The sequence below is a fragment of the Mytilus edulis genome, chromosome 12 (assembly GCF_963676685.1).
Source record: "Mytilus edulis chromosome 12, xbMytEdul2.2, whole genome shotgun sequence".
Taxonomy (NCBI): Eukaryota; Metazoa; Mollusca; class Bivalvia; order Mytilida; family Mytilidae; genus Mytilus; species Mytilus edulis.
In genome coordinates, this window is record NC_092355.1 from 19994889 (window position 1) to 20061414 (window position 66526).

Genomic DNA, 66526 nt, shown 5'->3' on the forward strand with positions numbered 1-66526 from the left:
TTTCTGTTCTTTGGTCTGGTTGTTGTCTCTTGGACATTTTCCCAATTCACTTTAATTTTATCCATCAGCGTGAGAATAAATATGTATAGGAGAGGTGGTTATAACTTCTGAAAGGTTTAAAAGAATATATTGTTATTTAAGAGGAGATATGAGTTTGCTGAACAACTACTTGCAAACACTTTATGCATACATATAACGGACATCAATAGGGAGTATGTATTCCAAACAAGAAGCTGCACTTTTTGCGGAAAAAAGAGAAACATGAACATAATCCATATTTTTTTAAGCTATAGTAAGCAGCCATCTTTGTTGGTTATTTGTTGCACAATCTCATCCAATGGTAAAAGATACCACATAAAAGGGACCAAATAAGCATCTGATACTTGTAAACAATCGGCTATTTGCATGTTCCTGTAATTCAGTGGTTTTCGTTGGTTGCTATATATATATATATCCATGATATCACTGTTTACTGTCAAATTATGTCCCGAATAAGTCGTTATTTTAATTTTAAAAAAAAATCATTGAAAAGATACCCTGACTAAATTGTAACTTTGACGGACTGAGCATTATGCCGTTAAACTTACACAATTGAATATTTATAATTGTCCCTCTGTATATCTAATGCCGTAGGAACTACAAGTGATGTAAGTTCTGTTATATATTGCGATCTACATCATCCGTTAAAATTATCTTTTACATGTTAACCTTATAAAAAAGAAGATGTGGTATGATTGCCTATGAGACAACTGTCCACAAGAGACCAACATGACACAGACATTAACAACTATAGGTCACTGTACGGTCTTCAACAATGAGCAAAGCCCATACCGCATAGGCAGCTATAAAAGGCCCCGATAAAACAATGTAAAACAATTCAAACGATAAAAACTAACGGCCTTATTTATATAAAAGAATGAACGATCGAAAAAACAAATATGTAGCACATCAACAAACGACAACCACTGAATTACAGGCTCCTGATTTGGGACAGGCACATACATAAATAATGTGGCGGGGCTACGCATGTTAGCGGAATCCTAACCTTCCCTCTAACCTGGGACAGTGGTATAACAGTACAACATAAGAACGAACTATACAAATAAGTTGAAAAAGGCTCAACTCATCAGATGGTCAAAAATAAAAGTAGACGTGGCCGGGTACTTATACATCCCGACACAAAAAGACACAATGAACAGATCTGAGAGTACTCACAGTTATCTGACAGCTAGTTCAAAGCCACCAACAACTATTGAAAAAATCATGCATCTAAGACTTGCATGCCATACTTGATGAAATGCGGACGTGAGAGAAAGCACTCTTCATCTACGCGTCAATGGAGATTTTGTTCCCAATGATTTCGTCATTTAGTATGTAAAGATGGTTGCACTATCAACAACATTAATGATGCATTAATTCTTATTGAGGAAAGGCAATCACTGACATTATTTCTGAGTTAGGACAATCACATGCTGCATGATACAAATAATTTAAGTGAAATACAAATATTTGTTATTACAAAATGTACCCTAAACCATTTCATGGTAAACAGCCTGGACAAAACAAATCGGAATATACTCAGAACACTGAAGAGACATGTATTGTCGAAAAGCGCATCTGGTGCAGGAATATTGGTACCGTTTATCTTATTTTCACTGAAATATTTTTTCCGTTTAAGAACATTTTATGATGAAATTGAAACAAAACTTAACTGTGAAAATGAATTTGAACATGTTATAAGATATTTATTCAATAATTTTTAGCACCCAAAAACTGTTTAACAGAAGAAGATTATAATTTAATGCAAAAAGGGTAGTTATATAGGCCCTGATTTACAATGCATTGTGGAAAACACTTGCTAACTACCCAAACGTAATTGTATGATTAAAAATAAATCGCATGATAAGTAAATACAATGATTAAAATAAGTTAAACAACGCAATTTAATCATTGTATTTACTGATCATGCGATTAACTTTTAACGACTGATTAAAACTAATCATATGATTAGTTTAATCACAAGTTGAACAACAGACCCCAAATGTCTATATGTTCATTCGGGCGAGGTTATGTACGTTTCAGATCAGTAAATATGCATATGCCACGTTACCGAGGACGATGTAAAAAATGTTTAAATGATCAAGTACAGATAGATGTTATCACGAAACGATGTTGTAACACTATATCTAATGGCAAGGATATTAATTTCACATCCACAGTCGTTTACATTTAGTTAATCGGCCCATTGATATAAATATATATAAGTTGAAACCAGTTTTACCGGTTAATATGATACATATATCGTTTAAAATGATCCAGTATCTAATAATAGATGTTTAACAAAGCGATGATGATATCAAATATGAATTGAAAAGAACTTGTAATATACCTGAACGACAGCTGGTTAGGTTAATTTGTATAACGAAAGTGGGGATTTTGGTTTGATTCGATTGAAGCGTCCATTTTATTTTCAAATTACACATGTTACACTCAAAACTGTTTGAAGCAAATAGTACTGCAACTGACATCGAAAAAGACGCTTAGTTAACGAGTTTAATGGTCCGGAATAACACACGGCTGCAAATTGTTTTAAATGATAGAATAATATCTATATTTTAATTTCCGTCGGGTCGTAAAAAGTTTCTATGGTCACATTTTTGTATTTTATCCCTTTAATGGGGGTACCCCTCAATTTACGGTTTTGGGTAGTTACCTTAAAATCCAAAAATATATTTTTTGGTTAAATTTCCCGCTATTTTCGTAAATATTTTCTATGCACATATCATCAAGGATCATCGGAATGATGAAGACATAAATATAATACCATCTCCAAGTAAAACTTTCAAACTTAAAGTTGGCTGATTTTTTAGATAGAAATTTAACGCGTTTTTCTTTGAAAACGAGAAAACATATGATTCAAAAACAGTATTTGACATTTGAGAGGACAAAACATATTATTGCGATACTGCATGCAAATTTTGTTGGGCAAATTCCAAACAATTTTGTCAAAAACTCAAAAATAAAAACATCATTCGTACCTTTTTTAATTACGGAAATTTCCTATCCGTCAATCAGCCCCACCATATATTTTTTCCTTCACAATCAATTTGATAGTTTCGATGTGATTATGTAGATTTTGTAGGAGAAGTTAATTTATTTTTGAGTGATTTGAATATATATAGTAATTCTTTCGTGTATTTTCTGTAAAAAAGTTATATTTTTGTTAATAAAATTTTGACTTTATATAAAAGTTAACCAAATCCTTCGGATAAGAGGTTTTTCCGGATAATGACTATAGTTGACATTGTGTGAAAATACATTGTATGTCAATGTTTAACCTAAGAGCAATTAATATGCATGCAAGTGGTCGGGGGAAAAGTACTATTGAAGTTTCGCAGAGATTTGGTGTGTGACAAGGTGATGCTAAAACCAACTTCTCTTGAAATTCTGCTTTCCGTGGGCGAATCATCAGTGATATTATGAGACTTGCACCAGAAGGCAAACTTGGTGTGCATCTTTAAATTACATTGATTGATTGATTGTTGGTTGCTTAACGTCCAGTGGCAAATATTTCATGCATGTTCAGGACGAGAACAAGTTAACAATAAAAACAATAGGTAGGTTTTGTCATAATAGAGGCCATTCGGGATGATGATCGGGAAAGTTTAGACTGCCAATGGAAAATGATGGTATATTGGATTGGGACAGAAATTGTCCATTGCAACATGCCACCTACGGACCCCTCAAAGAGTTGATGCAAGGGTTTTTAACGTGCAAAGAACGTGACACTCCCTTTACACGAGGCATCGGATTTAACGTCCCCATTCTGACCGGACGTGACTGCGAACTTGATACATCCCGCACAGCCAAACGGACGCCCCACTTCGTTTTACTGCCGGTCGGGGGAAGACCAAGTGACCATATTTCGTTTCCCCAGTCACCCTTGGGGAACTTTAAATTAGAAACAACAGAAATCCATATATGTGATCAAACTAATCGACATGTATCCTCACAACCTGACACTTTTATACGATCTCGCGCTCAGTTTCTTCCTTGTAGTTTGGATATGAAAACAGGGTTTTTGTGTAAAAGAAAAACCTTTTAAAAAAAACCAGAAAACTACGCAAAACTGAGTCCTCTAAACGTGTTGACAGTCTTTTAAGTTGTGCTTATTAATGTGAGTAATCATTTATCCATGCATAACCAAGTACTTATTGAAGTCAACACCTGTGCAATTAAGTAAAACAGTTTCTGAAAAATTAGAATTTGAACTTGCTGTCAGTTCATTAATAACGATTGTTAGTGATGTGATTTGTTCTTCCATAAGAAAAAGCCTTTCTCATGTAGCACATCCTCTATATATACCGATCAATTTTATCCAAGATTGTCTCTGATGCTTACCAAACTGCCAAACTCCAGAACTAACTAGATATTGTGACACCTTACAATTCAGACACAGTGGCGGCCAAGGGATATGAAATATAAAGTTTAGCTCTGAACTCAATTTAGGGGATGCCATATCTGCTGCAGGAAAATTGAAGTCTATGTTAAGACTTTCAGAATTACACCAAGGTGTGTCTGAAAATATCAAGGATACATTAAAAGAAGAACAAATACTTCACCCTGCCACCAGTGCTCTTATGAGCTATGTCCTCGTTTTGGTATTTCTATGGAAATGATGCCCGCATAGCTTGTTAATAGATATAGGAAGATGTGATATGAGTGCCAATGCTACCATTAAAGGTCACGGTCCGATCTTCAACACGGAGCCTAAGCTCAACAATTCATTTGTTAGTCAATTGATGAAAAATAACACAAAGGCGCTTCTGAACCGTATATTGTCCCTAAAGATAACAAAAACGTATGGCTATTACAAAATCAATCGTTTCTGTAGCAACATTCGCCCCATTACATTTGGGATTGGCAGTGCAGATACATCATGCATATGCATATGGGAATATGGGTCACGAACATTGATCGAAACTTTGTACTCACATTTCTTTTGTGTTTCCTATGCAAAGGTAAGACTATATCTGACGAGTTTGACCGAATCATGACGGTATTTACGCTCCAGATAGCATTTGTACTCAAAAACTGTGTTTGCTTTGAACAAACTCTGTCCTGCGCCTAACTTGTTCTTATTAAAAGGGACCTCGCATTCGCCTCGGGTGACTATAGTATATTTTGTGTTATAACTGCTCTGTCCAGACTTTGAAAAAACAAAATCTGTATTTATCTATAACTAGATACTAATTTTCACAAAATACACAACCTTTAAGATGCAAAATTAAAAACACTGTTTCAGCGCTTGAATTTTGTTTTTTTCAACGATAGAAAAAATATTGAAATAATTTGATAAAGTGGTGTTTTAAACTTTAGAAAATAATTCTGTAATATACTATAGTGAAATACTATAAAAATATGAAAGTTTATGGATGTGAAAAGGTCAAGGCCACTTCTTCTTTTGTTATGTCTTAAATGGAAAAAAATCAGAAGGTTCCAAATCAACGCCATTTTGTAATGGCAGCTCTTCATATAAGTAGTCAAATTTGTCGTTTTAACATCGTTTATAGCATATGCTTATGATTGAATCGTTTTTGTAGCATTCTATTGAATAAATATCAGAATATTTCTCCTTTTTGTCCTTGTGGTTGAAATATTGATATTTTTAGGTCTGACCTTTGACCTCAATTTCACAAAATTGTGACCACTCTGGATTTTTACGACCCAACTTTTCTTATTGTACACGTTTTCTTCTTTCAATCGATATATAATTTAGGTGTGTGTTCTTCCGGACCATTAAAGTTTTAAAAAATGAACTCTGGTTGCAGTACTAAAAGGGTAAGTTTGATTTTTCATTAAATATTCTTTCCAATGACATAATATGTAACGTAAATAAATAATATAAACTGTCTGTATGTATGTGCCTGTCCATAGTTAGGAGCCTTATTTCAGTGGTTTTCGTTTGTTGATGTGTTACATATTTGTTTTTCGCTTATTTTTTGTACATACATAAGGCCGTGATTTTTCTCGTTTGAACGGTTTAACAATTTCGGAACCTTTTGTAGCTGACTATTCGATTTCGGAACCTTTTGTAGCTGACTATTCGTTATGGACATTGTTTAAGGCCGTACGGTGGCATATGGTTGTTAATTTTAGTGTCATTTGGTATCATCTTGTGGAGAGTTGTCTCATTAGCAAACGTACAACATCTTTTTGTATATCTCAATACATTATGCTGAACAGATATTTTAAATAAAGAGCTAGAGCCATTTTGCAGTGAATTCTTTTCATTCGATAAGATAGGTAAGGATGTTTTAAATAGCCAGATAGATGCTAGTTATAGAACATGAACATACGTCACATTATTTATTTTTATACGTTGAACAGGTATTCCTACAAAACACAAGGCCAAGACTATTGATTTTTTTATATTGACTTTGTTTAGTTGTCAACAACCTTTATGCACATAAGGTACCTTACCATGTAACTTTTCAACAAGCCAAATAATTTCGAACGAAATCAAATGGGATGCTGTTTTTCTCATTTTGAATATATGTATATCTGTATTTGTCCTAGTCTTTTAATGTTTTATCGTCTATAAGATAAGATAAGATAATGTTAACCGCAGAACATCTTACATCAGTTAGTCATAGAACACCTTGTATTGCTAACGCATGTTATATGGCCTTTTCTGGAATTTTAACAAATCGGCCTTTCATTTTGATACATATGCAATTGCTTATTGATGCTTAACCTACAATCACGATTTAAAGTGTAACTGATTTGTTCTGTGGTGTTGTTTTGTTTTCTGATGATTTAGGTACCGGTGCAGGGACGGTTGTAAAAATGTCAGTACAAGTATCTACACAGTTAGTGAATTTGCGACAAAATAGCTGTTGACTACATTTGTTACATGTAATAATAGTATTCTTTATGTAAACGGTTTATATGCATTGGCAACTTAACTGTTTAGATTAGATATCTGCATATAAAAGTGTACCGTAGCGATAAGAGTATGTCATTTGAATTACAGCGGTCTTTTTAAAACTTTAAATATTAACAATATTTCCTAAAAACCGTTAGTAGAAATTCAAATTTGATTTGATCTAATTGTTATTTGTTTCTAAAAAAAGATTTAAACATAAATTGGATACTGGGTAACTTTGGTTTTTGTATTAGTACCTATTTCGACAGGAATGGACATAACTAACCTTTTTAAACAGGTATATTGAACTTTCAAAACATTTTTCTTATCATATCTGTACTGTTGTGTACTCCATTCTGAAGGTAAATTGTAGACATTCACAGTATCTATTGTAGATTAAATTTATAATTTACAGCCTATCATGAATAGAAACTCGAGAAACGATGAAAAGGATAACGATCAACATGTACGTGGATTGAGAAAAATTACGTACTTGGAAAAATACGGGGTTAAGCATTTTCCTTATCGTGGGAGACGCAGATACACACCATCAGTCTACCGATCTGTAGACGGAGGGATATTTATCTCAAATGATGTTTTCGGGATGACAATCAGACAGTTTGAACGAATGTATAAAGCGTGTTTAGATAGAAGGAAAGCACACGAGCAGTATATACTTAACATAAGATATCCTGACAAAATATCCGACGAATATATGAAATACTTAGAGAACAGCAGATATTGCATAAAAGGTAATGGCATTGTTATAATTTAACTCTAAATTTATGATATACAATTAAAGTTGTTGACACCATTTTTATTTAATACAAATTAAGAAACGTGACAGGAAGGTATTGAGCTTGTAATCGAAAGCCATTAGCGAAAGACAAGTGCACAACACCATAGTTAAAATAAAAGAAGACAAAGAGGCACAAAATATAAAGCAAGATGAACTTCCCGGAAATTGGGACGTTTTAGGTGATTTGGAATGTAAATAAAGGCAACAGTAGTATACCGCTGTTCATAAATCAATGGACAAAAAACAAAATCGGGGTAACAAACTAAAACTGAGGGAAACGCATTAAATATAAGACGAGAACGACGACACAACATTGAAATGTAACACACACACACACACACACACACACACACACACACAGAAAAGGACTAAGCATAAGACAAAATTCTATGAAAATAACAATATAACATCAAAACCAAATACATGAATTTGAAATAGATAAGTACCGTGACACGTCTTATAGTAATGTGAATTCACACTCAAAAATAAGAGAAAACAAACGACACAACGGAAACACAACGTTAAAATGTAACACACACAGAAATGAACTATAATATAACAATGGCCATATTCCTGACATGGTACAGGACATTTTTAAAGGAAAACATGGTGGGTTGAACCTGGTTTTGTGTCATACCAAACCTCCCTCTTTTATGGCCATGTGAAATATAACATTAAAAAAACACAACATTACAGGACTACAATACAAATAAATAGAACACAATTGACAAAGAAACACACGAATAATAGCTAACAAAAGGCAACAAGTTTGAAATTGTTAATACGCCATAAGTGCATTTTGTCTACACATGCCTTACTAGTGACGCCCAGATACAAAAGTTTGAAAGCCGAAACAAGAACAAAAATGAACAGCATCGAGGACCAAAAGTTCAAAAATGTTGTGCCAAAAACGTCTACGGTTTTCTGTAAAATTACTGTTCTTCTATAGTATGTGCTGCCCATAGCAGAATACATTATCACGAATAAGAAATGTCGCATTTAGTTGATTATTTTTTTATAAGTTAAGTCGGGTTCTCTACCTTATACGGGATTTCAAATTATAATTGCTTGTTTACACAAAACTTTAAATATTTAACACAATTGTCTGTACTAAGTCATTAATACGACAGTTTTTGTCACTTTGTTTGATATGTTTGAGCTTTTAAATTTGGCAATATGATTAGTGTCTTTATTTTTATAAATTTTCCTAGTAGTACAGTTCAACTACGGACAACAACGTTTTTAAAATAACCACACGTTTGTAATGATATAAATGTTCACAGATTGCAGAGAATAAATTTCCTCCGACGTTTTACGGAATATGTGCTAATTCTAGATCTACACGAGATTAGCGAAAGACTGTGTCTGTTTAGATTCTATAGAGAGAGACGAAAGATACCAGAGGGAGTCAAACTCATAGAATGAAAATAAACTGACGACGCCATGACAGTACAAATAAAAAGACAAATAGACAAATAATAATATGACAACAAAACATAAAAAAACTAAAGACTAAGCAACACGAACCCCACCAAAAACTGGGGTGGTCTCAGGTGATCCGGAAGGGTAGGCAGATCCTGTTTCACATATGGCACCCGTCGTATTGCTTATGTTATTACAAACCCTGTAATAGTATAATTTGGTAGGTCACATTCGTGAAAAGGGAAGGGTATTGTAGTTACGACAGAAGGAACAAATCCGATATCATCTTTGAAATGGTTATTCCATAACGGTCAACCAACTCGTGATGGCGTCTGTAAAAATTACGAACTCTTGGTTTAATAGCTGCCTTGTAATTAGAAATCCTCTATCAAGGAAACAATGATAGGAAAAACAGGCCCGGGAATATCGTATCAATGGGTAGATCTATACTCCGTATGCAGCGCTGCTAGAATGTTGCTACATAGAACTTGAAAGTTCACAATTGGGAAGATAAATTAATCATCTTCTTTGTCGTAGAGTTTTGTTTTCAACAGGCCCTCATTGTCAATTTCTAGATGTTAGTCAAGATATGAGGTAGACTTTACTATATCTGTAGTATTCTTTGTCTCTAATTCGAAGGAAAAGATTCGTTCAACATGATCACCCAATTGTGTATTATGTAGTGAGAGAACATCATCTTTACGACGGGACGTAACGTTTTTGGTAAGAGTCTGTTGTAGACGAAACGCGCGTCTGGTGTATATATAAAATTTTAATCCTGGTATCTATGATGAGTTTATTTAAAGGATACTACTAATTTCTTATCTTTTTGTCTAAGACGTGCCTGTATATAGTTAACGCTATTTTACGTGTGTCATGTACTATTTAACTAGTAATAATTTAATTTAAGAATCATTATTCAATGAAACCTTTTGTTTTACTTAAAGGTGACATTTGCTTTTGTGCTTCTTTGTTGCATATGTTTTGTGTTCTGTTTTAGTGGTTAAGGTTAAAACATACTGTTGACTGCTTTATGTTTTTTTCATGTGATTATAAAATTTCCGATTAGATTTTCCTCTGAGTTCATTTTTTTGGGGGGATTTTACTTTTTAACCCTATTTTTGTAATTTTTATCTATTATCATGATTATGTTCATTTTATATATATATATATATATATATATATCAATTTTATTTGGCAATCGCCAATGACAGTCAGCTGGGTTTAATAACATCAGTTGTTCGACCTGTTAGTCAAATGCGTTTTGTTTAAATATGCTTTTTCACTTGTTAAGTCTTTTGGAAAGTGTTGTTTGTGCTGTATTTAGGCCCTTCTACAACGAAATTTGTTTTACATGCACACGTATAAAAATTGCGGTTTTTATCCAACGCAATCATAGGTTTGAACGTAGTTTCAATTTAGACTTGTCTATATTTTTTCGTGTGGGCTTGCATCATATTTTCCCTCCGGTTTATATGATCCGTTCATCCTATCGACCCCCAAAATTCAAGAGTCTATCTAAATTAGAGGGTAAATTATATATGGCCTTCCAAATACCGTTTCGATTCCTAACATCACTGAAGAGACAATCATTGTCGAAATCCGGATCTGGTGTACAAAAACATATTGACACTTTATGTTTGTGGCATAACATCTTGGCCTCTGGTTAATTGTTTTCTGTTTAGTATTAAAGTTATATTAGGATTCATTTTGTTACATCTTGTGATCAATTTTATTTGGCAATCGCCAATGGCCGTCAGCAGGGTTAAAAACATCAGTTGTTCGACCTGTTAGTCAAATGCGTTTTGTTTAAATATGCTTTTTCACTTCTTAAGTCTTTTGGAAAATGTTGTTTGTGCTGTATTTAGACCCTTCTAAACGAATTTTTTTTTTACATGCACACGTTTAAAAATTGCGGTTTTTATCCAACGCGGTCATAGGTTTGAACGTAGTTTTCAATTTAGACTTGTTATTATTTTTTCGTTTTGGCTTGTATCATATTTTCCCTCTGGTTTATATGATCCGTTCATCCTATCGACCCTTACAGTTAAAGAGTCTATCTAAAAATGAGGGTAAAATATATATGGCCTTCCAAATACCGTTTCTATTCCTTACATCACTGAAGAGACAATTATTGTCGAAATCCGGATCTGGTGTACAAAAACATATTGACACCTTATGTTTGTGGCATAACATCTTCGCCTCTAGTTAGTTGTTTTCTGTATAGTATTAAAGTTATATTAAGATCCATTTTGTTACATCTTGTGATCAATTTTATTTAGCAATCGTCAATGGCAGCCAGCAGGGTTAAAGAACATCAGTTGTTCGACCTGTTAGTTAAATGCGTTTTGTTTAAATATACTTTTTAATTTTTTTGGTCTTTTTGAAAATGTTGTTTGTGCTGTATTTAGACCCTTCTACAACGAAATTTGGTTTACATGCACACGTATAAAAATTGCGGTTTTTATCCAACGCAATCATAGGTTTGAACGTAGTTTTCAATTTAGACTTGTTTTTATCTTTTTTTTGTTTTGGCTTGTATCATATTTTCCCTCCTGTTTAAATGATCCGTTCATTCTATTGACCCTTGAAATTCAAGATTCTATCTAAAAATGAGGGTAAATTATATATGGCCTTCCAAATACCGTTTTGATCTCTTAAATCACTGAAGAGACATTTATTGTCGAAATCCGGATCTGGTGTACAAAAACATATTGACACCTTATGTTTGTGGCATAACATCTTGGCCTCTAGTTAATTGTTTTCTGTTTAGTATTAAAGTTATATTAAGATCCATTTTGTTACATCTTGTGATCAATTTTATTTAGCAATCGTCAATGGCAGCCAGCAGGGTTAAAGAACATCAGTTGTTCGACCTGTTAGTTAAATGCGTTTTGTTTAAATATACTTTTTAATTTTTTTGGTCTTTTGGAAAATGTTGTTTGCGCTGTATTTAGACCCTTCTACAACGAAATTTGGTTTACATGCACACGTATAAAAATTGCGGTTTTTATCCAACGCAATCATAGGTTTGAACGTTGTTTTCAATTTAGACTTGTTTATATTTTTTCGTTTTGGCTTGTATCATATTTTCCCTCCGGTTTATATGATCCGTTCATCCTTTCGACCCTCAAAATTCAAGAGTCTATCTAAAATGAGGGTAAATTATATATGGCCTTCTAAATACTGTTTCGATTCCTAACATCACTGAACAGACAATTATTGTCGAAATCCGGATCTGGTGTATATAAAAACATATTGATGGCCTCTTGTGAATTGTTTTCTGTTTAGTATTAAAGTTATATTAGGATTCATTTTGTTACATCTTGTGATCAATTTTATTTGGCAATCGCCAATGGCAGTCAGGAGGGTTAAAGAACATCAGTTGTTCGACCTGTTAGTCAAATGCGTTTTGTTTAAATATACTTTTTCACTTTTTTGGTCTTTTGGAAAATGTTGTTTGTGCTGTATTTAGACCCTTCTACAACGAAATTTGTTTTACATGCACACGTATAAAAATTGCGGTTTTTATCCATTGCGATCATAGGTTTGAACGTAGTTTTCAATTGAGACTTGTTTATATTTTTTCGTTTTGGCTTGTATCATATTTTCCCCCCAGTTTATATGATCCGTTCATTCTATTGACCCTTGACATTCAAGATTCTATCTTAAAATGAGGGTAAATTATATATGGCATTCCAAATACCGTTTCGATCCCTTATATTACTGAAGAGACATTTATTGTCGAAATTCGGATCTGGTGTACAAAAACATATTGACACCTTATGTTTGTGGCATAACATCTTGGCCTCTAGTTAATTGTTTTCTGTTTAGTATTAAAGTTATATTAAGATCCATTTTGTTACATCTTGTGATCAATTTAATTTAGCAATCTTCAATGGCAGCCAGCAGGGTTAAAGAACATCAGTTGTTCGACCTATTAGTTAAATGCGTTTTGTTTAAATATACTTTTTCCCTTTTTTGGTCTTTTGGAAAATGTTGTTTGTGCTGTATTTATACCCTTCTAAAACGAAATTTGTTTTACATGCACACGTATAAAAATTGCGGTTTTTATCCACCGCAATCATAGGTTTGAACGTAGTTTTCAATTTAGACTTGTTTATATTTTTTCGTTTTGGCTTGTATCATATTTTCCCTCCGGTTTATATGATCCGTTCATCCTATCGACCCTCAAAATTCAAGAGTCTATCTAAAATGAGGGTAAATTATATATGGCCTTCTAAATACCGTTTCGATTCCTAACATCACTGAACAGACAATTATTGTCGAAATCCGGATCTGGTGTATATAAAAACATATTGATGGCCTCTTGTGAATTGTTTTCTGTTTAGTATTAAAGTTATATTAAGATCCAATTTGTTACATCTTGTGATCAATTTAATTTAGCAATCGTCAATGGCAGCCAGCAGGGTTAAAGAACATCAGTTGTTCGACCTATTAGTTAAATGCGTTTTGTTTAAATATACTTTTTCACTTTTTTGGTCTTTTGGAAAATGTTGTTTGTGCTGTATTTATACCCTTCTAAAACGAAATTTGTTTTACATGCACACGTATAAAAATTGCGGTTTTTATCCAACGCGGTCATAGGTTTGAACGAGTTTTCAATTTAGACTTGTTTTTATTTTTTCGTTTGGGCTTGTATCATATTTTCCCTCTGGTTTATATGATCCGTTCATCCTATCGACCCTTACAATTAAAGAGTCTATCTAAAAATGAGGGTAAATTATATATGGCCTTCCTAATACCGTTTCGATTCCTAACATCACTGAAGAGACAATCATTGTCGAAATCCGGATCTGGTGTATATAAAAACATATTGACACTTTATGTTTGTGGCATAACATCTTGGCCTCTGGTTAATTGTTTTCTGTATAGTATTAAAGTTATATTAAGATCCATTTTGTTACATCTTGTGATCAATTTTATTTAGCAATCGTCAATGGCAGCCAGCAGGGTTAAAGAACATCAGTTGTTCGACCTGTTAGTTAAATGCGTTTTGTTTAAATATACTTTTTCCCTTTTTTGGTCTTTTGGAAAATGTTGTTTGTGCTGTATTAATACCCTTCTACAACGAATTTTTTTTTACATGCACACGTATAAAAATTGCGGTTTTTATCCAACGCGATCATAGGTTTGAACGTAGTTTTCAATTTAGACTTGTTTATATTTTTTCGTTTTGGCTTGTATCATATTTTCCCTCCGGTTTATATGATCCGTTCATTCTATTGACCCTTAAAACTCAAGATTCTATCTAAAAATGAGGGTAAATTATACATGGCCTTCCAAATACCGTTTCGATCCCTAATATCACTGAAGAGACATTTATTGTCGAAATCCGGATCTGGTGTACAAAAACATATTGACACCTTATGTTTGTGGCATAACATCTTGGCCTCTAGTTAATTGTTTTCTGTTTAGTATTAAAGTTATATTAAGATCCATTTTGTTACATCTTGTGATCAATTTTATTTAGCAATCGTCAATGGCAGCCAGCAGGGTTAAAGAACATCAGTTGTTCGACCTGTTAGTTAAATGCGTTTTGTTTAAATATACTTTTTCCCGTTTTTGGTCTTTTGGAAAATGTTGTTTGTGCTGTATTAATACCCTTCTACAACGAATTTTTTTTTACATGCACACGTATAAAAATTGCGATTTTTATCCAACGCGATCATAGGTTTGAACGTAGTTTACAATTTAGACTTGTTTATATTTTTTCGTTTTGGCTTGTATCATATTTTCCCTCCGGTTTATATGATCCGTTCATTCTATTGACCCTTAAAACTCAAGATTCTATCTAAAAATGAGGGTAAATTATACATGGCCTTCCAAATACCGTTTCGATCCCTAATATCACTGAAGAGACATTTATTGTCGAAATCCGGATCTGGTGTACAAAAACATATTGACACCTTATGTTTGTGGCATAACATCTTGGCCTCTAGTTTATTGTTTTCTGTTTAGTATTAAAGTTATATTAAGATCCATTTTGTTACATCTTGTGATCAATTTTATTTGGCAATCGCCAAAAACAGTCAGCAGGGTTAAAGAACATTAGTTGTTAGTCAAATGTGTTTTGTTTAAATATACTTTTTTACTTTTTTGGTCTTTCAGAAAATGTTGTTTGTGCTGTATTTAGACCCTTCTACAACGAAATTGGTTTTACATGCACACGTATAAAAATTTCGGTTTGTATCCAACGCAATCATAGTTTTGAACGTAGTTTTCAATTTAGACTTGTTTATATATATATACATATGTTTGTTTTGTTAACGCTTTGTTGTCAATATAATGGAATGTGATACGACTATCATACAAGTGAATGGTAGCTAGCTATAAAGCCAAGTTCAATCCATTATTTTCTACATCAGAAAATGTCTGTTCCAAGTCTAGAATATTGTTATTCATCCGTTTGATGCATGTATAGAAGCTTTTGATTTTGTCATTTGATGAGTGAATTTCCGTTTTGAATTTTCCTCTGAGTTCCTTTTTTTTGTGGTTTTACTTTTTTGAATCATATTCCTAGAGGGATGTTTGCACTTATCATATTCATATTTTCTTGCAAACGGTTTAATCGTGTTAATCGTATACGATTTTATGAACACAAACACAAAAAACATCTTTGTTTCAAATAAAGAAATACTTGACTGTAAAGTGTTATCCTGTCCAGTACTATAGAAAAAAATTCAAATAACATTTCATTGCATATAAGAAAATAACAATCACATGAAGTTAACCAATCAAATGTCCCCTCTTATTTAACTGTGTACATGATTAAGTAACCAGGTCAGCTCAAGTTTCCAAAATATATAATAAAAACCCCAGATAAACAAAATAATGGTGGTCTGGAATACTCGAGACAAAAGTTTATGACACATAAAATGTTTTACTGCAATAAAATGTAGGATTAATTACATTAAACTGTCAAATTCACCGAAATATTTTTTTCGACCTATTTTTGATGTGACGTTTGCTTCATATTTTGATCTTTTAGTCAATATTAGTATAGTCGGGTGACTTCGATACCTGAATCTTTTCGAAAAGTGATCCATTACATTTCCATTTATTTGTCCTACCCATTGCTTACCAATCACTTCGAATGGCGTTCACATATGAGCTGTGTTGGATAGACATTGACCTTATGCAGGTGCACGTATAAATGTATTAATTGTTATTTTTAATATTCAAATACGATGTAAAAGATGAATATTATTAGTTACATAGTGTGCTAGTGTCCTAATACGGTATATATGAGGTCAGTTAATTCCAAATGAAATATACACAATCACCACGCGGACGCTTTTATAACCAATCATATTCCTAGAAATGTATAGGAGGTAAGATAAGGGTTTGTCAATAAAGGTTTGCCTGATTTCGCAAAAATGTTAACGTTAATTTGCAAAAATGGTTGCGTTATTTATCAAATGTTTCGTTGTTTTGAAAATGTTTGCGTGATTCCGCAATAATGTTTGTGTTATTTAGCAAAAATGCTTTCGTTATATAGCAAAAATGTTTGCGTTATTTAGCAAAAATGTTTGCGATATTTAGCAAATGATTTGCGTTAAAACGCAAACATAGGGAGAAATATTAAAAAAATGTTTTTCTCTTGATCTGTTATCCTCCCGAATATAACATATGCATGAATGGGGATTCGCTTGACGGGTGTTGCGTGCATAGTAGGATACGCAAAACCCTGTCAATCAACCAGATCTATTTCGTTTTGAAATGCGTTAAATTTTTCTTAGTTTTTGTTTGTTTACTTTTGTTTATCTTTTCAGGCGATTTTCGAGATTTCATAATTGATAATCAACTGTTGCTTTAATTTACAATTAATGAGATTCATGACGCTATGTACCTATTTTGTATAAATTAAACACAGTATGTGTGGTAAAATCAGAAATATAAATATAAAGAAAAAAACCTTTTATACACGATTTTCAAATACATCATTGAAAAGATTTTATTTTATAGATTACATATCGTGGAGTGAAAACAGTTTGAAAGAAAGATACTTGTATGGACACTTAGTGCGAATAGTCGGAACTGAAAGAGATATACGCAAAAGACAACAATTATTTATCATTAAAGATATGACAAATAATTCAGATGAGTCATTTATCACAAGAATATCGAGTGGAAGTTTAGCAGAAGGAATCGATTTGCCAGGAAGTGACGCAGATTTGATGTGTATCCTCAAAGACGAAGAAGTAATACGGGATGTAAGGCATATGAAACACCCAGAACATAGTAAAACATTTCTGATGGAAACTGATGCTGATCATCCTGGATTTACCAGACTCCGATTACTGACAGAAGGGGATATGGAAAATGACTTCAAACCGTATGAATACTTTAAAAACACTAGAAAAGATGTATATTTATCAGTGAATTTTTGTGATATTAAAAAAATTGTGCCAGAGAAGGAGCTATTTCAACACGGCCCGTGTTTGTCAGATCGAGGTCAGAACGTTGATATTGCAGTCTGCTTTAGAAGTAAATATTTACCGCACAATGCAATACCATGGGTATCGCGAAATCGACAGCAATGGCCACCTAATTCTGCCATTGACAAGATAAAAAAATACGGATGTCTGTTAGTACCTATTGGACCAAGACTTGTGTCAGATTGTAATGATTTATGGAGACTATCTTTCTCTGTGGCAGAAAAACAACTTGTGCATTCGTTTAATTTTACTCAACTTATATGTTACTGTCTTCTCAAACTAACATTAAAGCATATCGTTAACAAAAACAAACATGTTGAAGGTTTGTTGTGTTCTTACTTTCTGAAGACAGCTTTGTTCTGGGTTTCAGAGGAATTGGACATTGAAACGTTAAAATTATCGAAGTTATTTGTTTGTTTTTTTCACTGCCTAGATAAATTAATATCATGGGTAAAGAAGTGTTACTGTCCAAACTATTTCATACCTGAGCACAACATGTTCTTTGGAAAGATCGATCTAGATAACAATAAAATACTTATAAATGTATTGGATGGTATCAAATACGATGGAATTGATGGATTGATAAACAATTTATGTCCGCACAACACTGAAACGTTTCCTTTATTGGTAACAAATAGTAAATATTTGTCCATCAGGTTAGACTTTCTCTTTTATAGAATAAATGCGCTGTATTTTATGAACGACATATCACGATGTTTGAAGTCACTGATGTTTACCGAATCGTTAATTAAGACCAAACATTCTACATTTATTATTGATGTATTTAAATATTATAATGCTAGAATTAATCAAAATATCGCACAATTACTACCACCACCAACAACAAATACTGAAACTTACAAAATACACAGACGTTATCACCGACATTTACAAGATGGTATCAAAACAGATGCTGTATCCGGTTGGTTGTTATACGCGTCGTTTTATTATGTAACAGGACAATACAATGTTACACTAAAACTGACAGATTATGTTCTTTCAAGATGTTCAGCTGCTGTGATAATAACTCGCTTTGCAAACTACAGTGAAGTCGATATGAATAACTACGGAAAGCTTGTACATTCTACAATGACACTAAATGACAAGATGAGAATGACAACTGTAAGTAATGTTATGTACGCAAAGCAATCATCATTAATACCAATGGAACTTGAGCTTGAGGTGGAAGTCCGCAGCATGGATATACCGCCTACTGTGATGTCTAACTGTCTTAGATTTCTATGCTATCATCATATTGGTGATATATCCAACAGACAACAGGCTTTACGTGATTTGTACTTAACAGTATTGTTACGGAATTTTATTCATTCAAGTACGTTATCTAATTCAGTAACAATACTTGGAGTTTGCTATGAGATATCCGGTGATAAGGATACAGCCTATCAATATTACGAGGAAGCTTTACAATGTAATGGTCGTATATGCTCATCAGCAGAAGCGAGAAAATCCAAACTTCTAGAAATATAATGTTATAGTTTGTCATTTTCAACAGTATTTGGAACTTGTTATATATTATTAGTCAGTAAGGATACTGGTAATTCTACATGTAGATAATATGTTTATTCTGATTCATGTACGGTTCCGACTGATACGATGGGTACTGGTAATCCTAGATAAAACGCTTATCCTGATTCATATACGGTTTTAACTGATACGTGGATTTAAGGCATTTTCATGAGCACTTTGCATGCTCTGCACTCATCAGTTTTACTAAATGTTGTATAACTGAAGGTAGTAAATACATGTAAAAACATACATTTATAGCGAAGTGTACGTTAATAACTACCTTATAGAACATTTTTGTATATTTTATATGTGGATTCCGCTTGTAAAATGACATCTGAAAATGAAGTAAAAAAGGGAGTAACCGTTTTTGTTTTCCAGATACAAGCTGATGAAATCAAAACCATGATACGCCAGAATGACAAAGGATATATTAAGGTAGTACCCAACACTTTAACTAAAATAAATTGCTCGTTTAATTTTCCTAAAATTTTGACCTTTTGACAAAAATATAAGAATTTCAAAAAATTTGAACCAACCGTTTTACAAATGTACCAGTAAAATTACACTGCTTATATAGCAGTTTGACAAACACTTATTTTGATCATTGAGAAGCTTAATATTCTTTTAACAACACAACGTAATTAAAACGTTTAGCTGATTTTACAGATTTATCTTCCTGTAGTGTTAGTTACCATCTTAAGAAAATCATAAAAAGGTTATATTAGGAAAATCATTATAAAGGCTGATATTTTTACTTTATCATGATTTTCTTATTTTTTGGTCCACAGAACTTATTTAAAAAAGTTAATGCAATTCACAAATAAACAACAAATTCATTCAATTTGGTGCAAATAAAGTCTTTTGCAACCGTGCTAGCTTTCCAGCTATATCCCCTGAAAATTTGATCATAAGCAGAAAACTCTAAAATATTCGGCGACGTCATTAATATATTTGTAATGTCACCATTTCCACTCTATAACGCTGTTATACCGTATAGTATCGTAACACAGTAAGTGTGTGTTACACATGTTCTTGAGTATTACAAATGTTAAAGTGTAATCGATTGATACGGAAATAAACCGACCAATTTGTAAGGGTATTTCTGCTGCCTACAAAAAGGTTAGAAAATACTTATACTGCAAGTGAAAGAAAGTAACTGTATAGACTTAAAGTCCATCTTTTATATACTTAGTATTGTGTTCAACATCCCTTTGAAACATGTGTATTGGTTTAAAAATTATGGATCAAATATTAAGTTTGAATTGTCTAGAGTAGCACGGCGTTGGCAGAAGGCATAACTAAGGAATAATTAAGGCATATATCTGACAACGCCGTGCTACATTGGACATGTCTAAAAATTCGGTTATGATATTTGGATCGCGTATGCATGTATTTTTGAGAATTGTTTTTTGTGTCTTTGTATTTTAAAAAAGTAAAAACATTATTGTGCATCTCTGTGTCATCACTACTCCTAACGCTATTCAATATATTGCGTAAAAAACCAATTATGTGTGTCAAGTTCGTAAACGTAGATATTATACAACTATGCCATTTTATTTAAAAGATTCACGTCTCAATCGCCTTCCCCTTTCTTAAACTACATGACAGACATGATATAATGTTTGCTCTGAGAATGTTCGTGGGAGTTTCGGTAACAAAGAAATGATTTCTTGACCATTATTTGTTAAATATCCACGTGTACGATCCCAAAACATAAGATATATTAATATGCATATTTTCTTGAGATTGTGTATGATTATAATAAGGTAAAATAAGATCCGAAATATGAATTTTAGAAGAATGAAAAAGATCGGAGTTTTTCCGTTGCACAGCATTGACTGTGTTATGACTAAACATTGTGTATATTCTAAAGCTCTATCCGTATTGTAAATATTCAAAAGCCTTGTGTATAGTATCCGAGGAAAACTCAAATCGGAAAATCTGTAATGAAATGGTATACATGTAAATGGTACCAACAACAAGGTAGAAATAGAAAGGACAAGTTCGTTTAAAAAAAAAAAAAGGTAGATATACTAACCGTTGTAATTTTTGTTAATAAAAGCCCAAAACTTTAGTTTGATGAAACGCCAGAGTAAGTTGGTAAGCTTACACAGCTTCTGTTTATTGAGGACCACTTGGAACATTCATATTTTTTTTATTCTTTTTTTTAATGGGTACATGCCTTGGTAAGTTAACAGAATCGGTTTCAATAGGAAAAGTCCGGTAATTTGTAGGTAATTATTTGGAAAGGTTATATGTCAGTCAAACTAATTCCTTATATACACATGGAAAAAAGTATTGTAACACCAAATTGAAATTGAAATTAAAAAAACACTCTTTATTTTTTTGTTATGTAATTTGGTAAAAAAGAACTAGTTAAACATTATTTATGTATCACCTGAGTTTAATCAATAAATATCGACTCGATAAGTTTTTATCTGCACATGCAGCTACTGTACCCGTAAACAGCAAAACAGATGTTTTATCCTCATTGTTTTCAACACTTTAAATAACCAATTTTTTAAAGTAATGTGATTGACACCTTGTAATGGGTCCTTGACAACTATTAACTGCAGCAAGATGGCAGATTTTCAGCATAAGAGAAGCAGGGATGTCGCTGTAACAACTGCACGTATTGTTGGTTATCACCATTCCACTATAAGTCGTTTTGAGAATAAAAATCAGGCAATAAACGCTGTTAAAGACCTTCCGAGATAATGAAGACCCCCTATACCATTTGCTAGGGAAAATCAAGCATAATGAAGGTTGGTCAGAAGGAAACCCATTGCATACAAGACAATCATAAAAAGAGAGTGGTGGTCATACAGGAGCCTTTTAACAAGAACTGTTCGAGATCGACTCATCGCTACTGGTTATTGTGCGATAAGACCATTTCGGAGACCTTTGCTTACTAACAGACACAGAATTTTCCGTATCCAATGTAGTGCAGAGCTCGCCAAAGTTGGAAAATAGCATCGTGGAGGAAGATCCAATGTTCAAATGGAATTCGGTTCATCTTCCTTGGCCCGATCGTAGCCCGGATTTGAACCATATCGAGCATATTTGGGACACTATTGGGCAAAAAGTGCGCGAAAGGACACTCCAGTTCAAACACATCATGAAATAAGCAATGCCCTTCATCAGAAATGGTTGCTGCTACCTTAGCAACAAATTAGTCGATTTATGGCAGGAATCAGAAGACGTTTAGATGCGGTTATCCGTTTGAATGGAGGCTGCGCACAAAGTACTAATGCTTTGGCGTATAACGATCAACCATGATGTGAACAGTCATCTGAAGATTAATTTTGAAATGTCTGACATTGTAAAGTTCGACTACAGTAAAAGTTGTAAAATGCATTTTTTTGTACAAAAACACTTCATTTTGTTATTAAAATTGTGGTTATATAAATCATTTTTTTTCAAACATTTTTTGTTCGTTTCAATGCCAATGTTATCATAAACTATGTTTCAATAATATTATACACATATTTTATTATATTTCATCCAAAAACAAGAGGCTGAATTTTCAAGTTTTAAAAAATCAAGGTGTTGCAATACTTTTTTCCATGTGTATACATCAATTATTTATTATAACACAGTTACAGGGTCACTAGCTACGAGATATATTAAAACATTAAAGTATTATTTGTTTTTGATGGATACATGCCTTAATAAGTTAACAGAACCTGTTTCTATTGGACAAATCTGGTAATTTGTAGGTACTTATTCGGAAAAAGTTATAGGTCAGTTAAACCAATTGCTTTTACATCAATTATTTATTATAACACAGTTATATTGATTAATCAAAGTATGATTTGTTTTTTGTTAATTATTGATAAAAGTAAAATAATGAAATAATGATTCGTGTTGTCGAATTCAAAAACAGGGGGAAAAGATACTATAAGGACAATCAAACTAATAGATCAATAATAAAATGACAAAGCCATGGCTAAAAAAAAAGAAAAACAGACAAATAATAGTACACAGAAAACAACATAGAAAACTAAAGACTAAGCAACACGAACCCAACCAAAAACTATTTTTGTAATAATGGACCAAACGTACACCCTAAACAGATATTGAAATGTCAAAACATTATTCATATCTACTTTACAGCCAATTATGAACCAAAAATCGAGAAACGATGAAAAAGATAACGAACAAAATGTTCATGGATTGAGGAAAACAACTTACAGGGAAAAATACGGCGTCAAACCTTTCCCTTACCGAGGAAGACGCAGATACACACCATGTGTTTACCAATCTGAAGACGGAGGGATCATTAGTCATTGACCAGTACAAAAGAGAGGCAAACGATACCAGAGTAACATTCAATATCATAAGTCGAACTCAAACTGACAACGCCGTGGCCCAAAAAAGAAGAAAAAGCCCAACAGTCAGCAATAATACACAAAACACAACATAGATAAACTAAAAACTGAACAACACGAACCCCGCCATTTTGTTGCAAAAAAGAGACGAAAGATTCAAGAGGGACAATCAAACTCACAAATCGAAATTAAACTGACAACGCCAATGCTAAAGATGAAAATGACAAACTGATAAACAATAGTACACATGATACAACATAGAAAACTGAAAAATAAACAACACCCAGGTTGCAAGTACCATATAACACTATACGAGCTATATTTACTCAATAAAAAATATTTCTTCTTCGCCATCCTCAATTGTATAATTTTAATTTAAAATAATGTACCCTGATTTGTCATGTTTCATGTTCCTAAATTGAAGTTTGCTGTTATCATACTCATGTTTTTTAAACGGTTGAAACTCGTTAAACACATGAGATATACAGAACAAAAACACGAAAGCAGCAGTGTCATTGAATTCACTCTACAAATCATATTTCTTTGAATTATTTTTTTTCCTGTAATGAACTAAGGATTCTAAACGTATGTATTTATTTTATGCGCAAAGTAAATCAACCTTATTTTTTTCAAATGTTTTATATTTTAGAAAGAGAAATTTACTGCAAACAACTTTCCAATTGTTTTTTCCCTTTACTCAGCAATCGCGTGCTCTCTACTCCTTTCAATGACATATATAAGATAAAACGCCACCCTCCTTCCGATACGTACTATGTCGACTTAAACAAAAACTGTACCAAAAGTCGTATGATGAAGTTTGAATGACATTCACTCAACACAAGTTCTTAAACTAGTTGACTGGTAAGTAATGTAGATATCGCAATCAACTACCGAATGGTTTTTCATGTTAAAGAACTTAAAATAAGATGTTATCGTGTGGGACATTTTCATTGAATATGGATTGCCATCGCGGATGATGCATTGATAGCAGGAGACGTTTACCTTGTCGTTTGAAGTTCACAAAAGTCCTCATATTTTGTTTGCTCTCTTAATTTTTATTTTGGTAAACCATAATCCAGATTTGAACATCGATACAATTTTTTGCCTTTATTCAAAATAACTACACAGCAATGCGCCTATTCCGCATAAATTAAAGACACTATTGCTGATGGATTCAGATAATTTTCATATCAATCATTTAATAAATTTGTATTTTATAGAGTACTTCTCCAGCTCAGGAAATGATTTAAAGAACAGATACGCATACGAGCACTTAGTGAAAACAGCTGGTACTGAAATGAACATACGTAACAGACAACAACTGTTTATAATAATCGAAATGATACAAAATACAACGAAGTCAGCAGTTTCACAAATATCGAGTGGAAGTTTAGCAGAAGGACTCAATTTTTTTTTAAATATATCATATTTTATTGAAATCTGTACATTTGTTAGTTTAAAACATAAAGTACCGGTGTCCTATAGTCATTCTTCCCCCATGCCAATTTTTCCGGGGTGGGGGGGGAAACTGGATCAGTCCAATTCCCCCCCCCCCCCCGGAAAAAAATTGGCATGATCCAAATTTCCCCCCTCAGCGTAATGGGGGAACATTTGGATCAGTCCTATTTTTCCCCTTTGGAAGCATGATAAGCTACTTTTCCCCCCAAGTAATATTACGTCGGTGACGTCAGTTCGAATTCTTATCGATTTCAAAATAGTAACTTGTTTTTGATTAGCAGTACCAAACCTTCATCATACTAATATAAAAAAAAGAAGATTTGGTATGATTGCCAATGAGACAACTGTCCACAAGAGACCAACATAAAATGACACAGATATACATTTGATATCAGATGATTTACATATACGAATCATATGTTGAGTAGTGTGGTGATCACATCTATTCTCATTCGGGAACTCTTGGTATCATTTAACTAAACGAATACGCTCAGTCAAAAGCCACTTACTAATTTCCAATGAACAAAGTCATGTTAAATAGTATTTGATATGTGATCTAAATGCGAAACAACTGGTATAGCGAAAATGAGCCTAAAACAACTCTCTTAGTATAGTTTCTGCATGTCAGATTGTGTTCTAGAATTAATTTTGATATCCCATTTGAAAGCTTTGCACATCTTTGTCTGTTGATTCTAAATTTCAAAACAATTTGATTGCATTTTCACTTTTTTTTTTTTATTGAATAGATCTTTTTCATACTCAAATCATCCCTTGGTAATACTCTTACTGACTGGTCTGATTCTGCTCTATATTTTGAAAAATAAAGTACTCATTCTATCTGCTTTTTAAGATTGGATATAATTTTCCATATTTATCCTTTTCTGGTTTTGACTAAGATGTTTTACGTCTACTAAGAGTTTTGGTGATATCATACTAGTTTTTGAAGTCGCCTTTATGTGCAGAAAATTCTGCTTCAGTTGCAAGGTAATTTGCATATTTTCTTTTCTACAGCATTGTTTTATTTCTTCTTTGATGTTCATATGTTTGTTTTGTTTCTCCTGTTTCTAGGATATTCTGCCTTGTTTATTGTTCGATATATAGTAACAAATAAGATGAATTTAATTCTAACAATAGATATTAAGCGCTTGAGACAACGTCATGCAGATTACGTTTGGGGAAAACTTATAGACCAGGTTGTTGGTAATAGGAGTGTTTTAAGGAATTATCGTGTTCAGTGCGGAAACATTTAAGGAACACTCTTAAATCTAGCCAGAAAATAATGTATTCGTCGACCACTGGTATATAAGTGAAAGAGAAAAGCCCATCCAATCAACCGTGTATGGGCTTTAACTATAGCCAGTCAAGGTCGATAAAAAAACTTCATCTTCTTCCAATCCATACCGACCGCGCGAGGGAGCTATATCCAGTCAAGGTCGTTAAAAACTGCCATCGTCGTCTTCCAACCCAACAAGGAGTCACGTCTCAGTCATTGCAAAAAGTAAAATCACAAAAAAACTGAACTTAGAGGAAAATCAATTCGGAAAGTCCATAATCACATGGCAAAATGAAATAACAAAACGTATCAAAAACGAATGAACAAGAAATGTCATATTCCTGACTTGGTACAGGCATTTTCAAATGTAGAAAATGGTTGATTAAACCTGGTCCTATAGCACTAACCCTCTCACTTTAATGACAGTCTCATAAAATTCCGTTATATTTACATTGATGCGTCACATAAACAGACACAATAAATAAAATAGTCAAAATATGGGTACACTGAAAGGTCGTACTAGGTCAACCCCATTTTATCCTCTATTTACCGGCGATGTTGGTTTACTGATAGATGGATCAACAACTTGCTACTTTCGATAACAAACACCAATCAAACGCTGATCAAATAATCGCGTCAACATACACTCCACAACCCATTATGAATGGGGGAGAGATATGCCGATTGACGTAAGAGGGTCTGTAACCTAGGTGTTAGATAATGGACTACCAATTCATAGTTTTACGACTTTGGTCCTGATAATGCTTCCTGTCATCGTTAATACTATGGCCGCAACTCATCGAGTACTACAGGTAGTACAAAGGGGGGGCAGTAGAGTATGGCTTCGGCGTCCATATTTGAAGGGTTGACTGGTCCAATACTAGGGTATGCAGTCAGCCTCCAATTTCAGGGTGGACTTGTCTTACACTAGGGTTAGTGTTTGTTTCCTGATTTAAGCCTCAAATATGGCGTCATCGTCCGCGTCCTGGGCTTGGAAATCGACACATCATATGCTTCTCATAACTCATGAACAATTAAGGTGAAAAATCGTCAAAACCGATCTTTACGTAAATTTTTCAACCAGTATCAGTATATTAAAATTTTAGAAGCATTTGTTAATCATTTGTTGAACGTTTCATAAATTTGTTCACACAAAATGTTGGGAGCCGCCCAAAAACCCTCCGTCAAACATAGTTAACTTTTTTTCAATAATCGTATATTTCCTTCGGAAACACGGATAACGATCTTCACAAAATACAAATGACGGGAAACCACAAAATATATTATCCGGGTTGAGTTAAAGATTCCGTCCTCGGGAATGATATTATTGTTGTTTCTGAGAATGACGTCAATACCGTCAATGTTGATGAAAAGAGAATATGGAAAAAAATCGAAAAACTCGATAGATTTAGTGAACAGATACATTCAATCTTTGAAAGTGACAGGTACAAACACTTATATAGAAAAAATATCCAAAGCCAGAAACATTTTATGCCAGTTAATGCAAGTGAAATTCCTCTTTTGTTCACAACTATGTAGAGTCACTTATGAAAGCTTAGCTGCCGTTGAAATCGCTGATAACGATGACCTTTTTATAGACATTTTGCTAGACATTTTGACACGAATTAAAATATACATGAAAAACTTAAAATCCGATGAACTTTATATACCAGGGCGATTCTTTTACTTTGTGCAGTATTTTCAATGGGCTCATGGTTTAAATGACCTTGGTTCAACCTTCGAACGTTTCGAATCAGGTGCATCGACAGAAGCAGGAGCATTTAGTGATTCAGAAACGAATGATGATGAAACTGAATAACAATTTATATTAAAATAATCATGGAACAGCATTTATTGAGCTATTTAAAAGATCGAAAATATCCTAAAACTTATGGAAAGGACGAAAAGCGAAAACTAAGATCGTTTGCTAAAAAGTATGTGATTAGAAATAATAAGTTAAACTGGATTAATCATCAAAATGAGTTACGTGAAGTGTTGTTTCGAAGAGAGGACATTAGCAGCATATTACACATATTTCACGACGACCAAGGTCATTTGGGTGTTGAAAAAACATATCATGCAATTTCCGAAATGTACTATTGGAAAGGAATGCACAATAGTATAAGGGAGTTTATTAGATCGTGTAAAAAATTTCAGCATGCTGGATACCTTAAAATACCCAATGATGAGCTTCATCCCATACCAGTTATATCACCATGGTATCACATAGGAATGAACTTAGTAAAAATGCCCGTTTCATCAAAAGGAAACATATATGTGCTAACGGTTGTCGATTATTTTTCAAAATGGCCAGAAGCGATACCAATACCAAATAAATCTGCTGAAACTGTTGCTTCAGCACTTTATGATATATTTATAGTTATGGGTTTCCCTGCAGTTTACAGCAGCGACCAGGGGAGGGAGTTTGTGAACAAAGTAGTTGAAATACTGTTAAATAAAACTAAAGCGGCTCATAGAATTTCCTCCGCCTACCATCCACAAGCAAATGGCCTTGTTGAAAGGTTCAACAAGACAATCCAGCAAATGATACTGAAAGTTTGCTCTGAATCCCATGATGATTGGGACACCAATATCAAGGAAATCTTATTTGCCTATAGAACTATGAAACACAAAACAACCAAAACATCCCCGTTTAATGTAATGTTTGGAAGACCTTCTGTGATGTCAAAATCCGAGATGAGTTTTGAAGACTTGACACCCGACGTTATCAATTCGGCAGTTAGAGGTTTAAACGTTGTAAGAACATTTATTAACAAAACCGTTTCCGAAAATGTCAAGGAAAATCAAAAGTCGCAAAAAGTACCATACGCGAAGTTAAGGGCAAAACGCTTGACGAACCAGTAAAGGAGGGAGATCAGGTCCTTTTATTCAACTCTCGAAAAGCTTTAAGAAAAGGATCAAAACTTGAAAAAACATGAAAAGGTCAATTTAAAGTTTTATCATTAACCCCTAAGGGTGTAGCAACATTATCGTCGTCGAGTGGGAACAAAATCGCAACAAATTTAATATAAAAAAATTGAAGAAATTTATATCCAGATAATCCATTCCTTGTGAGAACTTGCCCGGAAGTCAGGTCAACCAGAATTGTCAAACGGATAATTTAGCAGCTAATGAACCGACGATCATCGCTTATAGTGATGTAGAAATTAGACCATTTATTCCGATTGATATCGAATGGCAGAAAAACGTATTGAAATCCTTACCATGCTCTCTCTCTATCTTTAACTGCCATCCGGTTCATTTGGAGAACTCATCACTTGGAAATCCGAAACATGTTGTTGTCATGAAAGGTGATGGCAACTGTTTTTCCGATCAATCGCCTACGCTCTCACAGGTAGTCAGGTGGGTCATGAGAAAGTGAGGTGCTTCATTGATGACTGGATGTGTTCAAAAAAGGAAATTATATCGAATTTCTTTGGTAGTAAATATTTGGACAAAAGTAATATGAGACAGTTAGGAATTTGGGCCACAGAGGCATAAAATTCTCTCGTCAGCTTCTGCATTAGAAACTAACATAATTATGTATTGTCGATCGGGAGATTCCATGAAATGGCTTAATTATAAATCTGACACATTAGGTATGAAGTCTAACACAACCAAATGTATCTACCTAGCGAATTCTGGAGGAAACCACTTTAATTTTGTTTAATCTGTAGTGTAGTGGTTTAGATAGCTGAAATAGCTATATGAAGTGTCGTTATATTACAAAATATGGTTATCACTGTTTATAATAGTACTGTTCATTTTTTGTTTTTGTAGTTTAAGAACTAATTCGTTTCCTAGTTCTGCATGTTATTAAATGTTCGAATCCTAAATAATTTCTTTGAATATCACAACTTTATCTTTTAAAAAGACAGATTATTGGGACGACATCAAAAGTTCAATGTAGAATAAAAAAACTTAATTCACATAGTTTTTTCACTACCCCCCTCCTTTTCCTCAACACCCTTTTTAACTTAAATTTGGAAAAAATAATTGACCACTGTGGTTATATGTAAAATCTTTTTTTGGTTAACAATGCTTGCATCTATTTTTACGCCCACCCCACCCCAAACTACTTGATATAATTATAAGGTTTTTTTTTTTTTATCCTACATTGATCGTTCAAAGTCGTTAAAAATACATGTACGTTAACTCTACACCAAAGAAATACAAGAAGATTTTCTTCTGTCGTGAATTTAAAAAAAAAAGAGATAGGCTATGATTGCCAAATGAGACAAATATCCACCAGAGTTCAACTGACGTGGTAGTAAACAATTAAACGCCAACGTTCGGCCTTCAACAAAACCCGTACTATTTATAGATGTCTATAAAATGCCCCGACAATAAAAATGTTTAAGAATTCATACGTGAAAACTAACATCCAAATTCATATCAAAACTATTTACAAGAAAAAAAAGACCGACATGAACAAACCAAACCCCCCTTCTCCAGGTTCCTAAGTTTAGACGGGCACATACAGAATGTGGAGGGGTGTAAACATATTTGTAATTGCTCAACCCTCCCGTAACCCAACATGGGACAGTGGTTGACCTGACACAATGAAATATCAGTTAGATTGGATACACTAAAAATATGGTGTCAGAATTATTTCACACAAAGCACCGAAAAAAAAGAGTGAGTACTCACGGTGACTGAGAGCTATTTTAGAAATAAAGCCAGACCAAGTTATATTTTGTTTTCTCCTAGACTGCATGGTTGTTCATTCATGACGAAATAAGTAGTAACGAGATCGCTATCTATGATACCATGCTACATTTCATTTAAATAAGCAACAAACATGCTGAGACAGACATTAACTGCGAAAAACATGCATACTTATTTTAATTGACAGTTTGTCAAACGGAAATAGATAAGACTATTTGATTTTGAAGCTTAAAGTTTACTTGCATTATTGAAATACAAGTTAACTCGTCATACTAGTCTGTTGCCAGGAAAATTAAACTGCAATGTGAATTTGTTGTGGCGAAACGTATTAAAAATGCTCCTTGATTTATAATGAACCCCAACCAAAATTGATACTTGAAAGCAAAAACAAACAATGGAAATTAGTTAAAAAAAATAAAAAAAAAAATATGTGAAATCTAGTGACAGAAAAAATAAATAAAGCTGCATTTAAGATATTTGTTAGATGGTAATTATTTAAAGTTATGCCTTTTCCTATTTTGAAAATAATATGTGCAATTTTCAGATTTTCTTTGCCTAACGCAGAGGTGAAGGCTGAGTAAACAGACATAAATACAAATGTAGACCATAGACTATGATATTTCCCTCGGGACTAGAGTTTGGGATGAAAACATGATGGTGGGGGTCTAGAGTATACACCTTGTATATTTTCCAGTCAGAAGAATACATGTAAATGTCAGCATATTAAATAATCGGAAGATAATACAAATCAACACAGGGTTAAGATATATACATTATACATATACTGGTGAGCATGTCGACAGAATTGTTGACATGTAAACAAAGTATGATAGACATAGTGACAGACTGGTAGACGTGTGGAAAGACTGTTCGACACATACAAAGAATACTGGATATGTAGGCAGTCTGGTGGACAAGCGAACATGGAGACAATACTGGTAGACACGTAGACAGAATTAAAGACACAAAGACGAACTGGTGAACATGCAGAGCAGTCATTGAAAATGTAGACAAAATAGTAATCATGTAGACGGACTGGGGAATATGAAGTCACACTATATATTGCACATGTAGACAAACTAAGATACAAATAGACAGACTGATAAACATGTACGTATTTAGACTAGTCACTTGAAGACAAGACTGGTTGACATGTTGACAGGATTGTACACACAGTCTAATTGGTGAATATGCAGAGAAGACATTAAACATAAAGACCGACTTTTGAACTTGTGGACATCTGATGAGTCTGTAGTCAGGCTATATATGAAACATGTAGAAAGACTAGTGAACACATAGACAGACTGATGAAAATGTAGTCGAAGTCTACTAGACAGACTGTTAAATATAACGACAGTCTAGCGGACACATAGCCAGACTGATAAAAATGTAGACGTAGTCAGACTGTAGAGTATAACGACATACTTGCTGACACATATACATACTGTTGAACATGTAATGAGCTAGTTGACACGTATACAGAGTGGTAAACATGAGACAAACTTCTGGAAACATAGACAGACTGGTAGACATGAAGACATACTTGTAAACAAGAAGACTGATTGGTAAACATGTAGACAGACTCGTGAACACGTTGAAAGATAAGTAGACACATGGACATGTGAATATGTGGATTGACTGATGAAAATGTAGCCAGACTATACTAGTATATTGCACATGATGTAGACAGACAAATGGAAACATACAAAAACTGTTAATGTATAGTAAGACTAGTTAACATGGATACATGATTTGTTGACATGTAGACATGTAGACAGAATAGAAGACACAAAAACGGACGAGTAAACATGCAGCGAAGTCATTGAACATATAAACAGACTATTGAGCATGTAGATGTATCTGTGAGTCTATAGTGAGACTATATATTGAACATTTAGACGGACTAGTGGACATAAACAGACTGGTAAATATGTAGATATACAAACTAGTGAACATGTAGACAGATTTGTGGACAAAGAGACAGACTGGTGAGCATGTGTACGGATTGGTTATTTAGTATTAAATGCATGATTTTTTAATTATATGTTAGAGGCTTTGAACTAGTTGTCAGATAACTGTTTTTCGTTCATTTTTTGTTCTAAAATTAGGCCGTTAGTTTTCTCGTTTAAATTTTTTTACATTGTCATTTCGGAGCTTTTTATAGCTGACTATGAGGTATGGGTTTTACTCATTGTTGAAGGCTGTATGGTTACCTATATTTGTTAATTTCTGTTTCATTTTGGTCTCCTGTTGAGAGTTGTCTCATTAGCTATCACACCACTTCTTCTTTTTTATAAGTTAATCGACTAGTGGAGATATAGACACTGGTAAAAATGACGACACATTTTGGAAATTTAAACAGACTGTAAGACATGAAAACAGTATTGTAGACAGATAGACAGACTGGTGAAAATGTAGACAGACCAGTAAAGACACAAGGACAGACTGCTGAATACTAGTATGTGCAATAACTGGTGGACACGTAGATAAACCATTGAACACGATTGGAGACTAGTTAACAGATTAACAAACTGGTGAATATGTAGACAGACTGGTAAACATGTAGACAGACTTGTAGACACATAGCCATGGCTAGATTGGTGAACATGTATACAGATTAAAGGACACTTAGACAGACGTTTGCACATGGCCGGTGGAGACGTAGGTAGACTGGTGGATATGTAGATGGACTAGTGGGCGAAAGAAGACTACACAAATAGCTTGTAGATAGACTTTATGGATTTGACTAGTGGCCACGTAGGAAGACTGGTAGTGGACTATTGATGTAGTTCATAAGTGTTTCTCGTTCATTATATAGATTGGACCATTTGTTTTTTTCGTAGAATTTTTTTACACTAGTCATTTTGGGGGCCCTTTATAGCTTGCTGTTCGGTATGAGCCAAGGCCCTGTGTTGAAGACCGTGCTTTGACCTTTCTCGGTTCCTATATATATAATATATATATAAGTGCGTCTGAGTCAGTGACAACTCTACAACAGATTTATCCATCGGATCACCAGCAATGATGGTGATACATGGCTGTGTACATTATGTATACACAACTCGTCTAAACATCAACTCAACAATGTTAGATCTATAAATATATATAAAGCTATTCTGAACTCTAAAAAACGGCTTTCGGTTACCTAGTGTTTCTTTTCCCCGACAGCTGTAGAATCTAGTGTTGTAACACAGTACATGAAATACATATTGAGGATACACAGCTATAATTGATTGCAGATAGGTTAAAATATATATCAGTCTTAAAATTTTCACTGCGGTATTAACATAAGATTGTAATATACGAAGATCACGGATGTTATACAATCGTGTTTATATTTTATATAGCGAATGTGGTAAAATGCTCTAGAGCACTAAACAGTTCAAATCCCGCACAAAAATATAATTCTAACACGGTAGGGTTTAATTTTCAGACTTATATATAGTGAAATATTAACTGTGGGGGAAAACTGGCATGGGAGAAAAATGGCTATATGTGTACGTATTGCCAAATTTCCGCAAGGGGAAGAATGGCAATGATCCAAATTTTCCCCGGGGGAAAATTTGGCATATGCCAGTTTTTCCCTCGGGGGAAAAACTGACATGGGGGAAGAATGACTATATAACACCGGTACCTTATCCCGGCCTCGTTAATATTAGTAAATATCATAATTATACAGTTGTTAGTATTTGTTAGTATTATACATTCAATTTTCAATATTTGAAAGAAAAAAAATATACGAAGGACTCAATTTACCAGGTAGTGACATAGATGTCATGTGTGGCATAAATCATGTAGACGTACTACAGGATTTAAGGATTATCAAACACCCAGTACAACGTCCAACATTGTTAATGGAGACTAATAATGATCATCCTGGATTTACCAGACTCCGATTGATAGCAGGAGGAGATGGGACAATTGACTTTTTAACATATGAATACTTTGAAAGTACTAACAAAGTTTTATATTTATCAGTAAACAAATATGTGTGTAATATCAATAAGACTAGAACACACCCGCGGAATCGCGTGCATTCAGAACGTAGTTTAAAGTGTGTAAAGTGTTGTTGGAAGAATTTTGTAAAATATTGAATGACTGGAGAATTTCAGCAAAAGTATCATAAGTCATAGGTTATTGGGGATAGGAAAATGTTTTTTTTATCCCTCCTCCTTCATTTCCAAAATTCCTAATTTTTAGTTTTCTATCAATTTCAATAAGAACATTCATTTAGTATGTTATAAACATTTAAGTAAGGAGCCTGTAATTCAGTGGTTGTCTTTTGTTTATGTGTTACATATTTGTTTTTGTTCATTTTTTGTACATAAATAAGGCCGCTAGTTTTCTCGTTTGAATTGATTTACATCGTCATTTCGGCACCTTTTAAAGCTGAGTACGGGCTTCGCTCGTTGTTGAAGACCGTACGGTGACCTATAGTTGTTAATTTCTGTGTCATTTTGGTCTCTTGTGGAGAGTTGTCTCAACATGGTAATCATACCACATCTTTTTTTTTGTAATCAATGAATTTGTAAAAGATTTAATGACTGGAGAATTTCAGAAAAGGTATCAAAAGATCACATGAATAATTCTAGCGTTTTTCTGTATATTATGAACATTCATTACTATATAAATAAAGTATTTACTTTCAATTCTAAGTTTACTATTCGATCCATGGTGGTCAATTGATATAGTATACAGACCCTCTCCATTTAATGAACTCTGTGACCGTCATGGATAGTTAACTTGAAAATGATAGCAGATAGAATTAAAATACACTTTATTCGTAGAATATGTATGTTCAGAGTATATTGAAAAACGCAAACCGGAAGTCGAATCTGACTTAAAATTTCGTCCAATGACAGGACAATATCTGGATGACTTTTTTTTTCGTTTTTCTCCCAAAATAACTCAATTTGAATAATCATATGAATGGATGACAAATGCGACTATGTAATGTACCTATGGAACACAGATGCGTGTTGATTAATATATTGTGGAAAGAAGAGAAGCGACACACACAATGAGGTCTTCTCTAACTGTAAGTATTGATAAGCACCTTCATAATTCATCATTAATACCATGGGAAATACAGCTAGAAGTAAAAGACGATGAAATGTTAATACCGCCGACTGTTATGTCTCACTGTCTTAGATTTCTGTGTTATCATCATCTTGGTGACATTTCTAACAGACAACACGCTTTACATGGTTTATACTGTACAGTGAAACATAAGTATTTTATTCGAAAAAACACGTTATCTAATTCACTAACAATACTTTGACTCTGCTATGAAGCAGCAAATTCATGTCGGCAACAACCGAAGTACTGGTTACTTAGGTGGTGTTACCCTCGGGGACTATTATTCCACCAGCGTTGGCATCGAAATAAACGGTACCAATTATTCTGCTGCAGGTGCACATTTTGACAATATTTGGCATCCATACCGGTACGATTTATAAATTTGAATTTCATCCGGTTAATACGAGGTAGTTTGTACTTGTTTATTTGACCATTTACACTTAAGGACAAAACCAGACTCCCATTTTCAATGCATATCTAGATAACTCTTCACCGGACAGATATTGTTGCTGTAAAAGCAGATCGACTGCTGCAATTCTTTGATGCACATTTTGCAACCGAAGAAACATTCTCAGATTTATTGGGAAAATTCTGTTAACATATACAATTTTCAAGGATGTTACGTTATTAATGACGACTTAATTAATGCAAGATGCTGATGTAAACATTATTCCGGCTTAAATGTTATTCTACATATAACATTATTTCATTATTGTACGATAATCACCGTAGACAATTAGTAAAAATTATTACCGATATTTGACAAGTCTTATATTGTGTGATAATGTACAGAAAACTACTAGCAGACAATATGGTTTTATGTTTTAGAACACATGAAATTCTCTATGTAAATGTACTACAATCATACAAAATATAATGACTGGTTGATAAAGATACGCTGTACAATAAAACTCTTGTAATACTATTATATTAACCATTAGTTCTCTTTATTAAGAAAAACGAAATTAGAGGTTGTGGAAGTAAAAGGCTGATGTTATAAGAAACACAGATTATAAAACCGTATTAAATATAGTTCTCTTTATTTTGTATATCTGAAATTGAACTTTCCATTTATAGATTAACGCAAAAGTTGTTTACCGCTGTTCAAAAGTCATAAATCAATTGAGAAAAATCTGGTTAACTTGTTAACTTCTTAAACCGACGGAAACACATTAACTTTCATAAAAAAACAAAAGATCATCTAAATACTTAAGTGATTCAAAAACAAAAGCCCTCCCCCTTTTGAAGTTAAGTGGTTGTTCCTTTATTAAAACCAAGATACTAAAGATGTCTCGATTACGCATTAGAAAACGTAGCAGAAGCGGGCTTACAGACGAAAAAAAAAGATTGAGATGTTAATGATCACTACATTTCTATCTTTTCAGTTTGTTTCAAATGTTATTTCTTCTCCAAGGGGTTTTTGGCAAATGGAGGGAGTAATGATTTCTTTTTACTTCTAAGAGAATTTAACGGATGTGAGATCATACTAGACAAACAAACAATTTACCTCACACTTTTTTTTCAGTAATGCATTTAGTCCTGGTATCTATGAAGAGTTTATTTACAACCACTGGGTCGATGCCTCTGCTGGTGGAGATTTATTTCCCCGAGGGTATCACAAGCCCAGTAGTCAGCACTATTTGTACTGTTTGTGCTGTCATGAGTTATCATTGATATTGTTATATTTATAAATTAACTGTTTATAAAATTTAAAATTTTTTTAAATACTAAGGCTTTTCTACCTCGGGCATAGATTACCTAAGTTAGCTGTATTTGGCAAAACTTTTAGGAATTTTGGTCCTCAATGCTCTTCAACTTCGTACTTTATTTGGCCTTTTTAACTTTTTTGGATTCAAGCGTCACTGATGAGTCTTTTGTTTACGAAACGCGCGTCAGGAGTATATATAAAATTTAATCCTGGTATCTATGATGAGTTTATTATGAGTGAATCGTTTTAAAGTAAAGACCAGTGGCAAATACTTTTGTGTGTACGTCAAGTCGATTCGAGAAGACTTTTTCAAATAAATTATGTGTTCGGTAATGATGATGCTTCGAGTCTTGATAAGAGGTTAATAAAGCTACGTAAAGTTTATTTTATTACAAACATATATATCAAATTTAGACAAATAAATCCGTAAAGAATTTTATAAGTAATTGCTATAAATATCAAATTTAATCAAAAATCGTTTCGTCTTCAAATATACATAGTATTATTAATGTTATAAATGCCTAGTATTGTGTCCACTTAAACTACACATGACCTACATTGATTATCGACTGCATGTAGACTAAACATTATTTAAATACACCAGTCAGTGTGAACACGGCCTAAAATTATAACACAATGTTAACTGATGTACCCCTTGACATTTTTACCAATTATGTTTGTTTTGCTCACTCAGGTTTTATCCACCATTTTCTTCATAAAAAAAAACCTGTATCAAGTCACGATCATAAAAGTTTGAAATGTTTGAGCATTCGATTTTGACATTTACTTTATTTTTTGTGATTTTACTCTTTCGATCATTGTCTGTAACGGATTTATGAGTTCGCATGTCCATTTGGCTTTGATCAACTTTATCTTGTTCAGTCTCAGCATAGATAACGAATAGTATAAAAATTAATGCAAATCAGTAGGCAATAATACTACAGTAGCTGGGTTCACTTATTGTGGCTTAATAAAACAGAGATTTGAAATGGGGAATGTGTCATTAGAACAACATCCCGGTTAAACAGCATAAAACAGCACAGGACCACCGGTGGGGCTTCAATAAAGCGATAAAATTCTGCATCTGGACGTGGGCTTCAGCTGTCCTCTTTAACAAAAATATGTACTAATTCAGTGACCGCTCCTAACTATAAATGATCTAAACTTAAAAAGACATATACTAGTAATACTAACAAAGGATAGATAAATGGAACAGGCGCAAACATGCGGTTTGGTAAATGTCCGAATGGGTCCACTGTCAAACAAACTTTTATCACTTTGAACTTACAAAATTTGCCTATAAGTTATATTATGCATGTTTAGGTGAACTAAATAACTAAAATTAGTGTATTTATGGTGAAAACATAGTTATAATTTTCTCAACCTTTTATTTGTTTGTTATCCATCAGAATGTACTGAACGTGAAATACTGTCAAAAAAAGGATACACAAAATTAAACCCCGTAAAACTGCCTTTTTACCATTAGGTATTTGCGTTGCAGTATAAAAGAAATTTTTATACTTATATTTCATGAATAGATGAACATTATTTTATTTTACAGGAGGACTATTGAACTTCAAACGTACGCTTTTACATTTTGAACAAACAGATTAACAAAAATAGACGGATTGGTGATTAAATATACAATGACAATGAGAAAAGAAAATAACAATGTTTTAGTTCTAGCAGGGGTTAAACTAGAAAAGAAAATTTCGCAATTCAAACGTTACTTATCAAAGGCTCACAAATAAACATTTCGGTTTTAAATTCGGCAGTTTACGTCAACAGTTATTGTTATAATGTAATTATATATTGACTGATGTTTGTTTTTCTATTTCTATTATTTTCTGCTGAAATATTGCTGCTGTGTTTCCTTAAATTTTGGGTGTAGATCTTTATTTTTGTGAATTTATTTGTATGATATGATATCTTAAAATAGAAGTGTAACATAGCAATGATGATATAAACTTTAAATTACAATGAACTTTAAAATACAAGAAAGTCTGGTTTGGTTAATATGAAACATCCTAATCTAAAACATGAAAGTTTCTTTGTAATCATACTATTCTTATCGTTTTGTAATATCATTAGCAACACGAAGGATGGCGCATGTGGAGCAGGATCTGCTTACCTGTCCGCAGACTCTGAGATCACCCCAAGTTTTTTGGTTTGGGATCTTGTTGCTTAATCTTTTTTTTCTTCTATGTTGTGTTATGTATACTATTCTTTTTATGTGTTTCGTTTTTATCTTTTGTAGCAATGACGTTGTCAGTTTTATTATTATCTATGAGTTTGAATGGTCCTCTTGTATCTTTTGCCCCTCTTTTGAAGATATCTCAGAGTTTTACAAGCCCCATATTGTTGTTATATGAATATAATTCAGATGTCAATCTAGTGTTTTAGATGACTGATCACCAGGATCAGGATGTATAATTTAAAATAAAAAAAAAACATTATCACGCGTATTTGAAAATACTAAAAATTCAAAACTTCACTACGTTAAGGTTCCTGTTATATAATTAAATTCAGCAGTATTCTCGAATACCTTATTTTATAATGATATTGTATATGGACCTTTCTACTTTCTTTCTTTGTTGACATGTTGATGTTAGTTGTCATTCATCTTGATGGGTTTGATCTTTAAGGATGCATTATGTTAAGTCTAAAAGAGGGACGAAAGATACCAAAGGGACAGTCAAACTCATAAATCTAAAACAAACTGACAACGCCATGGCTAAAAATGAAAAAGACAAACAGAAAAACAATAGTATACATAACTAAACCATATAAGTCACAATTTAGGACGAAGGAGTTTAAATTTCGATTGCGGTATCTTGTATGTCTTAATTTATTTGTATGATTCAACATCTATAATTAGAACTGTGACATATTTATCATGTTGATGATGATATGGGTTTTTTACAACAAACATTTAAATGCCTAATAGACTGATTGGGTTAATTTGCAAAACGAAAGTGGAAATACCTGTTAGTTTCAATCGAAGCGTTAATTTTTTTCTTCAAAATACTCTCAAACTATTTGATGCAAACGGTCAGTTTCATTTCAAATTATTATTATTTTTCCAAATTGAACATAATTTATATTTTTAAGACGTATACTAAATTTTCCATGCAGTATACTGAAACGAAATAAGTAAACAAGTATCACACAAATACGAGACCCTCGGGGTAACTAAAAAACAGGTTAGTATATCAACTCAAAATCAAACGTGAGACTGTAGACTAAAAACAAATGTCAAATCAAGAATGCATCAGGTTTATATTTTGATATGCTCTGCTTGTTTTACTATTGTCGAGTTTATTTTTTTTATCTAAATGTGTTTTAACAATTGGAAATTCTTTCAATAATATTCCTTATTCATACGATTGATATGCTTTAGCAATTTTGATATTTGAATTAATTATCTTCATACAGAAGTTAACTGTAGCGATAAAAAATGGAGATTTAAATTACAGCGAACTTTAAAAATGTAAAATATAGACTGTGTTTATATTTATACCGAAAGTAAAAATTCCTGTTTAATTTGCGTCATTTTGTTTTTTAACAGGGTTAAATATTATTTGTATAAAGTGTAATTGTTTTATAGCATTACATATTTCTGCAGGAATGGACAGAACTTACACATTAAACAGATATATTGAACTTACAAAACATTATTCATATCATATTTTTACTGTGCCTTTTGCTTTATTCTGAAGGTAAATGCTACACATTCACAGTATGTACTATATATTAAATTTATAATTCACAACCAATCATGAACCGAAACTCGAGAAACAATGATAAGGATGACGAACACAATGTTCATGGATTGAGGAAAATAACGTACTTGAAAAAATCGGCGTCAAACGTTTCCCTTCCATGGAAATCGCAGATACTCACCTTGTGTTTTCCAATCTGAAGACGGAGGGATTTTTATTTCAAATGATGTGTTCGGGCTGACAATCACACAGTTTAAACGAAGGTTTAAAGCTTATTTAGATAGAAGAACAGCACAAGAACAGTATATACTAAACCTAAGATATCCTGACAAAACGACGAATATATGGAATACTTAGAGAACAGTAGATATAACAATACAGGTAATTACATTGTATATGTGTTACTCCATATACAATGATGTTTGTTTACAACAGTTTGTTTTAATACAAATTGAGAACCGGGACAAAAAGGTATTACGCTAGAATTCGAAAACTATTAGCAAATGACAAGTGCACAACACCATAGAGTGAATAAAAGAAGACAAAGAGGAACACAATTTCACAAAATCAATTTCAAATACATTGGTCCGACGAGAATGAACTTCATCGGAAATTCGGACATTTTAAGTCGCTCCGAAATGTTAAATTCCTGCACTTCTATGGTATGTACCTAATACATTATTGCGTATATGAAAAGACGCATTTATCCTATTCTGTATTCATAAATGAGGTCATAATTATACGGAATTTCAAAATAATTATTTCTTTACATAAAACTAAAAATTCATAATATAATTGGTCTATTGACCAAGAAATATTAAAGAAGTTGCCATGGATGACGGATAACTACGTGTTCAAATAATATCAAGCACACGTTTGAAAGTACAAAAACTGATTTTTTTACAGATTTTTCAAAAATTTCTTTTTTCCCACATCTAAGAAACTGCAAAAGACCGTATTAATGCGGTTTTTGAATAATATTTGGGTCTTGGCAAATGATTGACCGACACATTAAAGTTAAGGTAGCTGTAAAACCAGGGTTAATCAACCATTGTCTATATATAAATGAATGTACAAAACTGTATCAAGTTAGAAATATGACAGTTGTTGTCCATACGTTTGATGAGTGTGATCTTTTAATTTTGTAATTAGAATATGGACTTTCCGTTTTGAATTTACTTTGACGTTTGATTTGATTTTAATTCTTTATGGGAGAATTTTCGACGCTATGTGTCTATTCTTTATAAATGAAACACATTGCTAGTGATGGAATAAAAACGATCACTGGAAATTTAATGCTACGAGAAACCTTATATACACAAATTCATGAATAATTCATTACATACATACATATTTTGTAGATAATTTGTCATGGAGTGGAAAAGATTTGTAGGACAGATACTTATACGAAGACTTGGTGCGTACATTTGGAACTAAAATAGACATTCGTAAAAGACAACAAGTATTTATCATAAAAGATATGATAGATAATTTTTTAAATAGAGAGCTGGAATTTACATCAATATCGAGTGGAACTTTAGCAGAAGGACTTTATTTACCAGGTAGTGACATGGATATCATGTTCGTCATCAAAGCCATAGACATAATTCAGGATGAAAGGAACGTCACACACCAAATACAACGTACAACACTGGTTATAGAGACATATAATGATCATCCCGGGTTGTGTAGACTCCGAGTGATAACAGGTGGGGATGGGACAATTTTTTTTAACATATATATACTTTGAAAATACAAGTAAAGGTTTATATTTATCAGTAAACGAATTTCTTAGTAATATAAACATGGAGTTCCCACATCTCGATATAAAACATATCGTTAACACAAACAGACATGCCGAAGGCGGCTTTATTCTGGGTCTCAGAGGAGTTAGATATTGACACATTTCAATTATCGAAATTATTTGTTTGTTTTACTCAATGCCTCTACAAACTTAAATTATGGATAAAGAAGTGTTATTGTCCGAACTATTTTATACCTGAGCACAACATGTTCCAAGGAAAGGTAAATTCTGATAACAACACAATACTACTAAATGTTGAGGACGGCATAACATGCAATGGAATTGACGGATTAAGAAAATTTTTATATCCGAACGACAATGTAAGTTGTCATTTTCAAAGAACAAATAGTGACTATTGTTTCATTATGATGGACTTTCTTTTTTATAGGATATGTTTTGTGTAATATTTTTCAGAAATATCACAATGTTTAAAGATACTAATGTTTATTGAATCTTTAATCAAGTCCACATATTCTACCTTTATTATTGATGTATGTAAATATCATCATGCATTAATTAGTCAATATGCAGCACAATTACTACCACCACCATCAATAATGACAGAAACGTACATCATACACAGACGTTATCATAAACATTTACAAGACGGTAAACAAACAGATGTTGTTTCGGGTTGTTATATGCGTCATGTTATTGTGTAACAGCACAGTATTATATTACACTCAAACTGACAGAATATGCTCTTTCAAGATGTTCTGCTGATTTGTTAGCAACTGGCTGTGTGATTTACAATAAAGAAATTATGAATAACTACAAAAATTATGTACATTGTATAATGAAACTGAATGACAAGTTAAGAATAGCAACTGTGAGTAATGCTTAGTACTTAAGAAAGTCATCATTAATACCAGGGGAACTACAGTTGGAAGTGAATGACGCTAACATGGAAATACCGCCGACTGTTTCATTAACAATTCTAGGAGTACGCTATGATATATATAGTGATAAGGATACAGCATATCAGTGTTATGATGACGCTTTGCAATGTGATTATTATGTATGTCCTTAAGCAGAATCAAGGAGATCAAAACTTTTAGAAATGAAATATAATCTGTTTGCATCAAACGTATTTTGAGCTTGTTATTTGATATAAATCGATACGTATATTTGTGAGCGTAATACATATTATAGTTCTTATAAATGTTTGACACAGAAAGACCACATAAACATGTTGTATGTCATTCATAAAAAAATTCAAAAAAAATCACTTCCTGTAAAAAGTACTTTATAAAATGTTCAACAAACAATTGGTATAGCGTAATTTTTTTTTTATTGAAAATTGAACCTCTCAGATATGTTCCATCAAGTACATTTAGATTGTCTAATAAATCAAGGAGACTCAAGGGTATAAAAATTTAAGAAAACAAAATAAACATTTATTTTTCATTGCAAATTTTATTTATTTGTTTTTACTTTATCATATTGTACAAAAAACATTAAAAAAATTCAGTTCATATTGGCCCCAGATGACTTTTAAAATGTATATATCATTGAAAAAGCTCCAAATGATCTCCCTTTGGTGCAAAAATGACATTTTTTTTGCATAAAAATTGAAATATCTTGTTTGATTCATTGGTGACCTATATTGTTTTTATTATAATTTACAAATAAGCTGTACTTAAACTAAACTATTGTAAAATTTGAGCGAAATTACCTCTATTTCTCCTATTAGATCAACAGAAAAAGTACAGTTTGCAAAAATGTATGCTTCTTTCCAAAGCAGATGGTGAGAGTAAATGAACAGTGACCCCATTTTTTTTATTCTATTTTTCTATTAATATAGTAAAAGATGAAGTTCGGTTATAGAAAAATATAGCAAAATCCTTATAGTATATTGAAAAAACACATTTACACCCGCGAGCCGCGAGAGAAAAATGGAAGTATTAAATAAGCTTGAAGTGTTAAATACATTATAGATTTCTTTGGCAATACTGAGAGATTCTAATGAGATAATAGGCGAATCATATGGTATTTATTTCAATGCAACACTGAGAGTATCTTATGATCAAGCATGCGTTAAATACATTAATTGATTCATAGAAAATCCTTGAAGTATAGGCGAGTGAGATTCAGACATAAAAAATATCTTTAATGCACCTATCTGACACACAGCTATATTATATATCATCCGAAAGGAAACCATTTGTAGATTCCATTTTTCCCGGTCGTAAAAGTGAAATATGGTGCATTTTTTTTCAATTTGGGTCAAAGGTCATTTATAAAAGAATGAAATAATAACACTTTTGTAGCATTATTGTCTGATTTGAAGCAGCCGGTAATATATAAATTCAAGTTTTACTTTACACGATACTATGATAACATATCTCTGATTCTTAGTTGCATATTGTTCATGGTTTGGCGATAATTGACGTCATTTTGACGTTTTTACTCTGCTATAGGTAAAACTGTACTTTCTACAAAAACGACGTATAATAACAAATATTTGACCTTAAATGTTGTAATATTTCCTATAATTGATGGTGTGCCATTCAAAAGAAAAAAATATGATGAAATATTTATAAGTTGTACGAGTAAAAGGGAGAGAAAAAAACGCAATAAAGAGAGTAAAAAGTAGACGTCTTTGTCACATTAACCATGTTAACAGTGACAAAAGTCGCCTGTTTAATAATAGCCTACAAACCGTGTCAAAATCGGAAATCACTATCTAACATGTTTAATACAACCACAAGCAAAGGTAAAGAGGATATATGAATCACATGTAAAGTCTGTCCGTCCGTCAGTCCTAACTTGTTTGCGGCCCGTGTCGAATTAAATCAGGTAACTGATACATGTATACAGACATACAGTTCATCCAAAAACTAATGATTTCAAATATAAAATGCATTGCTTTGAACTATAGAACTGATGTTAAACACACTTAGTTCAGAGATGTATTATGGGATGGCACGTGGTTCTTCATAAATAAAATCAGTTCATTTTGAAATTGACATTTTGGCCGTCAAGTTTTCAAACATTGTTTGATTTGTGCTTGTCTGGTTTGTGTCCTGTCCATATCTTTTGAACCGTTGAACCTGGGTTTTCCAAACAAAGTATGCATATACATCATATAATAGGGAATGGTTATACACTAAACTTAGGTCATTATGATATGGATCCGATCATAATGTAATCCTGCCCGCGACATATATAGCTGCAAAAATAAGGTTTACCAAACTTCAGATACAGAAGTCGGTTTCACAAAAAAAAACTTAAGACAAGATTAATCGTAAGTGAAATGAATTATTCATGACTTACGACCAGCTTTAGTCTCAAGATTTGTTGTGAAACTGACCCCTGATATCAGGCATATGATCGATTGTTTACGTTAGACACGCGTTTCATCTACATAAAACTCATCGGTGACACTCGAACCAAGTAAAACTTCGGAGAACATTTAAAAACAAGTAATCCTTATTAAAAAGATGGGTTAGGTGATATACACGCCTGTGGTAGAACATTTATTGTATTTCAAATATCTACGAAGAATTCAAAATTTGTCAACTGGATGAATAGATATCCCTATACATTAAAGTATTTATAGCATGTCCACATACAGGCTCTTGACGTGACCCTAGCACATACACTATGCTTTCTCTAAAATACTGATCAAATTTGCACCATCAATACGGCTACCGTATGCGATGGTTAAAACGGTAGGAAATTTAAAAGGTGGACATATCTCACGTGTTATATGGTACTGTAAATTTATTTTTTTATACTTAGCGTAATATTTGTACCAAAAAAATGCCTTAATGGTTATTCATACATTTTTTCGAAGCGTTTAAGTCCGTTAACTAAGGGGAAATTAACAGAGAAAGCGATTTTTGAAATTTGATTGAAAAGTGTATAAAATCCAGAATAATACAGTGATAACGATATATATTAAACAAGTAATGAACTTTTGAATAATACGAACATCATTAATTTGTGTTTCTAGCCGAAAATATCTAAGAAATGAAAACAAATATAAAAACTGGCACCATATTTATAAAAAAATCCAAAAATGTTACAAAAACCTTTTTTTTTCGCAAAAATTACTTCTTTTATTTTTGAAAAGTATTTTTTTATACATTGACATGTTAAACGTACATACATTTTGCATTGTGACAACAGAAAATAAAGCTACATGTTAATTTTTCACGCTTCAACACTGTTGGTCATTTTTCAATTTGGAACTATTTCTCGAATTTAATTCAATTTTTACAAAAATTGCACCGTACGATTTTTTTGCGACCGACCCAAAAAAGGAAGTGCAAATACTATACTTTAAAATATAAAATTCAGCTGTGTGTTAGATGAGTGCATTAAAGTCACTAACTAAGCGTCTTTTCTGAAAATGTCACTCGCCTAGTATTGTTACCATATCGGAGCACCTGCGATTACCCCCAGGTTTTGGTTGGGTTCGTGTTGTTTAGTCTGTATTTTCCTTTGTTGTGATTTGTGTACCATTGGTTTTTTTTTCTGTTTGTCTTTTACTCTTGTAGCAATGGCGTTGTAGGTTTATGTTTGGTATCGTTCGTCGCTCTTTAAAAGATATCCCCAAATTATAAATATATTTTACAGTTTGATACGCAGATGTTTCTACGGTTATAGATGATTGATAATTAAGACCAGGATGAATAATGTATAAACTAACAAACATAATCACTTACATTTACAAAGAATTGAATTAAAAATAGAGTAGAGTAAGACTCCTGTAACATAAGTGAGCTTGAATGCGGCAGTAGTCTTGAAAACTTAATGAATAAATAATGGAAGGCGTAGATTTGCTGGAAATTAACACATGGCTCTGGCCGTTATATCTGAATTTTATCCTAAGCCGTTTGTAAATTGACAACAAATATATGGCTTCCATGAAATATTTTGATTCTAATAGGACAAATATGGTCATTTCAAAAACTGAAGCAAGATAAGGTATGCCGTGTGTGTCGCTGTCCTTTTTTACTCCTTGTTAGATAAAGCTAAAACATTCTAATTAATCTGAAGCTTTCATCAATAATTTCGTAAATAACCGAAAGGAGCCTTATTCTTAAAACTCTCAAACCGAACATTTGGCATTTGTAACTACAATTATTTACATGTTTTCTCAAATCCAAATTTGTCATCATTTTTTTCAGATAAGGAGCCGTCATGTTAATTTACTAAAATCAGTAATTGTGCGACAAATAAAATAGTATAGACCAAAAAAAACTTAATCTATCTAAAAAAAAAAAAAATTATTGTAATAATATACGAATTGCGAGGGTTAACGTAACGTCTATATCGTTTTCTTTGTATGACGTCATGTTAAGAAATGATTTGAATGCGCCAAAAGCATTAATGAAATTTCGCGGAATCTAAAATTTAGAATGACAATGGGGAATGTGTCGTGGAGACAACAACCCGGCCATAGAACAAACAAACAGCAGAAGGTCACCAATAGGTCTTTAATGCATCGAGAAATTCTGGTACCAGGATGCGTCCTTCAGCTGGCCCCTAAACAAACAAATATACTGCTCCAAATTATACAAAGAAACTTAATAAAAAATAATACAAGACTAACAAAAGCTAAAGGCTCCTGACGTGAGTCAAGCGCATAAATGTTTGATTTTGATTTCGTTATTTCTCTGAGCTCTTATGCATTTATTTTGCTATGCATCCGACAAATAAAACAAACAGCTTCCAATTGCTTTTGAAAATAGGTATATGCTCAAGTTAATAGATGTTGCGGATAAGCGAGATTTCTGAAATAAGAATATTGTTGGGCGACATTTATTTTCAGATTGACTCAACAGTAAAATTGCAGTAGTCATTGAATTATCTAAGTTTGGACAAGAAGAATAAATATACGTATTATCAGAGTGTAGATCGGGAATTAGACAGAAACTAATGTTATCCGAATTTGGAGAAAATACATACTGTGAAAGTACACTAATTCATGGGTATACATTTTCGTGGTTATATCTTCGTGGGTTCTTAAATTCGTTGGTTTTAGTTTTCAAGAAAAAAATGAGTGAAGAATTAAAGCAATACGAACGAAGACTTTAAATTGTCTCGATTGAAGGATATTTTAAAGTAAACATTAACATTGTTGCATCTGTGTTGCACACTATTTAACTCGATATGGATGTTTTTGGGACATTTTGTGTATTTTACTTAATAATCAATGATGATTGAATTTGACAAGAATTTGACATTTGAATAAAATCAATTTTGTAAAAACACATCTCAGTTTATAAATTTTCTTCATGTTTGACTTGATAAGCTAGATTTTGCTCTTGTTAATGTAGCTTACTCATTAAAGAGATGATTAAAAAACCAAGGCTTTTAACTTAAAACCAAATATGATTATTAAACTGACCTTCATATCTTTGTTATATAATTTTTTCCACCAGGAATGATCGTTGCAATACATTTTCTATTGTTATTTGTTTTCTTTTTATCCATCCATAGCTTGATTCATTGATTTGTTATATTTGTTTCTAATTAAATGATATTTTCTAACACGTATAGTTTCAAACACAACAAAAAAGAACTTTGCTGTTTCACTTTTCTAATAATACATGTAATATGCACATGACCCTGACACATTTTGTGTTAAGCGTTATATGATGTTATGTTGAAGAAAAAAAACAATGTCACCGTCAATTTGTGTAGGGTTTTAATTACTTTAAAATGGAGTTATCGTATAAACCAGATACAAATTGTCATAACTGGTGGTCACTAAAATTGATGAATCACAGTGAAAAATATTGGCTTCAAAATTGTGTAGCAATTTGAAATAGGTTACCAGGTTTCATTTAACATGTGTAAGATTGTTACTGTTCTTTTCCGTACTTTGATACACAAACGTCAAGTTATAGAAGATCGATGCTTTCGGCGAACAAACGAGATGGCTGATTTTTTTTAGGACAGACGAGATAAAGAAATAGCAATAACAATCAATTTTTGATAATGTTTGTATGTAGTATTAAAACTTGTAGAAAAACCTACACAGTGCAAAATTCTACTCTAATAATAGCATAACAAATTGAAAAATACTTTAAATTTCAATCCTTTAACTGATTGATTCGGTGGACGTTTTGACGATACAGACGACTGAAGCGCCACCTAACTAAGTTCCCTTTTTATTGTTGTTGATAGAGCTTGATGACAACGGACGTTTCCATGGACTTGCTGTCCAACTGTTTGATGTAATAAGATACGAATTGCTGGGGTTCATGTAACGTAAAAACCTTCAGTTATATCGTTTTCTTTATATGGCGTCATGTTTTAAAATGATTTAAATACGTCAAAGGCATCAATGAACTTTCGCGGATTGTTTTGTTTTATAATTTCTCTGCGATTTAGTTCATGTATTATGTTATGCATCCAAATAAGAATAAAAGTCTTTTTTTAATCGCAGTTTTTAAAACAGTGAAATTGGCCCGTTTTCAAATAGGTTTCGATACATGTGGATTTACGTGGGAGGTATAATTTAATAACAGTTATTATGGATATCTCTGAATCTGCGCTAAGTATAGATATATATAGAATTGTATCATGGTGTTGTTTAACAAGCGAAAGAAGCACGTCGTATTATAGTTAATGTTATAATGATATCTTCTTCCTTCGTTGTTTGATGACATGTTGATTTAAGTTGTCCGTCATCTTAGTGGTTTGATCCTTTTATTTTGTGCAAAGTCTTAACAGTATGAGTCAACTTTCAGGACGAAAGAGATTCAACTTCGAGTGCGGGTCGCTTTCATATCTGTATTAAGTTGATTTTTTCAATATATAAAAAATAGAAGTGAAAGCATAGCGATAATGATATGATTTTTGTTTATCACACCGACCATTTAAATACATCATGTACCGATTTGGTTAACTTAGATAATGAAAGTGAGATACATGTAAGATTCGATCGAAGCGCCCATTTTATTGTCAAATTCACTCACAATTATTGCAGACACAAGTTTGTGTTTATTAAATATTCTGCCCCAAATTAACATAATAATATCGCAAACAATTATATTTAACTTTTCCTACATTGTACTACAACAGTATTTAAAAATAAGGTATCATAAAAAATACCCAGCCCCGAGGAAATTGAATAAGATGTTCATGGATTGATATTCATCATGAATAATTTATATATCAAGCTTGGGTAACCTGGTAGAACAAAAAAGTAAGAATGTAAGTTCAGTAACTATTCACAAGCCACGTTAATGAGGAAGTTTTGAAAATATGTATTTGATTTAAAAGTACTGATTGATGTTATCCTATTTAATGGCGAGGATATCAATTTCACATTTACACTCGTTAACATTAAGTATATAGGACCATATATAGAATAAGTCGACAACAGTATTACTCGTAAATATAATTTTTAGATCGTGTGAAATGATTCAGAATCTAAAAATACAAGTGTAACGAAGCATTGATAATTCAAAACTTAAATTGAAAAGAAATTTTATATACCTGAACGACTTGTTGGTAAATTTTGATAACGAAAGTGGGGATTCTTGTTTTATTCATCCCTTCAAACAATCAGCAAAATTATTTAAAACAAGGGTAAGTTGTCATTTATTAAATATTTTTCTCGAACTGGACATAACTGATATCGTAAATATGTACACTAAACTTTCAATATATCATTCCACGTCATACTGAAACGTGTATTCAGAAGTATTACAAAAATAACGAACATAGAGGTAATCGAAAACGGGGGCTCTAAAAAAAACGTTATATTTTATCGTCCATCGAAATTTTATATAAAAGGAAGATGTTGCTTAAATGTTCATGAGAAATCCCTTCACAAGTGATCAAATGACACAGAAATTGTGTGTGTTACTTCTACACTCACTAGAGGTATAAAGGGGGTGGGGTGAGAGATAAAATACATGTTTAAACCTGTGACTTGTTTGGGCCTGTATGGGTCTTCTGGCCTTTCTTAGACATGTATGTTTGTTTGTTTTTTGTTTTTTTTGTTGTTTTTTTGTTATCTTAGTTTAGTTTAGTTGATATCTTTTAGATGTAAGTGTGACTTCACCATTAACCAAACTTGTACGCTTGTTTTGGTTAAGGAGATAGCTTAAGTCGGTTTTTTGAGAGGGATATGTCCTCTCTAAGTTAAAGACCAGTATGTGGCCCTTGACTACTTTCTGCTTTGGCCGTGTTGTTGTCCCTCTAACACATTCTCCATTTCCATTCTCTATTGTATACTCTATTTGTACTTCTTTCTGCAGTTATATGCAGTATATATATGTACAATATATTTGTTTTCTGTATACAGGTAATATGGCAAACATGAACAAAAACTCAAGAAACCATAATAAGAATGACGGTCAAAATGTACACGGATTGAGAAAAGTAGCCTTCTGGAAAAAATACGGTGTCAAACGTTTTCCTTATCATTGGAGTCGCAGATACACACCATTTGTTTTCCGATCTGAAGACGGAGGAATCGTTATCTCAAATGATGTGCTCGGGCTAACAATCAGACAGTTTGAGCGAATTTATAAAGATTGTTTAGACAGAAGGAAAACACAGGAACAGTTTATACTTAACCTAAGATATCCCGACAAAACCTCAAATGAATATCTGGAATACTTGGAGAACAGTACACATGATAACAAAGGTATTTGCATTGTTAAATTTGCATACACACTTGCAGTTGTGTACAAGATATTGATGAAACAGAAATTAAGAAAAGGTTAAAAACGAAAAAAACATACTGGGTTTCAAATAAACGATTTCTTTCAATATAGTCATTTAATCTACATGTCAATGTTTAAAATTCTATGACTTCATTTATTTTCGTGGCATTTCTCCTAATTCCGTTTTTAATCCCTGATTTGGAGCGACTTAAATTACACTCAACTATGTTTTTTAAGTTTAAGAAAATAACACAAAAGAGCTCATCCTTTTCTCTCTATTTTTGTCTTTTTGCGTAGCATTTTTCTGTAAATAATTGTTATATGACCTCCTTTCATTCATGATTGTAGCCTGTATTCTATTTCTTGCATTAGAAAAATGTATCTGGTATCACAGTGCACGGAATGTGAAAAGGAAAAGTGATATATATAGTACATTAATTTGATCGAATAATCCAGCATCATCAGACGATATTACGATTTTCTTTTGGTTATTTGATATGTTATTGATAACATCCAAAGGTTAAAACGAAGTACATTTATTCCAAGGCAACGATCACATGTGGTTTCTGTACTACTCTAAAAAAATTACATGCTTTATCTTTAATTCTTCCTTTTTAAAAATTTCCTTACATGCTGATGCGTACAAATCGTTTTATCTGTCTGTATGTCTGTTGGCCCTATGAAAACCCGTCAGTTTGGCAAATCGGTTTTGCGTTGTTTTATTTCTTCTTGGATAAAGCTATTTTGTGTATTGGCTTATCATGAGGAGTTACAGTTCATGAGTCTTCAACACTGTTGTTCGTCTTACTAAAAGATATTGACGTGACACTCCATATTAAACATTAAAGGGACTATGTTTTGTCAAGCTATACTCTGAGAAGGCTAGTTAGAATTATAAAGTAGTAAAACTAAACCTGACGATGACTAGGTTATAATAATACAAAAGTTAAATAACCCCAGTTGATATTAAGCAATGTCCAATTATGATCCGTTATGAAGCCTTTCATCATTTACTCTTACTTCCAGTTGGGCTCATTATACTTACAGTTATCCTTTTGATTTTGTTTGCAAAAACAAGAACACAAAATTTGTTGTGGTATTTGATTTCACTCAAAAGAATATGGCTCTATGACATTTCTTTCAGTAAAAACTCAATATTATGATGGCTGTTTTCAGAACTTGCTCCAACTAAATCGACATTCGTTTAAAAAAAATAGAACCATTTCTAACAATAAAAGAAGACCGATGGACTACAAAAAACAGCATCATTGCTTTTCGCATTACCTAGCATCAGTCGTCCATCGTCCGTCATCCGGAATTAACAATAATAAAAGTCTGCTCATCTGTAACTTGTTAGGTTGCTGCCCTTGAATATGATCAATTTGGCTAATTGGTTCATTATCTGAGATAATCTATATGTTTTCATTCTGAATAATTGTACCGATCTGGACTTTTTTTCTAGAATGTTGATTTCTATTATTGATAAAATAAAGAATGGAAATGGGGATTGTGTCAACGAGACAACAACCCGACCATAGAACAGACAACAGCATGCATTTATAGCAGGAGATACTTACCCTGTCAATAAACCAAGTTTCGCTTCGTTTGAAGTTTGTGAAAATCGTTATATGTTGTTTTCTTCCTTGATTTGTATCTAGGCAATCTATTTTCCTGATTTAAACTTCGATACACTACTACTACCTTTATTAAAACAACGACACTAGTTTTCGCCTTTTTCTGTATGAATCAAAAAGAGCACCTGAAATACATAGCAAGGATAATTCCTATACACAAATTCAACATGACTTGTATATCAATCATTTAATAAATATACACTTTGTAGATTACTTATCCTGTCCTGCAAATGATTTAAAGAAAAGATACTTACACGCATACTTAATGGAGACACTTGGAACTGAAATAGACATACGCAAAAGACAAAAACTATTTATTATAAAAGATATGAAACAAAATACAAATAAGTCCATACTTACACAAATATCGAGTGGAAGTTTAGCAGAAGGGCTCAATTTACCAGGTAGTGACGTAGATATCATGGACGTCCTCAAACACGTAGACGTTATTCAGAAAGTAAGGGATATCAAATTCCCCATACAACGAACAACATTGCAATTTGAGACGGATACTGATCATCCTGGATTTGCAAAACTCCGATTGATAGCTTTAACGAATCGAGAAAATAATCATATAACATACGAATGCTTTGAAAGTACTAAAACAGGTTTATTTTTATCAGCAAACGAATTTGTAAGTTATATAAATAAAACAATACATCAAGAGCAGCTAACAGTACACGGCCCATGTTTATCTTTTGAAGATAATAGCGTTGATTTTGCATGCTGCCTTAGATGTAAATATCTACCTTACAATGCAATACCATGGTTGTCGCGTTATCGAAAGCAATAGCCACCTGATTCAACCATTGTTAAGATAAAACAATACGGATGCTTGTTAGTACCAATTGGACCAAAGGAGATGTCAGATTGTAATATATTATGGAGATTATCTTTCTCTATGGCAGAAAAACAACTTGTTCATTCGTTTAGTTTCACTCAACTGTTATGTTACTGTCTTCTCAAAATAACTTTAAAACATATCGTTAACACAAACACACATGCCGAAGGTTTATTGTGTTCCTACTTTTTGAAGACAGTTTTATTCTGGGTCTCAGAAGAAATAGATATTGATACATTTCAAATGTCCAATTATATTTTTGCTTTTCTAAATGCCTAGATAAATTAATATTATGGGTAAAGCAGTGTTATTGTCCGAACTATTTTATACCTGAGCACAACATGTTCCTTGGAAAGATCAATTCAAATAACAATAAAGTATCGCTAAATGTACTGGATGGCATTAAATGCGATGGAACTGATGGATTAATAAACAAGTTATTCCCGAACGATAATGGACGTTGTCGTTTACTGAGAACAAATAATGAATCTTCGTTCATTAAGCTAGACCTTCTTTATTACGGAATTTGTTTTGGGGAAGTTATATCAGACATATCGCAATGTTTACAGACACTAATGTTTATCAAATCTTTGATAACGTCCGAATATTCTACGTTTATTATTGATGTGTGTAAATATCTGTATGCTGAAATAAATCAATATGCAGCCCAGTTACTACCAAAACCATCAACAACAATTAATACTAATACATACAATTTACATAAACGTTATCATAGACATTTACAAGACGGTATTAAGACAGATGCTGTCTCGGGTTGGTTGTTATACGCGTCGTTTTATTATGTAACAGGACAGTTCGAAGTAACACTAAGACTAACGGATTATATTTTGTCAAAATGTTTACCTGGTATGTTGATTTTGGGATGTGGACCCTACAATGACAAAGATTTGAATAACTACAAAAGGCATATACATCATTCAATGACACAGTGTGACAGGATGAAAATAGGAACCGTATACTGTGTTGAGTACTTGAAGAATTCATCATTGATACCAAGAGAACTACAACATGTAGTTATCTGTGATGCAGGTGATATTTATATACCGCCAATTGTTATGTCTCACTGTCTTAGATTTTTATGTTTTCACCATCTTCGTTATATATCCAACAGAAAAGAGTCATTACATGATTTATAATTAGTAGGAACAGACAAGAATCATGTTCCATCAAATGTATTATCTGATGCTTTATTAGTTCTACGAGTCTGCTTTCAGATATCCGGCGATAAGGACGCAGCCCATCAGTGTTTTGATAAAGCTTTGAAATGTGAGGGTTTTGTAGGCCCTTCAGCAGAAACAAGAAAAGCAAGACTTTTAAAGATATAGAAAAAACTGATCATGCTATTTGATATAAATTTGTTTATTGACAATACTAACAATATCTAGAGATTATCATGCAATACATACATTATTATCGGAGTATTTGATGCAATAATCCTGAAAACCTGAAATAATTCAATGATGAATCAGGCGATTACTTTATATTATATTTTTTTTTCTAAAGAGATGTCTAATTTTTTTTTGTTCTAATCGATATTGTGACAGAGTGATGACTGCTATGACCCATATTTTGAAAATGTTTCCTATTATGTTTTGTTTATGCACAGTTGTAGATATAATGGAATTTAATCCGACTGTCATACAAATGAGAAGTTTAGCTCTCTAAAATCAGTTTTAATCAACTATTTTCTACATTTGAAAATGCCTGAACCGAGAAAAAAAAAAAAAAAAAAGAAAATGCCTGTACCGAGTCAGAAATATGACAGTTGTTGTCTATTCTTTTGATGTGTATTATCCTTTGATCTTGCCATTTGATTCAGGACTTTCCATTTTGAATTTTCCTCGGAGTTCAGTATTTTTTTTCTCTTTTCCATTTTTCCATTTCCATTCTCAAATTTTATATTCATGTGCATAATGCAATATAGTTTTTGGTTGCCATGTAAATAGTAGTTGCCATAGTTGTATTTTTTGTTCAATAACTTTAATATTTAGAACAAATGTTGGAGTAGGTTATGATGAATTTTTTATATCGAAATTACTAAGCAGTATATAAAAAAAACTGTGATAAAAAGCTTTTTTTATGTTTTAGGACCAAATTGAAGGGTTGTTATGATGCAATCGTAACCAAAATGTACAACACATGTGTTACTATTATTATTTTTAGTTTTCTGTCAAAATAGAACATATGATGCCCAAACAAGTCAATTCAACAACAAGCACTGTATCACCCTCTACATGATTCTTAGGTGGAACCATACTTACTATTTGTAACAGATGTGCATTTTGATAATCAATGTCTCTTCAATGATGTTGGGAGTCAAGTTATTCCAAACGGCTCATACCATGTATGAAAAGAATGACGAATCATACACCAAAATGAACAAAAATGTATAGCCAAAGTAAGACAAGAAATCAGAACTTTGCATGAGAGAGATACGTTCTTTATTAACATTATTTTCAAACGTAGTAACAGCAATTTTTTAACGCGAATTCAGAAGTAACAACTTCATAAATGGTGATACCTTTGAGGACTATTATTTAACCAGAATAGGCATCGATCTAGTTGTAAAAATAACACAAACAGTACCATTTTTTCTGCACCATTTCACATATTGACATTAGTGAGCATCCTTACCGATACGATATATAAATTTTGAAAATCAACCGGTTAATACAAGGCAGTTTGGCGTTGAATTTTTTTACTATATACAATTAAGTCAAAATATATAAGGGACAAAACCAAAACTACATTTGCAATATCATTTCTAGATAATTCTTCACTAAACAGAATGCATCCGTTTAATGTTGAAACCAGAAAGGGATTAACGTATATGTAGTATATTAATGACAAACAGTATCATAATGTTGGTGACTTAATGTCTAAAATTTAGAATTGAGCGGAACCTTAACAAAGGTAATCGAACAAACCCATACATAATCTAAGCTATAGCATAGGATAGAAAATCCTACACTTATAGGCAGAATATAATATTATTTTGTTAATCAAAATCAAAATTTAAATTATTTTTTTCAAAACAAATTTTAGAAATTTGAAAACATGATTATGAAAGGTGTGTTTTATACACGTATAATAATACCTTAGTATCATTTATATTTTGATGGAAAATATTTGCGATTTCAATTGTATTATTTGATAGTATAATTAATAATATAGTGCTATTGTTTACTTTAAACATGTTAAATAAGAAGATGTGATATCAATAAATGTACACTATAATCCTTACCTCTTGCAGCCATTGCTGTGTTTATTTTCAATCCAACTCAATTTTTCGTCGATGTTTCGCAAATTTATTTACAGTAAATGCTATATAAAGACATCATACTTGCAAGCTATTCCTTTTTAATTAATCTTTGGAATTAAGTTTTTCTTTAATACATTTACATAAAAAAGTTCTTTTTAATGTAATATATAATAAACAACTCGCACATTTAGCTAACTTTTATTACAAAATTTCAAGAGAAATTGTATGGTTACTATTATTAGTTGTGTTCTCGAGGAATACGCGATCCTAAAAATTACACCGGGTAAAATCTTAATTGGTTCTGTGAAATCGTGTCGACTGTTGCAATTCCTGGATGTATCTGGTGCAAACCCGTAACCATTCTAGGATTTATTATGAAAATTCTCTCTTCATATACTTTTGTCAGGGATGCTAAGATATCTCCGACAACTCAACTGATGCAATATCCTGCTGTAAACATTATTCTGGCTTAAATGTTATCCTGTATATAACATTCTTTTATTATTGTACGATAATTACCGTAGACAAGTGTGAAAAATTGTTACCCATGTTTGACAAGTATTTTATAAAATATTGTGTAATAATGTACAGTAGATACCCGCAGACAATTGATTTTAACGATTTAAAATATATTATGTAAATGTAGTACAATCATACAAAATATAATGACGACCGGTTGATGAAAATACGCTGTTAACTTGTTCTCTTTATTTAGAAAAACGAAATTAAGTGGTTATGGAAGTAGGTGTCAATCTTAAGAAGAAGAAACAAAGATTATAAAATCGAATTAGATATAGTTCACTTAATTTTCTATATCTGAAATTGAACTTTTCATATATAGATTAACGCAAAAGTTGTTTTTGGTGTTCGAAAGTCATAATTCAATGGAGCCAAATCCGGTTTACTAACTAAAACCGACGAAACCACATCAACTATAAAAAAACAATTAAGAGAAACACGATAGTTCAACAAAAACAAACACCAATGCAGTATATTAATATAGAAACGAACTTCAACTGCAATATTCCTGACTTAGTCCATGATATTTTAAGAAACAAATAATGGATTGAACCTGCTTTTATGGCTGGCCAAACCTCCCGCCTGTATGGTAATGCTAAAATTACAGATAAAATGACAACATTATGTGGCAGAACAAATAAATACAGGAGTACTCAGTACAAACTTGTGAGAAGGAACAGGTGAATTGTGTACACCTTCGACTGCTATTAAAGTTATTACAAATCTCAGTATCGTTCTGAAAATAGTTTGGTCGGTCGAACTTATCGCCACGATCATCATTTCTTAAGCTATAAGCCTCTTGATGATTTATTTTGTTTCTTAGCTGCAGTAAACAAATCAAGTAGTGCGATCGAAATAGTTGCATAATTTACATAATATATTGGTATTTGCCGAATGCTTTAATAAATTCCGGAATGTCACCTGTACCAATGTGTATAATTCATGTCGGGTTTTACTGCGAGAGTAACCGTAATGCTATTAGCAATTATGATATGCCATTTTTTGGCGTTCATAGTTGTGGGGTGCTAGGATTATACTTTAATACGCAAGACGCGCGATTCGTCTACATACGAATCATTAGTGACGTTCATATAGAAATAGTTGAAAAAGCCAAGCACGTACAAAGTTGAAGAGCATTGATGACCCAAAATTCCAAAAAAAGTAAATCTATTCCTGGGATAAGACAATCCTTAGTTTTTTTTTCCAAAATTTCAAAGTTTTGTTACAGGAAATTTATAAAAATGACCATATCATTGAGATCCATGTCAACACTGATGAGCTGACTACTCGGCTGGTGATACCCTTGGGGACGAAACATCTACAAGCAGAGGCATAGACCCAGTGGTGTAAATAGTTATCAAAGTATCAACAAACCGTGATGGCGTTTATAAAATCTGATGTTTATATCTCGTTACATAAAATAAAGTAATAATCATGTTACAATGCATACGTAAGGGCTTTATTTATCGTGTTTCATTTAAACATGTGTAGGGTTAATAGTTATCAAAGGTACCATGATAATAATTTAATACGGAAGACGCGCGTTCGTCTACATACCACTCATCAGAGACGCTCAAATCAAAATAGTTATCATAATTTGTAAATACGTAATGCAGTAATATTAACATCCTTACCGTCAATAATCTGTCGCTACAGAAAAGAAGATAAAGTATATACGTTGTTCCAATCGTCGGATCTGTATCCCATGTTGATGTCTTCAGAATACAAAATTCTTCTGTATTCCAGAATGAGAAATTGTAACTTCGTCAACGGTACTAGACTGGTTGTACAAATTTTGAAAGGTGACTCCGCCTTTGATTTTGTTTTGTTGCCTTTCTCCAGGATTCCTCAAAAGAAGTTTGGTAACAGAACTTTGTAAACCGGTGAAGCATTTGAACATAGACACAAACACATAACATATGTCACTTATTGAAATAACCTCCGTTCTGGATTGATGACTTGGCGTTGCTTCAGGGTATTGTTGGGTTAAGATATCCGGATCGACTTCTGTTTTAATTTTAATCACGGTTGCCTCCTCATTTTTTTTTATTTAATGTAACTGTCGAATAGTTGTGCGATGGTGGGCTTACTAAGATTTAATGTCACTTTGCTCTCTATCCGCTTTGATTCCTGGGTTAGTTTTGTCTTACTCTACGTGGATGGATCATCGCTATATTCTACATATCTATGAACATTCGTAATGTGTTTTCCATTTCGTATGACTCTTTTACTTTCGGATAGCCATAATGTTAATGAATGGAACTTGATTATAATAATACAAAGAAGTGATCCCACTCAAGAGTAGAAAAGGAATACGAATATCTAAATGTACTTAAATTCAAGGAATGAGACTAAATCAAAGCTAGATGACGATACATATACAAAATATATCAATCGTAGAATAAAGGAACATAAACATACAGCACTGTGTTACAATATAAATATATGCAGATAACCTGATAATCGATTTATCGCGCTGTTTTTGCGTCTTTTGGAAGTGTTTTCTTAGTTTCACCGGTAACCATAAGATGACTTAAGTTCGGGTCAAACTTATCAATGTCGGTTCAAACATTATGACGTCATTTTATCATATACTTATAGATAACAATGGTTTAATTGTACTCAATGATAAAACACGGTTTAATTGTACTCAATGATAAAACACTTTTGAAAATATATTTATTTATTCATAGGGAAGAACTGCTTTAGCAAAGTGATATGGTTTTTGTTATTTACTGCTTCCAGTTTATATCGCTGCTTCCATGTTATATCTTCTGCTTACAGTTATTATTGCATGCTTTTCTGTAATGCTATCGCATGATATGTTAATTGATGTCATTCGGCAAGTTCCGAAAAATATACTACAATGGTATTTTTTTTATGTGTAGAATATAAAACAGTTTGATAAGAATTGTTTTGTTATTAATCAGAAAAATATCTTAATAAAAATGCAAAACAAATATAATAGCATTTTTCAAAGTTTGTATATCTTCAGCTGGAGCATATGATAAAAAATCACAACATGTTTTGTTTTTAATATGAAACCCTTTATCAGCCAATGGTCAAAATCATCACTCGACCCTATCGGCTCTTGGGCTCATATCATGATCGAGAACTAAAGTCATATGAAACCTCAAATTAAAAAAAAGAAATGATGCATCTGTTTTTATAACTTAATGGATAGTTTTCATTATAAAACTTACAATGTATGTACATAAACTTTTTTTCCTGATTAATCTATAGTTTGTACATAGAATAAGTCTACTTTTTAATTGCTTGCTTCCATATAGCAATTCACCAACATATTTTCCATATGCAAGTTACCTTAGCGTTACCTTCTGTAAAAATCCAGTGATCGCAACACGCATAGATCTGTAACTGAAATAAACTATTATCTGATTGAGAATGTTACACACGTGCGCAAAAATGCCTAATGACAAGGTTGCTTAAACATGGAGGTAAACAAAACCATAATCGATTACAATCTTTCTACACCCTATGCGTATTTCGACAATCAAGGTCTCTTCAGTGATGTTCAAGGCCATACATTTAAAAATCCCAATCTTATTAAATAAATAAAAGCTGTAAACGTTAAACTTTAGACTATGTGATCCAGCGAAACTAATGAAGGTAATTGTCATATTGATGCCCGCATCAAATGTATATGATAGAAGTAACACAATCAATCATTACTACTGTTAGACTCTTGCAACGAGAAAGAGCAGTTTCTTTTTTATTATTTATTATTACTGCTAACTACAAAACAAAAAGGAAGATTGAAGTGCAAAAGTTTTTTATGCAGAGGTATTTTCTGTATTTCTTTTATCTTTTGAGTCTACTTCTGTCTAGGTTGATAACTTCATCTTTCTATTCTTACTTATTGATTCATACAAAGCATACACTATATGAACAACATTATGACGAAAGTATGCTCTTTTTGTTTTCCTATTGTCGACTTTTTGAATAAGGATAATGTTTACAAATGTAAAAAAATTTAAAAATATTCTATACTTAAACAGTTAATCTGCATTTTGATAAAATTACTCAGACTATTTTGTATCAATGTGTCATAACCATATAGAAATCTGTTTATATGATAGAATATTTAAAAATAGAAGTGTCATGTAGCGTTTAGCATTACCTTAGCCGTATTTGGCACATTTTTTGGAATTTTGGCTCATCAATGCTCTTCAACTTTGTACTTGTTTGGCTTATAAATATTTTGATTTGAGCGACACTGATGAGTCTTATGTAGACGAAACTGGCGTACTAAATTATAAATCTGGTACCTTTGATAACTATTAACACCACTGGGTCGATGCCACTACTGGTGGTCGTTTCAAAGTTATAATTTTCAAAGAGTGCTTTGAATTTTTGTTTCTGATATTAATTTGAATATTTGTAAGATAACATCAAAATGACAAATTCAGAAATACAGATTCGTTTTATCGAGATAACGATATATTTTAATCGACATCTCGATATATTTAACCGAGATAACGATTTAATAATCCGAGATCTCGTTTTAATAAATCGAGATAACGATATAATAATCCGAGATCTCGATATAACAGTTTCGTTTTATCGAGATAACGATATAATAATCCGAGATCTCGATATCACAGTTTCGTTTCCTCGAGATAACGATATATTTTTATCGAAATCTCGATATATTAAACCGAGATAACGAATTAATAATACGAGATCTCGATATAACAGTTTCGTTTTTCTCGAGATAACGATATATTAAACCGAGATAACAATATAATAATCCGAGATTTCGATTTGATAAATCGAGATAATGATTGAATAAATCGAGATAATGATTGAATAAATCGAGATAACGATTTAATAATCCGAGATATCGATATGATAATCCGAGATCTCGATATAATAATCTGAGATCTCGATGTAATAAATCGAGATAACGATATAATAAATCGAGATAACGATTTAATAATCCGGGATCTGGATATAAAAAATTAGTTTTATCGAGATAACGATATATTTTTCATCGAGATCTCGGTATAACGGTAATGGTTTATCGTGATCTCGAATTAAAAAAAAATATTTTCTAATGTTTTGTGTGTCCCCTTACGGCTTCCGTATGTTTGTACTTCTTTGATGAATTACCGATTGAAAAAAATTAGAACCTGGATGAATACAATGAAATACATTTGCATAAATATATAGCGCTAGAAATATTGTGTAGGTAAAATATATTACTGTTTTAATGATCTGGATTCTGCCTTGAAAAATATATCGTCATTTAAGAATTGTTGATCATATTCTACGAGGCTGTGTAACTTACATACCTTTGCAAAGTTTATAACTTATAATATCTATCGCCATTACAAAACGTTTTTTTTTTGCCTTATTTGTTCTGAGAATAAACTCCATCACACATTATTCCTGAATGCAAATTACTGATCATTCGTACATGTGCGACTTACAAGAATATATATTGGTTATAAAATTAAAATTGAGAATGGAAATGGGGAATTTGCCAAAGAGACAACAACCCGACCATAGTAAAAAACAACAGAAGAAGGTCACCAACAGGTCTTCAATGTAGCGAGAAATTCCCGCACCCGGAGGCGTCCTTCAGCTGGCCCCTAAACAAATATATACTAGTTCAGTGATAATGAACGCCATACTAATTTCCAAATTGTACACAAGAAACTAAAATTAAAATAATACAAGACTAACAAAGGCCAGAGGCTCCGAACTTGTGACAGGCGCAAAAATGCGGCTGGGTTAAACATGTTTGTGAGATCTCAACCCTCCCCCTATACCTCTAGCCAATGTAGAAAAGTAAAGCATAACAATACGCACATTAAAATTCAGTCCAAGGGATGTCCGAGTCTGATGCCAGAAGATGTAACCAAAGAAAATAAACAAAATGACAATGATACATAAATAACAACAGACTACTAGCAGTTAACTGACATGCCAGCTCCAGACTTCAATTAAATTGACTGAAAGATTATGATTTCATCATATGAACATCATGCACAATCCTTTCCGTTAGAGGTTTAGTATCATACAATCATAACATATATGAGAAGAAGATAACCCGTGTCATGCCAACAACTGGTTTTTGAATAAATGTGTTTAGTTCCGATGTCAATTAATATAGCAAAATAATCCGGTACTGTCATTGATAGAGCCGTCTTTTCCGGTACAGTCATTGATAGAGCCGTCTTTTCCGCTACCGTCATTGATAGAGCCGTCTTTTCCGCTAACGTTATTGATAGAGCCGTCTTTTAATTGCAATGATTCTTAGTTCACTTTGACGGAGATCTTCTCAGTTTTTAAGATGTTTAACTTCAATCACAGCGACATCCCTTTGGTATATCAACTGCGTTTCAGCATGTCATGAAGTTTTCTTTCATGTACATCCATTCAAAATTGATTTTACACAATGACAACCTTTTTTTTTAATTGCACAGAATTCGATAAAAAAAAAGTAGCATGCGTAAAGAATTAAATCTCACAGACAATATTTACAACAACAAAAATGGCGCGCTTTCCTGGAAATATTCATGATATTTATATAAAGTGTTGTTTTCATATTGTTCTTCTCCATTTTTCTCTTTTCTTTTTTTATCAGATATGTTATCTTTTATTCTCTATCCGTAATCCAGATCATCATGTCTTTTATTATTTTCACTGCTTATTATTAAACAACTATCAATCAATTGATATATGAATAATGATTCACATTAGATATGATTAATCAAATGTAACACATTACCTGTATCCAGTTATTGTGCACATGTCAACTAAAGGCTACTCTTAAATTATTATATTTTTGTAAATAATTCTTTCAATGCAATGTCGTTTCTGTTCGATCTTTTGAATCATATGTTTTATTCATTATGCAGAATACTGAAGAGTTGCGCTGTAGATCGTAAATACAGCCGATTCGCAAACCACGGCTCTTTTGTGGAGATATTTAATATTCATAGATATTGTGTTTTGTTAACTTTCTGATAGCCGGTTGGCAGATATGATTTCCATGTTTGATCTCATAGAAACGCACTTTTACCAGTTTAAATGCACTTGGATAGCAATAAATTTCAATTCTCATAAAGACTGAAAGTAAAACGACGGGCACAGGTACAGAATTTTAGCGTAGGTTTAAACTCTTAGAAGTTCGAGGGATATAAATGTTGAAAATATGCAGCACAACCCTATGTTTTGAATTCTGCAAGAAATAGTGGTGCATCCATTCAAGGATATATTTGTATTCTGAAACTTTATAGTAAAGTGCACTTTTTTAGCCGTAAAAGGAGTTCCTATGGTAAATTCATTGTTTATATTTACAAAGGTGCAACCTGTATTTATTTGACATTTAATAGATCTCCTAATAATTATCTACTGAAAATATTCCAACGCTTTTGACAAATTTTTACAAACTTGGAATA

The 66526-nt window shown here is 32.6% G+C and overlaps 2 protein-coding genes across 2 annotated transcripts; both read left to right on the forward strand.

Annotated features, from left to right (window-relative positions):
* The first annotated feature begins 17257 nt into the window (after positions 1-17257).
* On the forward strand, positions 17258-19099 carry LOC139497496 (uncharacterized). The gene has a single exon (XM_071285724.1). The coding sequence runs from the start codon at positions 17258-17260 to the stop codon at positions 19097-19099; it is 1842 nt and encodes a 613-aa protein (XP_071141825.1).
* A 32531-nt stretch (positions 19100-51630) lies between these two features.
* On the forward strand, positions 51631-56817 carry LOC139497939 (uncharacterized). Its single transcript, XM_071286190.1, has 3 exons — positions 51631-51734; positions 52456-52800; positions 54663-56817. Exons 2-3 carry the CDS (start codon positions 52461-52463, stop codon positions 55244-55246), a joined length of 924 nt encoding a protein of 307 aa, XP_071142291.1. The 5' UTR covers positions 51631-51734; positions 52456-52460; the 3' UTR covers positions 55247-56817.
* The last annotated feature ends 9709 nt before the right edge of the window (positions 56818-66526 follow it).

Coding starts and splice junctions, on each gene's coding strand:
- LOC139497496 (XM_071285724.1), top strand. CDS start 17,258: ATGACAAATAATTCAGATGAGTCATTTATCACAAGAATATCGAGTGGA.
- LOC139497939 (XM_071286190.1), top strand. CDS start 52,461: ATGGCAAACATGAACAAAAACTCAAGAAACCATAATAAGAATGACGGT. Junction 52,801..54,662: donor CAGTACACATGATAACAAAG/GTATTTGCATTG, acceptor TACACTTTGTAG/ATTACTTATCCTGTCCTGCA.